The 72,089-nt window shown below is 27.4% G+C and overlaps 2 protein-coding genes across 5 annotated transcripts; both read left to right on the top strand.

The window, feature by feature from the left end:
* Window positions 1-4,326: 4,326 nt before the first annotated feature.
* Window positions 4,327-32,378, top strand: LOC100214275 (TATA box-binding protein-associated factor RNA polymerase I subunit B). Of its 3 annotated transcripts, none has more exons than XR_010641859.1 (8): window positions 4,327-4,454; window positions 5,708-5,807; window positions 7,777-7,880; window positions 10,479-10,683; window positions 16,178-16,358; window positions 23,755-23,987; window positions 27,998-28,738; window positions 31,709-32,378. XR_010641859.1 is itself a non-coding variant. In XM_065810575.1 (8 exons), the coding sequence occupies exons 1-8, from the start codon at window positions 4,368-4,370 to the stop codon at window positions 32,364-32,366; spliced, it is 1,731 nt and encodes a 576-aa protein (XP_065666647.1). In that variant the 5' UTR covers window positions 4,327-4,367; the 3' UTR covers window positions 32,367-32,378. The 3 variants fall into 3 exon arrangements, 2 of the variants coding, with proteins under 2 accessions (XP_065666647.1, XP_065666648.1); XM_065810575.1 differs by having other exon boundaries at window positions 27,998-28,160; XM_065810576.1 differs by having other exon boundaries at window positions 4,352-4,454; window positions 10,466-10,683; window positions 27,998-28,160.
* Window positions 32,379-57,768: 25,390 nt separating this feature from the next.
* On the top strand, window positions 57,769-68,099 carry LOC100202344 (leucine-rich repeat-containing protein 45). 2 transcript variants are annotated; one of them, XM_065810579.1, is made up of 5 exons: window positions 57,814-57,945; window positions 58,086-58,754; window positions 63,725-63,873; window positions 64,972-65,013; window positions 66,808-68,099. In XM_065810579.1, the coding sequence occupies exons 2-5, from the start codon at window positions 58,106-58,108 to the stop codon at window positions 67,966-67,968; spliced, it is 2,001 nt and encodes a 666-aa protein (XP_065666651.1). In that variant the 5' UTR covers window positions 57,814-57,945; window positions 58,086-58,105; the 3' UTR covers window positions 67,969-68,099. The 2 variants fall into 2 exon arrangements, with proteins under 2 accessions (XP_065666650.1, XP_065666651.1); XM_065810578.1 differs by lacking the exon at window positions 64,972-65,013 and having other exon boundaries at window positions 57,769-57,945; window positions 66,808-68,095.
* Window positions 68,100-72,089: the final 3,990 nt, after the last annotated feature.

A 72,089-nucleotide genomic window follows, 5' to 3' on the forward strand; every position in this document is an offset into this window, starting at 1 on the left:
ATTCACTATAAATTTATAACAAAATATATAACATATTACTAGTACATAAATAATAATATCAGTAATATTAGAATATTAATAATATTGTAAAAAAAATACACACACAGAAAAAAAACGAAAAAAAAAACAAACAAAAACAATAACAATAAACAAATAAAACAAAAATATCAACACTAAAAATACTTAAAAAAAAAAAAAAGCACATCAGAACATTAAGTCCTGTGTTTTCAAGAACTTTTTTTTTTCTCTTTGAAATAAGTAAATACTTATTAAATTCAAGTTAGAAATATTTTTAATTTTTAGACAACACATATTTCTTTATGTACAAAAGCTTTATTTAGTAAAATTTAAAGTCATATAGTGGAAAAAAACCTAAAAAGTTACAACTAATGCCGACTCAAATTTTAAAAAATGGGGGCAATAAGCTCCAGTATGTAAAAGATAATTTTACATTATTTTTAAACAATTCTCACAAATATAGTCCATGGCTTCAATATCAGCTTCATCTGGAATTTTTGTGCATTTAACATGGTACCAAACATCACATAAATTACTGTACACCCACTCTTCTCTTTGATCTCTATGAACACCCCATTTTAGACACAATGTCATCATTCTCATCACTGTCCTTATCATCTCCATCTCGAAGATTTCTTTTTCTTGAAGTCTCTTTTTCTTGGGTCTTATTCTTTTTTTTGCTGCTTTTTATCTCAGTTGCTTCAAATATTCATCACCTGTTAGGCTTTCTCTTTAGCGAAACCTGATGATTCTAGCTGATCTAGCATGCCCAGAAGTTTGCACATGAAAGTTTCTAATAGAAAACTTTCCTGAGGATAAGGTAAAAAAAATGGTTTCTGTTGTCTTTTTGCAAGAGCTGAAGATAAAGGTGATGATTCTGTTGATGATGCTGCAGTTGACAATAATGTTGACAACGATATGTGTAGGCATCTGTAATTGTCTAGCTAGTTGCATAGGAGTTTCTGCCTCCTTCCTCATTCTTTTTGTATGTCCAAATTATTCTGCACAATAAAGGGGGCATTAAGTTCCATTATCAGAACTATATTTAAAGATAAATATAAACTATTTCTACAAATAAATAACTTTTTTAATTTAAATTATATCTCTGTAATGTTTCTAAAATTAAAACATGGATTTTATTTATCTGATCAATGTTATTTAGTTGTTTTAATCACCTTTTTTAACAATTGGAGGCATTAAGCTCCTGATAATTAAAAAATTTGTTTTTTTTTAAACTAATTAAACTAATTAATAATCAACAGAACCAATCAGAATAATCAAAATAATCAGAATATTTCTTAGAAATGCAATCTATTCAAAATATTAAATAGAAATTTTTGAGCTGCTTATAAACAATTTCTTAGACATTCATCCAAGTGCCATTTTACTTAAAATTTCTACCTTCATTTGCTTTACAAATATCATTATTTTAACTCATTGATTACATACATAGATAGTTGCTTAGCTGAAGTTTTTAAAAAAATTTAAAGGAAACTGAAAGCTGAGTGGAAAAATCACTCATTTATAAATGCTAATTAAACATCAATGCCATTAGTTAGAAACCCAAAAATAGTAATGAAAAGTTCCTTGATTGGTTAGTTAGTCTCTATCATGTCGAATCTAATGCCCCACTCTCTTAATACAATAACATTAGACAATTTATTATATGAACTGACGAAGTTAGGCTTTTAACCCCTTGTTACCCTAAATGTGCAAAATAAATATAGTCTATTGTCAGTTAAGAATCATAATTTATAATTTATAAGATAAAATAATTTTTTTTTGCATATGAATATAAATATAAAATGCAAAATAAAATACCAAGTATTGATTGCATTTTAATTAATAAAATTAAACTGAGTGCAATTTCTTTTAATAGTTCATTAGTGATTAGATTTACTGGCATAGCATTCTGTGCTGTAGCCCTGTTGAAGTGATACCCAAGCTTTTAAAAGGTACATCTAAAAAGTGCCTAAATCACTCACCACATTACTTACATTAACAACTTTTCCAGGAATCTGGAAATATTTATTTACAATCAATAAATCTAGATTTAAATTTAATGCAGTACTAATTTTACCTGTTGATGTAGAAGAACCTGTTTTTTATTGTCTACCTTTTACTAGTAAAGTACTTTCTGAATGGTTATTTCATACCTTCATATAATTTTCTAATTACTCCATTTTTATGACCTGTGTTGTTTATTGTACTATCAAACATAACTGCTAAAGCGTGTATACAAAATATATGTGAAAGAATAAACACGTCATTTTTTTTCAGTGATTGTATTAAAATCTTTTAAATTATTTTGTATTTTGTTTTAAAGATATAAAACTAGTTAGAAAACTGGTTAACAGTTTTAAGAATAACCCAAGCCTTTCACTAAGAGAGCGTGCAAAAATATATGGATTTTCTCATAGTTTTGTTGCAAAAGTTAGAAACAAACATGGTTTTCATTCTTTCAAAGCACAAAAGTGCCCAACCGTTCTGAAACTCAACAAAAAAGTGTAAGAACCTGCGGCAGAAAGTTGTATGGCAATTTTATTTCTAAAAATTTCTGTATTATTAAAGACGATGAAACTTATATCAAGTACGATCATCAACAAATCTCTGGGGCTGTTTATTATATTGCCAAATATAGAGGAAAAGCAGATAAGAAATTTAAATGGCCTGGCCTGATTTAGCTTTAATTCATTATTGTAAACTAGCTATGGAATGGTATAAATAGAACAATGTGAAATTTGTGCCTAAAACAGAAAATCCTCTAAATTGCCCAGAATTGAGAGTTATTGAAAAGTACTGGGCTATTATTAAAGAAAATGAAAAAAACAAAAAAGCTTTGCAGAAACATTAAAGATATTAAGATATCATTTAAAAAAGCATCAAATAGTTATGATTCTTATTCTGTGTGCAAGCTTATGGGTACCACTAGAGCAAAAGCTCGAAATTTTATTAGATTCCCACAGGAATAATTAATTTTTCTTTTTTAATGTTTAATCTTTGTATATTATTGTATTTAAATTATTACTTGGTTCAAAATAAAAATTGAGGAGTACTTTTTTTTAGTTGTTTTTCTACTTTCACATTTATTTTGTGTACACAGTTTATTAGAGCTTCATGATTAGAGTTGATAAATCTATGTTATTGATGTACAACATGATTGACATATTTATTATCTAAAAGATTCTTTTTTAATATTTCTACAGTTTTGCTCATGTTAAATTCTTGATCTAAAAAAGTTGTGTGTTTTTTGTTTTGGACAAAATTTGTGTTATATATATATATATATTTTTCTATTTTTATAATTGAGCTTTTTTAACTTTGTCTTTCTCTCCAATAAACATTTTTCCTAAAGCTTTTTGATCTGTTCAGAATTCCTATTAATTGCAGGAATTTTTTCCTTCTAAAGGTATAATGAAACCAACCTTTCTTGAACAAGGTTGTAAAAATAGATTTAGTTCTAACGCTTTTCAATTTTTCTTTTATTTATGTGATGGTTTTTTAACATCAGAGTACTTACCAAGGTAATTTATTTAAAAGTCTTCTTATGTGAATTACTACTACACAGCTGACTGCAATTGTATAAATACTCAATTGATAACAGATACCTTTAAAATTATCGGCGACATGTGTAGATCTCTCATAAACACCAGTACAATTGTTATTTTTTAAGTAATAGTTATATGCTTTGGAAATATCAGCAAAAGTTGGCAGCTTTTTCTAAAATTTGATAAGATATTGTGTGAGCATATTATAAGAAGTCAAAATATTTTTGAAAATATAAGATATTCAAAAGAAAGTTGCATGATACTGTAATATGATAACATATAATAAAAAATAATGCAAATATAATAAAAAATACTGCAATATAATAACATATAATAAAAAGTTGCATAATACCTAAGAAAGTCAAAAAAAAATCAAGATTTTTTTATTTTTACTATTATTAAGTATATATATATATATATATATATATATATATATATATATATATATATATATATATATATATATATATATATATATATATATATATATATGTATGTATATATATATTATATATATATATATATATATAATAACATTAATAATAATAATAATAATGATAATAAACATCTTATTTTTTCTTTTAATAGTTTTTATTAATTTATTATTGCTCTGTTCTTTAAGATCATCGAGCACTCTATTTGTAGAATACACTAACATTATTTTATGCATATATTATTAACATAAAAATAACATATAATTCTTGTCTTCATATTTTTTGCATTTGTAAAAGTATATCTTCTGTATGTTTTTATAAAGCACCCATATCTACAGATTTGCTTGTTTTAGGGTAAAGTTATAACATGCCTATTTGTGATCTATGTGATGGAGAATCGTTTTATGATCTTGATGGCAAGTATTATTGTGTCAGTTGCAGTACACAATCTCAGGTTTAAACATTTGTAGTTATTAAAGTGTAATTATTTGTAAAGTTATTTTTAAAGTTAATTAGTTAATATATAAATAGTTCCAACTAATAAATTTTGCATGATTTTTTTTTATTTCAGTAAACTTTTTTTATAAATTTTATTGTTATTTTTTAAACCTAATGTTGTTTTTTTGTAAAAAAATTGTCAATTTTATTTGTACAAATAAATTGTCAAAAAATTGTTTTTTAACAAAAAAAGAAAATTCATTTATCAATTAAAACTCTTCTACAGCTTGTGAAAGTATTTTACAGTTTGTCGTCAACATTCTTATCATAGTCTTACAAAGGTGTTCTCCAGGACTCTCTTCAATTCTCTCTAAACTATCTAGTAAGTGCTTGATTGAATCTTGTTTTCCTGCCTGCTGGAAAATGTTATCTGCGTTTCCAATTTTCAAATACTCTTGAGAACATTCTGATTCCTTTAAATATTATTCAATCAGTCTCTCTATTATTAGCAAGGTCATTTTTTATCAAGTTAATTAACAAATTTCTAACGCCTTGAGTCTAATGACTTACTCTCTGACTGCCAATACAGATTTTGATCTTTCGAGGTTCGGCATGTTGGTCTTCTCTATATGCTTACTTCTAATGGTGTATCTAGAAAAGTTTTTGAGATAATTAAATCATAACTTTCTAACCACAGTATTAAAGTCATCCTCAAAGGGCAACACTTTCTTTCATTTCCAGTAACTTATGCAAAGTTCTATCCTTGATCCGGTATTGTTTCTTGTCTAAATTAATGATCTTCCTGTCAATCTTACACCTAAGGCGGCTGAAAACTTAATTTTTTGCTGAATTTCAACTCCTGTAATGATAAAAGGTCTTCTCTTTTTGATTGCTTAGAACAGGCAGCTGATTTTGAATCTGATTTCTGATTTGTGACAGCGTAGCTTGTGATTTTTAACACAACAAAACTCAGTGTATACTGTTTGTTTAACTTATTTTATAACGTTTTTATAAATCAGTGTAATTCTGTTTTCATATTTAGGCTGATTCTTCTAATGATGCTCTTCTCTTCTAGACCAGGTCAAAAAATGCACTGTAAACTTTAGTCATCACTATTTTATTAAGTTTTTTTTACATATACCTATATACATTTTTATATATACCTATATATTTTTATATATACCTATATATTTTTATATATACCTATATATTTTTATATATACCTTATATATGTTTTCAATATTTTTTATTCATAATGACAATATTTAGGAAGTACAAGTTGAAGCAAGACAAGAAATGGGTTATGGAAAAGATTACTATAGTCAACTTCAACAAAGAACTGGAAAAAAATGTGGAAAAAAAAATATGCGTAAGACTTTAAAAATCACATTACTTATAGTTTTGCCTTCACATTACATATAATTTCACCATCACATTACATTTAATTTCATCATCACATTACATTTAATTTCATCATCACATTACATTTAATTTAACCATCACATTACATTTAGTTTCATCATCACATTACATTTAATTTCATCATCACATTACATTTAATTTCATTATCACATTACATTTAATTTTATCATCACATTACATTTAATTTCATTATCACATAACATATATTTGAGTTCTAAACTGCAACTAGTTGCCTATACTATTCCTATTTATTGCAGACAGTAGTAGCTAATCAGAAAACTTATGTTTAAAGACTTGTGGATGAATAGAATAATGATACAGTTAGTTTCATTTTGGCATATTTTAACAATTTTAGGATTTTTTCCAAAGTTGAGGAGGTCGTAATTTTTTTCTAATTTAACACAAGTTAATAAAAACCACTTTTGTAAAGAAAACTATCCAGAAAATAGTTCTAGAAAAAATGAGTCACTTGTTGAAAGCGAGAAAAAAGCTAAACAGCTCTAAAGTAGTCTGTTTTGACCATTTGTAAATCAAAGGGGGCCACTGTGTCATGTTTCTAAGGTTATAATTTTTGAACCGTTGTACTTGGAAGTCTGAAATTTCAAATTTAACCTATCTACATAATGCACATAACAATATGTAAAAATCAGAAAAATCAGAGATGGTGACCCACAGTCCGTTGGTTGAAATATAATGATTTGACCCATTTATTAAAAGTGTGTGATGATAAATAATTAATGAAAGTTAAACAATTTAAGTATTAATTTGAGGTTTTCTTATATATATTTTTAATCTTAAAAAAACTCAATATAACTAAGATTTGTAGGTTTTTCATGCAAGCTATGTAAATAAATTTTGTTTGCATATAAATGACCATAAAAAGGAAAATTTTTTTACTAAATACATTTCTTTAACTTTATAGAAACTTTCTATTTTAAGTATTTTACTAAGGGCTAATGAGGCTTTATTTCTTTTTTGAATCAAGCTAAAATATTTAATTTCATCTTTACACCAAAGATGTATCCAAAGATGTATCACTTAAAATTTACCTTAAAGATTTATGATTACCCTATTACTGAATGAAATTTTTTGCTAAAAAAAATGAAAATGAAATATTTTTAGAAAATAATGGCTTTCTATATCTAAAATATCCTGGGATATCCTCCAAAAACAATCGAATGTCCTGGAATGTAATGTAGTAGTAGTGTAGTGGTAGTAAGCGACCGGGGCCAGGGCCGGGGCTAGGGCCGGGGCTAGGTTTGATAACACATAGCCATGACCAGGGCCAGGTTTATGATCAGGGCTGCATTAGTATTGATAGATCCTATAAAAATGTTATCTTTCATTAAAATTTATGATATGAATTTTATTTAAAAACAATATTTTATAGGATCTATCAATTTTAATGCAGCCCCGGCTGGGCTTATGACCAGGGTTGCATTTATATTGATAGATCCTATAAAAGTATTGTTTTTAATTATAACTCATATCATAAATTTCAAATAAAAATAACATTTTTATAGGATCTATCAATATTAATGCAGCACTGATCATAAACTCATCCCCGGTCGCGGCTGTGTTATCAAACCTGGCCCCGGCCATAGCCCTGGTCGTTTACAATGTAGTGGTAGAACACTTGCTTTGTAAGTTAGAAATTTCAGGTTAATTCCCCACCACATCCATGATAGTACTACACTCAACTTAACTCTTTGCACCACAACCTTGTTCCTCAAGGTTCATGTTTCGAAGCTAATTGAGATTAGAGAGGGTTGTAGTTACAGTTAAAAAAAAAAAGTGTAGCCTACTGGATGAGAGTAACCCCTTCAGCATTGGGGAGGTGAATACAATATGATAACTTTATTAATAACTTTCTTTATGTTAACTTATAATATCATGTAATAACTTTTTTGTTTTAGCGCATAATGTTGGACACACTTGGGTTATTTATGAAGGATATCAATATTTGATGAAAGCACAAGTTGATGGTCTTGTAAAAATGGGGTTTGATGCTCAATTAAAGGTATGTTGTATATATATTTGTTTTTTCATTGTTAAAATGAAATTTATCTCAAAGCAACATTTAATTATATAAATAAAGTTCTAATGCAGAAGTTCTGTTTAACTGTCTTTTCTATTTGTTTACTGTTTTTTAAATGAATAGGAATTGACCGTTTTTATAGGTTATTTTATAGTTGTTTTATTGGCGTTGTTTATTGTTTATTATATATAAAAATCTTTAAGTTTAAAGTAGTCCATTGTTTAAAGTTTCAACCAATTTAGAGCTGTGCGATTTTGAGTTGATTTTGGTAAAACATCGGTTTCAACCTTATTGGATGCGGTAGCTCAAGGCCCACCGGATGTCATAGGAATATCCAATGAAACAGTCTCATCTGATTCTTTTAACTAGTGTGAAGTAAGTTGCTCCAATGAGCTTAGATTCTGTGTTTCCAACTCAACTGTAGGTGAGTTTTGGGTTAGTGGTGCAAGATGACAAATCGAAATAGTAGATTCATGAATGTTGGAATACTTAATAAGTGCGTATTGTAGGTTTGCTTTTATTAGGAATACCTTACCTACATCAGGTTCATACATTTTGTATGAACCTGATGTAGGTAAAGGGTTTGAGGTTGTAGTCATATTCCTCTTGCATCAATCCACAGATTGTCAAATTATCAAGATAAGTAAAAGTATCTTTCAATTTCTCATCAGCAATAATATTGTCCATTGTTCTTTAAAACTGACCTACTCTGTTACTTTCACCAAACCACATATGCGTGAACTGATGTAAGCCTCTGTCAGCTTCAAAAACAGCATACAGGTATGCTGTATTTGAAGCTGATGAAATGAAGTATACTGTATACAGTATACTTGTTTAATTGAGATCTGGTGATAAAATAATTTCAAACCAATGGTACTAAAGTGTTGATACTGCAAAATTGTTTAAAAATGCGTAGAGTAGTAGAGGGTAGGCATCAAGACATGTATAATGAATGATAACTTGACTATAATCTATGACTAGGCACTTTTTTGATCTTTTGTTACTTGTTATAACGACTTGTGATCTCCATCGTGATGTTGAAGGTTCAATAAATCCATCTTTGTAAAGGTGTTGTACTTGGAGGTAATAAATTATCTGTCTTTAGCACTGTAGAGGCAAGATTTTGAAGCTATTGATTTAAGCAAATGACTGTTAATTGTGATATTGCAACTTTTAAAGAAATTGGTTTACGCTACTAGTAGTAGTTACTAATGTTAGTTTTAAGATAGATGCAGTTGCTAAGTGGGTGTTAGTTTGCTTTGAAAGACATACATTAGAGAAATATCCTTTTCTTCCACACTTGTTACAGGTCTACGGCATGTTAAAGCATCTTTAGCTGGACATCTATATCTAGAATTTCACAGAAAATGCAAACTTTGTTTTGAGAGGAGTTGTTAGGAATAGCAGCAGATGCGGTGAGAATTTCTATATTCTCATTAGAAACAGATAAAAGGTTTTTTTTGTAAAAGTTTTTGATCAACTGAGGATAATCTTCAGAATGTTTTTGAGCAGATTCATAAGCTTTGTCTCTAATGTCATGTCTCTATTTTCGCTAAGTCATTGGCGGATTTTATTAGAAGCTATACCACTAATAAAAAAGTTGTTTCTTCTTGGTATTGTAATGCAGTAACTGGTTTGAAGTTACAATCTTTGGCAAGTATTTTAAGTGCTTGGATATAATCATTAAATGGTTCACCTGATTTATTTCAACGTGCTAAGCAATGTCAAGCAAATATAGTGTTTAATGTAGAGATTAGTCAATATTTTTATCGCAATATCATAGGTGTTACATTCTGTGATGAAAATTAGTTAGAATTCTAAGTTTGTCAATGTTTTCTTGAGGTAACACGTCTAAAAATAATTTGAAAATTCTGAACCAATGTTTAAAGTCGTGCTGGTCGTAGAGTTTTGTCCATTGTTCTTTTTTACACAAAGATTAATAAGTTAATAAAATTGTTATAAAATTGAAGAATTTCAATAATTATATTTTTACTTTTCAACTTTTTATTAAACGAAATATTTTATTAAAAAGAAATATTAATGTAGCAACAGTAAAAATAATGTTCAATTTCATCACATATAGATAGAGACATACAAGGTGCTAGCCAGCCCAATTGCACCTCATATACCGTGAAATTCCCAATGGATTTAAATGACTTCAATGATTTTTTTTTTTTTTTTTTGAAGTAAAAAGACAATTTCAATAAAAATTCCCAAGATTTTGTAGAACAATAAAAACAAATGTTCCCAATATCACAAAAATGTAGTAAAAAATGTATTCATGGCTAACATCGTGACATATAGGTCCTGAATTTCCCTCATTCTATTATATAAGTAATATGATTTGTGATACATATATAATTGGTGATGTACTTGTGGTTTGTGATATGTAATTATATATGTGATATTATTTAAAAGTTTCAAAATAATAGGCTAAGAAAAATATTTTTTAACAAATTTTTTTTATTTGTTTATTAATTTATAATTTTTAATGATAATTTTTACTTATAATTATTTCATTGTTAGTTATTTTAACAAAGAAATAAGTTTTGAATTAAATATTTTAGAATTAAATCTTAGAATGTTGTTGGTGATTTATGGTTCGCTTATTTACGAGAAATGAAAGTTGCTTTTTTTGATGGAGAACCTACCACCATGAAGTTGCAAAAAGTAAACCATGAAGGTGGTAGAAATTTTAAAAAAATTGGAGTCATCCCACCCTATATTATCAAAAGAAAATCTAAAAGTTATCTAAAAAAGGAAGAGAAACGGAGAAACAAGCAAGGTTAAGTCATATAGTATTCATAACAAGAGATTAAAGTTAAATATATAAAAAATTGAATAAGAAAAATAACAAATTAAATATTTATACAATATATGAACACTAAACTTATACCAGTTGTGACCTAAAAAAATTGACAGGTAAACTATTTAATTTTGAATTAATATCAACCTTTTTTAAAACAAAATTTTAAAAAACTTTCTAATCAATATGGGATATTCTGGTAACAAATTAATATGTTAAATTTATCCACAAGGTCATTATGTTATCATTATGTTATTAATGGCTGAAAATATAAAAATATCTTTTTATTGATTGGGATTTTTGGTATGAATTATGACCAACCACTTTTTTTCACTTTTAATATCAAGAGGTACATCTTTTTAAATTAAAGGCAAAACACCATATTTTTTTAATTAATAATTTATGGCAGTGAAACTTTAGCTTTGTTATGTTTTTAGTAAAAAATGTTCTGAGTTAAGTTAACATGGTAGTATGATCTATAAAAGTGAATATATCTTCTGAGAAAAATATGATGATCAGGTAGATTGAATTATGGTTAGTATTTGAAAACAACTAAATGAAGTTAACTTCTTAAAAATCCCTCTTGCTTTAGTGTTCTTGGTTGAATAAAGGCTAAAGATGAAGCCTCAACAAAATACTCACTTTAAACAGCATTGGTACATTTTTTACAGATGGTAACTGCATCCAACTACTGTCTTTGTGATATAAATAAGAATTGCTTTAAAAAATCTTTGACAAAATTCTTCTGACAACTGCTCAAACTAAAAAAAAATTTGCACTACTCAACAATATTGTCTAAGGGAAAAAAAGAATCCTAATTTAGGTTATCAATATCACAATGAACCACAGTGACCGCCAGGTTTGAAGTCTCCCCACATCAGATTTTTTTTTATAAATACTTAGTTGTATATATGAAAATAAATATTTGGTATAATATAGTAAAAACCTCTAGGGGAATGGAAAAATGTATGAAAATCAAAAATAAAAAATTATAATTTTTAGTTAAAAAATATCCGCCATTTTCAAAAAAAGAGGCTATAATTTGCTAATCAAATACCGGCGTATTTTGATTTTAGACATACTCTGGTACACAACGACTTGAGTTTTATTAAATGGCGGTCAACAATTTATGTGCTGTTTGTTTTAAAATTTTTGGTAAAAAGTCAGCAAAGCTTCATAAGATATCTAAAGCTATTGAAGAAAAAATAAAAACCTTACACCTTAAGCAAAAATTGGAATAATTTCAAAAATAATTATGCTTGATCCAAAATTTTTGCAAATAAATAATTTTTAGGGATCCCTACTCATCGTCCACTTAGATATTTGGGCACCCAAAATTTTTTTCTTAAAAACATAGAGGTTTTAAAAAAGTAGCAAAAGTGCTCATATTACCAAGACCACTTGGTAATATGAGCACTTTAAATTAGCTTAAAAAAATTTCATTAATTAAGCAAAAAAAAACCAACCTGACAATTAGAACTAATTCTTGGAATATAATGATTTGTTATTAACAAAACTTATCATTAAAAGATCAAATTTTAAGCCACTTTTTATTCAAACAATACTACTATGTTTTCCACAAAAAAATTAATTTGTTATTTTTTCAATTTTATTAACTCAAACCTTTAAACGATAAAAATTCAAATTTTTTGCTTTTAAATTGCAGGAAAATATTTAGTATTGTTAAAATATAAAAAATTTTTACTATGTTTTGGTTTTATTCAAAAAGCAATTAAAACCACTGTTATTTTAGACTTAAAACTAGGTGATTTTAAAGAAAAACACTGGGTAATTTGAGCATGCTCATATTACACAAAAATGGCATCTTTATCTGACAGTCTGAAGATATCTAGTTTCTGATATTTTTTTATCAGTTGATAAAAATGATAACATGTTCATCAGCTCTTTAAAAATTTCAACAGTGTCACTTATTTTTGTTTGATCTCTTTGCAACTTATCTAGAGCAACTTCCAATGGTTTTAATATTTTCAACAAAAAATTAGTTTGGTTTTAATCAGGGTTGCAAAAAAACCGTTTTTTTTGAAAAAAACCAAAAACCATAGGTTTTTTTAAAAAAAACAAAAAAACCATGGTTTTTTTGGTTTAAATTAGGTTTTTATTAAAAAATGCCGTATTTAGTTACCCTTTTAAATTAAAAAAAAGCATAGCGCATTTTATGTGAGTAAACTATATTCTTTATCAATATTAATGTTATATTTTATCAAAATTATTCAATACATCATTATTTAATGTTCTATATATAAATACAAGCTTTGCTGCTTTTTCTACCCCCAATTGGTTTCTTAACTTAGAATGAACAAGGCCAAAAGTTGAAAAAATTCTTTCGATTCCAGCACTAGAAGCTGGTGCATTTAATAAACCTTCAATATCCACTATGTTACAATCCACAATTTTAAGAGATTTCCACCATTCTATTGGTGATACATTTTTTAAAACAGATTCACTATACAAATAGCTTTTATCGAATGGAGCAGATTTGGCTTTTAATTTGAATATTATTGGTAACAAGTTCTTGAACTCTTTATCTGCGAAATTCATGGCAGCTTCCTTTTCATTTTCAGAAAGATTAGATTTAAAATATCTAGGATCTAGTGTGTTTGCCAGTAAATGAGCATCACTGACAGTCTGATGGTATCTAGATTCAATTTTTTTTTTTTTTTCGTTTGATAAAAATGATAAACTGTTCATCAAATCTTTAAAAATTTCAACACTGTCACTTATTTTTGCTTGATCACTTTGCAACGTATCTAGAGCTACTGCAATTGGTTTTGATATTTTTAATAAATCCTCTGCGTTTCGCTTTATCTGTATATCACTTACTTTTTTACCAATCATAGGATCCAATTTTTTATTTTTTTCAAACATTGTGAAAATGATGCTCCAGTTGTTGACATATTTTTCAAGTGAATCACATACAGAATTCCAGCAAGTTTCAGTAGGAAGTGGCAATTTTGTTCCTCCGCTTAATTTATAAATTGCTCCAGCTTGATGATTATTTCTTATATATTTTATTATTTGTATAACATGCTTGCTCACATTTTCAATGTTAAGATCATTCGCTAAAAGATTCAGCATATGAGCACCACACCCATAAGTTATGATATCTTTTTCAGATGACAGTTCTTGTCTCATTGATTTCATATTAGCTGCATTGTCAGTCACAAAGCTTTTTACTGTGCATCCAAATTTACGTCTTACAGAATTTATTGCTTCTTTTGCTAATTGTGTAAGATATTCACCAGTATGTGAATGACCAGAAGTGTTGATTGTTTCTACTAAAATGTTAATTTTATCTGTAATTACAGAGATACAAACTATTGGTTCATTATGTACATTACTCCAGCCATCTAAAGACATGGCTACAATTTTCCCATTCAATACATTACATTTTTCAATTTCTTCTGTGTAAACCCTATCTAATATTTCTCCTCCAATTTGAGTTCTATTAGGTAGAGTGTATCCTGGATGAAGCATATTGATAAATTTTTTAAATTCTTTGTGTTCAACTGTTCTGAAGCTAGAGTTTGTACTGTATATAAATCTACCAAGTTGCAGATCAAATAAATCTTTCTCTTTGAGGCTTGTTCGTGTGAAAAACTTATCAATTTTCAAATATTTATCAGCTGATGTTGAATTGGGCTGGAACCTTTTCATTTGTTGTTGTGATGTTGATGGCGAGTTACCTTTAAAATGAAATTGCAGTTTATTGAATTATTCTAAATATATATGTTTACAATATAGGGAAAGTATAAAATTTAAAATAACAATGCACTCATTTAATTACCTTCAAGAAGTTGTTGATCTTCAATTGAATCCATAATTTCATGGGGTTGTGATTGCTTGCACTTTTTTATATGTTCATGCATCCTTTGAATTTGACCTTCCATTTCTTTTCTACACGCATTACAAACTGCTCTACACCCCTTTCTTTCTGGAACAGTCACTCGTGTATATTTTAACCAAATCATATCACATTTGCGCCCAGTTTTTTGAGACATTTTTGTGGTATCAATAAATTATGTTATAACTACTTATACTTTTGCTAAACATATAAATCTATATATATATATATATATATATATATATATATATATATATATATATATATATATATATATATATATATATATATATATATATATATATTGTTAAGAAAACTTCCTGATGAAATAAGTTCATCAGGAAGCAATGCTTCTTGATGAACCTATTGAAGGAGAAACTGCCTGAAGAAGAAAACAGATAAATAAGTGTTATTACTAATTTATTACTGCTTTGTTCTATAATAACACTGAGGACTCTATTCTATGAAAAAACAAAAACAAAACTCATGGATTCAAAAAAAATCATCTATATTGAAGATTAGTTTTATTTGTGAACATAACCCTCTTTTAGTTTCCTGTTGTAAGTTCAAATCATTTTTAAAAAAAACATTAATTTGGTTTAAACCAACATTTTTTTAATTGGTTTAAACCATGGTTTAAACCAATGGTTTAAACCATTTGGTTAAAACCATGCAACCCTGGTTTTAATTAATATTTTTTAGATTGGTTTAAACCATTTGGTTTAAACTTATCAACCCTAAGCCGAGTAAAATAGGTTTCTTCTAGAGCGCTAGCAAGTCTTGCTTAAAGTTTTTTCTAACGGATTGGTTGTGTACCCCAGGATAAGATTGAATTAAAAAAAGGTATCTTGCAATGTTAACTAACTCTCTATGCACATATGAAAAGTTTATTTTAAAAACCACCCAATTATTTATAATACCTAGATAGATTATAGTTCCTAGATATACCAAAATGTCTTGAATACCTATCTAAATGGATGAGTGAATCGTTCTTATGATTCTTCAGGAATTCAACAAATTGACCAGGAATTTAATAAAGTTTAATGAAGAATGACTAGGAATTTAACAAATTGTATTGGCTGAAAATTAGAGAAAGAATATATTTCAAGGTCCTTTTAATAATGTACAAATCTATTGTTCTGGAAGCACCAATGTCATTTTGCAATTTAATTCACTACTCAATGTCAGAAAGATCCAGCAATCGTTTTGGTAATCAAGTATTATCCCTCTATAGTCCTAAACTTCGGAGTATACTTACAAATATCATCTGTGACGAAAAAAACACAACTATTTATAAGAAAAAACTAAAATCTTATTTAATGGTGAACAATGAACTACTCCACCAGAAAACTTGTGAATGTTAATTTAAAAAAATATTACTAATATAATAATTTGTTGCACAGCTGAGCAAGTGTTTTGCTAACTTTATCCACTATTCTGGCAAAACACAGTACCTGTGGTAAACATGTATTTATTTATTTATACCAACCTGTTATTTCAGTCGGTAAACTATTTTTCTATTAAAATTTTGATTATTTAAATTTTGATTAATTTCAAATGATCAATTATCAAAATTTTAAATAATTTAAAAATAAATGTTTTTTTATTTAGGATATTTTAGTTTAACATTAGAAGGAAGTGGTTCGAAACATTCAAAACAACAAGAAGAATATGAAACACATTACTTAAATCCTGAGCTTGAAAAATGTTTTACACAGAAACATACCATGATATTTTGCTATTTAGGACTTTTGTTGCTGGGAGAACCCATTCTTATTACAGATTTACTGAGGTATATTTTAAAACTTTTATATTTAATTTTGCAATTGTGTATTTTTACAAAGTCACATTATCAAATTACTTGTAAATGCTTCAAATTAACATACCAAATCAATTGTCTTTAAATCAGCTTTCATTTTATACAAATCTTTAAAACATTGACCTATTTCTTTTTAATTATGGTACAATAATAAAAAGTATTATGGTATAATTATAAAATAGGTTTTAAAACCCATTAAAAGGTGTGGAATTTTTACCCATGAAAATTAGTGAACTACTGTACCCATTACAATAAGTGTACTAGTAACTAGTGTAATGAGTGTATTACTAGAATTGTTACAAGAAATAATTAACTACATAAAATAACTAGATTTAACTTTAATATAAAACCAGTCAGGTAGAAGCAGAGACCATAAAGTTCACTGTTTTTTAATTGTCATGGTTTTTACCTGTGATTTGATACCTAAGTTTTTCAAAATCCAAAAGTTATTGATAGCCATTTACTGTGCATCAAAAATAAGTTTTATAAGTTTTAAAAATAAATTTATCTTTGATAAATTCATTATTTTTTAAATTGTTGGTCATATCTTGAACAAGATAAAAAGATATTCAGCATCTAGGTCTTTTACAACAGAGTAATGTTGTTTAATTTCTTTACTAGGAAAGTTTTATTTCAATTATAAAAATTTTAATGGCATCTCTTTACCTGTCTAAAAAAACATCAGTCTTCACTCTTTGGCCAACGCTTTTACCCTTAATTCTTTTCGTGTTCACCCACACCTCCGCAAAAGTTTTTACCAGCGCATGAAAAAAGTGCCTGCCAAAAAAAGAAAAGCTTTTTTTAATTGCTTTTAAAACTTTTTTTTTTCAATGGCCTTCCACCATTACTTATTAAATTCAAAATTTTCTTTCAAGTTTGTGTTTTAAAAATTTTACTATAGTTGAATTTGTTTACTTGAAATCTTTAGAACTTAATTTTGTGTTTTATTTCATGGTTTAAATTGCCATTTTAAAACAATAATTAATAACATGGTTATGATTAATGATTAGTTAATGGAAATTTATTACATATATTAAGTCACATGATTTGTTTTTACATTTCGTATTAGTTTTTTGAATTGCTTCTATTAAAACATTTCAAAATTTAAAAAAAGATTAAAACACATGAATTTTTCTTAAAATTAAAAACAGAATTTTAAAGGTTTTTTGAATTAAATTAGTTTTTATTATATTTAAATTATAATTTACGATAACGTATTTTGTATTTTTTTATTTATACTGTTTTTATTCAACTTATTAAAATCTGTTATTATTCAACTTATTAAAAAGTGGTTAGTAATGTATTTTTAATAGAGTTTTTTTTATAATTTTATTTATAAAATCCTAATTTTGAACCAATGAGCAATAGTTTAGAAGGTCACCTAACTATCAAAGAAGGATAATTATCCTTCTTTGATAGTTAGATGACCTAATTATTAAAGATATGCCCAAGAACACCAGGAAACCTTTTGCCATCTACTAAAAATAATGTTACACCTCAGATTTAAGAGTCTTTTACCAAAAACAAATGCCTTTTTGCAAGTTATAGAAAAAATTATTTTTTACAGCCACAGATTAGCATTGTCAACTTAATCAATCTTAAATGAATAAATTATACAATTTAATCAAAAAGAGCTTTCGTTAATAAACTGTACACAATAAAACAATATTCAAAAATTAGAAATATATGTTTGACAAGTTTTTTGCATCCCTGCAACGTCAGTTATTGTCAAAGTTTTTTTGTCTGAGTAGATTGGTAATGCGTCCTATGAGAGATTGTATGTCTGATTTATTGCTTGAAACTTTGATGTTCCTAAAATGTAACAAAGACTTATAGGCTATATAGTGATACACGTGAAAAAAAGGTAGAAATTTCTACCTTAGGGTAGAATATGTGATATACCCCTTAGTAAGGTATTATTTTCTACCTTTTAAGATTAGAAAATTGTACCTTTAAGATAGAAAGTTATATGATAAATCATTTTTTTAATATAATTTTCTACCTTAAAAAATAAAAAGTTATACCTTACTATGGGTATATCACAAATCCTACCCTAAAGTATAAATTTCTACCTTTTTCTTAGTGTGTAGTTAATGGTTATGACATATAGTTAATGCTAACAACTAATATCAACATATTTTTAATTAAAAGATGTTAATATTAATTTTTAGCATTAAGTATAATTCTTTATTTTTTATGTATTTTTGTTTTTGGCTTTCATATATTTCCAAATATATTTTCTTATTGACTTGGTCAAATTCTAAGCATAACCTTGTCTAATTTCACAACATGTGGTTTTATTGTCAAAGCACTTTCTACCTACAATTTTTGTTAATAATTGACCTTAACATAAGGCCAAAATTTAAGTCTTAGGTTTTAAAAATTTTGCATAGGCCTTGGCCTTGAAACTCTTGTCCTTGGCATAGACCTTGAAACTCTTGACCTTGGCCTTAAAACGTTTAATCTTGGTTTTGGCCTTGGAACATGTGGCCTTGGAATTGGTCTTGCTATTTTCGGTCTTGTTAACAACTCTGATTTAGACTTTAAATAAAAAATTTTTTGATGTTTTTATTTTAATTATTTATTTAGAATTTAAACATTTTAATTTAGAACTTAATTAAACTAGTGTTTTTATTTAATTGTTTTATTTAGAACTAGAAAGTCCAGACACGTAATACGGGTCATGCTAGTTCTGATACACGTCTCCCACTTATTCTTTATTTCAAGTTTTTAAGAAGATACAGAAAATAGTAGAAAGTAATGATCTTAGCCTTATAAGAGATCTTTATTAAGCCTTTTCTCTTTTCTTGAGTGTTATATGCACATTAGGGATGTTACTTTTTGCTAAATTTTTGGTATCTCCAGTTTCCAATATAAAAAACAAATGAACTTTGGTTTGAAAGTAACTAAAAAGTCATTGGTTTTATTTAATTTTTGAAAAAGGTCACCTACCGTGAAATTTTGAAATTTTCTTCAATAAAAAGCCAACTTTAAAATCTCATTCAAAAAAAATTATCAATTTGAAAAAATGAATTTAAGATTAAAACAAATTTTATTATTTTGAATGATTTTTCAAATCATTCAAGTTTTGTTGTTTTGTTAATCCAACTTTTGAAATTTTATATTGAATTTTTGGAACAATTTTAGTTTTTATAAAAATCATGCAATGATTTTTATAAAAACTAATATTGAGTTTCTTACTAATTAAGTTAAATAATGCAATAAAATAATGTTCAAATAAATAAAAAGTATAAATAATAAACAAAAAGTACAATTAATAACTAAAGTAGTAGCATACATACAACTTACACAATCTATGAATTTTTAAAATGAAAAATTTAAAGACTATAAATTAAGAACATTAGAAAATATAACAATATTTGTGCAACATTTTTCGCCTATCATTCCTTGAATAAGATGTTTAACAATTTTGAAAACATTTAAACAAACATTTAAATGCTCTTGTTCTTGAACATGCAACATATAGTTGACCATCAGAGAAACACGCTTTTTTTCTTAATATACACCAAATGTTTGACCTTGATCTTTATTGATTTTCATTGTATATACCAATTGGACAGGAGACTGACCACTTGTCAGAATAAATTGTAAATTCAAATGAGAGAGCAAACTGAATTTGAGTAACAAATACCTGTTTACCACCAGAAACAAATATAATTAAGTTAAAAAATAATTAGTAAAGTTAAATAATAGTTTTAAGTTGTATTACCTGATTTTTGTGCTATCAAAAAAAAGGTTGTTTAAGTTAAAACAGTTAAATTTGACTTTAATTAAACAGTAACTAAGCGTCATAAGTTAGACTTTACGCATTTAGTCAATTACATGCTAGGCGATTCTATTTTAACCAATTACAATCATTATAACAAATGTTATATTTAATTTGTAACTAAGTTTGTAACTAAGCTTTTGTAACTAAGCTTTATATTACTAACTATAAGAAGCGTGTTCGGAAAAGTCTAGTAACTACTTAAGAATGATGTAAGATGATGTTAAACTTTAACTGGAGTATTCATATTTAGTTTTAAATGAAACGTTTGTCTTTTCGTTTTTATTTTAATTATTTTGTTTGATATATAAATCTTTTTAATATTTTGCTGTTTTTGTGTTAATTATTTATCTAGAATTTTAATAAAACATTTGTTTTGCTAGGTTTTTTTTAATTATTTCATTTAGAATAATTTCAATTAGGAGCCATAGCTATTAAAAAACTGGCTGGCAAATTTAATTCAATGTGTCAATTGTTTAGTAAAGTTTTTAAAGAACATCTGCAAATAAATTTAGTCTTTTCTATTAAACTTGGAACTGTGTTTAAGTTATAAACTGGAAAATATTACATCAAGCCAGATCAACTGAGGACATATCCTCAGCTGATCTGCCTTGATGTAATATTTTCCTGTTTATAACTTAAACTCATAACGATGTTCAATGTACCTGATCTAGCAGTGCAGTCTTTAGTGGCAATCCAAGTTCAAGGGCTTTTTGGTTTACTGGTTTCTCTTTTACTACTGACAAGTTCTTTTATTTTGATGGTTTAACTTTATATATGTGTAAAACCGGTGTCAGTAAACTGATTTTACATTAAACATAATAGTAATTGTAGGGATGTTACTGAACTTTGGCTCTGGCTCTAAAAGGTAGGAACTTCCAGTTGATACACCTATATATCAAACTTGAGAGTTGTGATTTAAGACAATTTTGTGATTCAAGACAATTTTTAATATTTTTATTAAAAGTTTATTAAAATTTGTTCATAATCTGGAAATTGAAAAGTTTATTGTGAATTTACTGAATTACTTTTTATTATTTGAGATTTGTGCAATCAGTTTTATTTTGTACTCAAACATAGTATGATCCGTTTTTAAATAAGTTATAAGAATGCAAAATTGGTCATCTTTCAGACTAACATTCTTGACAAATCAGATTTTTTTTTGTATTTGTGATATTGTTTTTTCTGTCTTGCTTAACTCTAATGTTTTTTCTTTTACTGTAAATGTATACATAAATGAGAAATATGGTTTCTTGAATTAATCGAAACAATATGATTATCAATGAATAATCTGGGTGGATTTACTCATGTTTGTAATGAAAGTTATTTATTTTTCAGGGCGCCAGTGGAGTTTCCTCTATTTTTGTTTATAGACCCTCCGACTTTATTAATGACTCTTACAAATTCAGACTTTAAAAAAAAAAAATTTCATCTCTTTAGAGGCAGAAATAAAGCTTATCTATGTTGCTAATACTTCAAAACCTATGGATGTGTGGTTTACTATATCTTGCAGAGGGTATTCTACTTATGTTTAATTAAATGTGGTTTACCCGATCTTGCAGAGGGCATTTTAATTATGTTTCAGTTATGACTAGATGCTGAGGAGAGTTAGATTTTGTTTCAAGTATCTTATTGAGATTTGGATATGTTTCTAATCATCTGGTATTGATTTTCACTAAAGTCAAATAAATCTGCAATGCAAAAGCACCTGTTGGGGTCAATAACATTGGGGTACCAGCATATACAACTACCCTGAGTTTTGTGGCGTTTTTATGCATACTTTTTGATTACAAAAGCAAGTTTAGTTAAATCAGATCGGACTTTACATATTTTATAGTTACCAGTGCAAGAGCTTCAGGTGCATATTCTTAAAGATCAGAAATTCTCTGTCTTTTGGATTTCTCCTCTATATCTTTTTAACTCTTCAAATCTCTCTGTACCAAGCTGCACCTGTGCTAACAATCTCTCCACTTTGTCTCCTCATCAAGCCGTTTTATGATGTTTTCTAGGAACCTTAAGAAAAGTCTATGAGGTTTCTTTAACTTAGATTTTACTTCATTCTAAAATCTTTTAAAATTTTATCATTTATATTCTAGGTCATTCACATTAAGTTTGGATTTGTTTAAGCCCTTTATCCTGCTAACGTCTGTCAACAGCTCATACTTTACATTTTCACTTGCTATTCCTATTTCTTCAATAAATGGAATCAGATATTTTCTCTTTATTCTGTGATGATTTTTTAACAAGTTTTTCATTTTTTAATAAAACAAGGTAAAATAAAATATGTATAATTTGACTGTACACATGTTATGTATTTTTTCAGTTATTAACTACATTTTTAAAATTCATCTTTTTTATCTCATAAAATTACCAATATTTATCAACAGCTTAAACTTAAGAACATTTCAAAAAATGGATTAATTATTATAAAGCAATCATTAATTGTATTATAATGTTTCATATAAAGGAGATAATATAAAATATGACACATTTAAACATGCTTCTACAACATCAATTGTTTTTCCTCGTTTTACAACAGGAAATATTTGCCCAAAATTAAAAAGTATAATTAATATTTAATAAACAAAATATAATTCAGCAAATATTATTTATGTTTTATATATTATATAAATTAAAACTGTTATTTAACGTTTTTAACTTAATTATATTTTGTATATTAAATATTAATTATATTTTAACTTTAGGCAAGTACTTCCTGTTGTGAAAAAGGACAATCATCTGAAGTTTTAAATGCATGTTTAAAATTTTATTTGTATTGGTAATGGATGCAATATAAATATATGGAAAGTGACTCTGCTTTTACACCCATCAAGTTACAACCAGGAGTAATTAGTTATAAAGATCAAATTACTCTACAAATTATGAAATTTGGGTGTAATTAATTATAAAGATTTAATCTTTATAATTAATTACACCTAGGAGTAATTAATTATAAAGATCAAATTACTCTACAAATTACGAAAGTAAATATTTAAACCCATAACAGCAATTAAACACCATAACATAACAATATAACTTTTAAACCTGTTACATGGATTGAATTAAAAATTGTGAATTGAATATACTTCATATTTTTCAAATGTTTATAGGAACTGGAAAAAGTTTTTTTTGTGTGTGTGTGCATACAACAAAATGTTTGTTTGCTGGTTAACTTATATATTAAAACTTATATTTTTTGCAATATTTGCATTTTTTTTTTTTTTTATTTGTACAGAAGAAAAGAAATAAAAAGAAGGTTTTTAATTCAATGTCAGAATTATATATATGCCAAAGTTTATAAATAATATTGGGCCTAGCCCGTGAGGGCTAAATTTAAACACCATAACATAACAATATAACTTTTGTTTGTATATGTAACTTGCTGTTATGGGTTTAAATATTTACTTTCGTAATTTGTAGAGTAATTTGATCTTTATAATTAATTACTCCTGGGTGTAATTAATTATAAAGATTAAATCTTTATAATTAATTACACCCAAATACAAATTTCATAATTTGTAGAGTAATTTGATCTTTATAACTATAATTTAAACATAAATTTTAATTCATTTTTTTTCAAAGGTGGTCAAATGAAGGAGCTCTTCCTTATCATAAAGCTTCAGTTGTCCTTCCGGAGACAATGAAATTTGTTTTTAGAGATGATACAAAACTTTGCAGAAGAAAGACTCCTACAGCAAATGAGATGAGCATACTTGCAAAAAAAATTATTGAAAAACTAAAACTAAATATAAACTTTTCAAATGAAGAGTTAAAGCTATTATTAACATCTGTTATAGTTGACTTGGAATTCGACTGTAAGTTTTTTATGTTATAAAACTGTTAGCTTATTTTGTTCTTTGTTTAAAATAAAAATTTTAGATTTTTATATATTTTAATATAGAATTTTTATTTTACTTATTAATTTTATTAAAGATTGTTAATGATAATTAGAAAATAAAATTGATCAAAAAAATATATTGATACTTTATTTTTTATGATAATATGATACTTCTAATGTTAAAAAAAAAATTAAAAATTAAATAGGGTAAAGATTTTAGATATTCAATGGATTATTACTTTTGAGATATTCAGATGTCAAATGGAATGTATTATGGAAATCAGAAGTTGTAACAATCACTTAACTTCATGTTGATGCTTTAGACATGAAAGGTTCATGCACTTATTATTCCAGTTTTCAGACATTTTCACCACATTTTTAGCGAAACTTTTTATGTTTCCTATATTTCTTAAGTTTCTTTTATTTATAATATTTATCAAAAAGTTGTAATGCTAGTTTTTTTTTTGTAATTTAAAGAATATTGAAAAAAATAGCTTGATATGTTTTTTCCAATAAAATGCATTTAATGAAAAGTATTACAACAACTTTATATATGAATAAAATTATTATATCCAATCATTGAGATTTTTTAACAAATAGTTCATTTAAATAAAACAAAGCTGATCATATTAGTTATTCTGAACTTTATGACATTGTAAAGTAAGTTATTGAGTTTAAACGAATATTTATGTTCATTAAAGTTAATGATAAAAAAATAATAATAATTTAATTCAAAAAATAATATTTTGAATTAAATTATACAAACATTAAAAAATATTTTTTATTTGTTTCAAATTTTTCATCTTTTTTATTTATGAAAACAATTTACTGACTTAGTTTAGAGTGAATACCACTTTCCTTTATTCAGTTTACACACATGCACACACACACACATGTACACGCAAACACATGCACACACGCACATAAATGACAACAGATTTAGGTGAAAACTTAAATAGCTGTAGATAGGTTGGGCAGACAATTTGTAGATTTTTAAGAAATAATGAAACATAAATAATGAATGGTAATAACAAATAGAAATAGTGTAATAATAAATAAAGTAATGACAAAATTCAGAAAAGCAATAATAAACTCAGAAAGTCAGCAACAAACAATAGAAGAAGAAAATAGAAGAATTAAGTCAGCAACAAACAATAAAGATGACAGTCACAAAGCACTTAATAACTATAGCAAAGTTTTAGTTTTATTTGAGTATTTCATAATTTAACAAATTTAAACCACTTATATTCACATTGTAATCATTTACTAATTAATATTTAGTTAAGTATTTAAATTAGAAATATGTTAATGCTTTAGTTTAAATATTTAAACATTCAATCTGGTATATCAATAATATAATTAATAATAATAAAGGAAAAGATTTATTTTGTATTTTAAATAGTTAAATTTAAATAAATTATTTTTTATTTCTTTAAAAATTTTCTATTAAATTTCTATAAAAATCCAATTCATTAATCTAAGTAAGGGGACACAAAAATAGAAAGTAAATAACAAAATATAAGTGACCAATTTAACTTTTTTTTTAAATGACAAAACAATAAATGAAAACTGAGATTTTAATTACTACAGGTTCCAGGTAATTACTTCCAGGTAAGTCAAACACCGGTTAACTTGAACTTTTGTCATCTGTGTTTTAACCTCAAACAGTTTCAGTTGGTTCCTTGAAATTGTTTAATTGAGTACTATTTAAATTATCTGTTTAAGTTGATCTTTTGATAACTCAAACTTTTTTTATGTTAAACCATTTTTTCATCCCCTTTCAGAAAATTTTTTGGGTTAACTTGAACTTTTCATATGAAAATAAAGAAATCAAAATAAACTTGATTACACTTTTTTTAAGAAGTCATTCCATATAAAACATAAATAACAGTAGGCTAATATTTTCTATAGTTTTTCATTGTATTTAGATCTGAATAGAATAGATCATTATCAGACATAAAATAATGCTATAATAAAATTATTATATGATAAAATTATTAATCTTTATAAAATACTGTTCAATAAGTAAGCAAGCTTTAAGGTGCAATTTTATAACCAAATAATGCGATTTTATTACCAGATATTAAAAAAGCAAGCTTAGCTTTAAGATGCAATTTTATTACCAAATAATAAGAAAGTCATTTTGTTGCTAAACTTTTTTAATGTTATGTTTTGAGCGCACAGCATGAATATAAAACGTAACTTCTTTCACTAAAAATTTTATGCGGATTTTTTTAGTATAATGGTGTGTATTTAATTTTTATACTTTAGCATTAAATCACCTTAACTTGAACTAATATCTCATATGAGCCAAAGTTCAACTTAATGGAAATTCACTTTAGTTGAACATTTGTTTTTCAAGCTATTGGGAATTAATTGTATTATTTTATAAAGTTTTCCTTCAACAATAACCAAATTAATTTTTATGTTTTTTTTTTTTCTTCTACTTTTTTCAATTTTAAAGATATTTGTACCATATTAATTTTTTTTTTTCAAAATCTATTTGATATTTATTTTACTTTTTATTTTTATTTTTATTTATTTTTTACTTTTTATTTTTATATGATTTATCATTTTACTTATTGTACTTATTTTGCAGAATTTTTTATTTCATCCTTTGAATTTATTTTAATAGTTTTGTTTGCATTTTGTGCAATATTCTTAAATTACTTAGTAAATAAAAGTTACTTAAGTAAATAAAAAACAGCAAATGTATATTTAAAAATGTCCAAAGAATCAAATATTTCATTTTTCTTTTGCATTAGTTGCTCCCGATAGTTCATGTGAGATGACCAACATGAAAAAAAAGCACAACCAACACCCTGGCACATTAGACTAAAATCTTTTGAAATAGTTTTGGATGTAATGTCACCAAGTTTTACAAATGTTGTGTGATGTACTTAACAAATAGTTTGCTAATTTACACATGCTGCTTTAGATGTACAAACTTTAAATGCTAGCTTATGTAGCTTATGTTATTTACAATGTAATGTCTTTTCAAGAAGAATTTAGTATAATTTTATAAAATAATGAAGTTAAAAAAATCTATAAAAATATTTCTAAGAAATCTTTTAATGTAATAATTTAAAGAAAACTAATTGTACTATGGTAGTTAACTTCAAATTTGATTTGAATTTAAAATTCCATTCATTAGCTTTAAGTTTTAAGCTAAACAACTCAAACTATGTAAAGAAAATTCTGGAGATTTTTCTTAACTAATTAGCCTTAATTTTTTGTTTACAGTTTGCACAATAATAGGCCTTGGTTTTAGATAGCTGTGCTCTAAATCAATTGTGTATAGGCATAGTTTATCCCAGGAAAATTATTTAAGATATAAAAGAAGTGGTCAAGTGCAAAGGTATTTTATTTTTTAAATTTCATAAAAGGGGTTTGAATTTCAAAAATGTTCAATCACAAAGTGAAGAGTTTGCTAAGAAATGTTTCAAAAATGTTTAATTTTAGCCAATCATCAAATCAACAATTTTAGCCAATAAATTTACCTCAATGAGTGTTAATAATCAAGTGGTTGAGGCCATTCTAGAACATCATAGCAAGTTAAATATATTTTTACCTGATTTACCCTCATCACAAAATCCAGCTAAGTCTCAAGAAACTCATCATAATGATGATTTTTGGTGAATTCTTTAATAAGAAGTATAGTGGGTGACTGGACAGCTGGTAATGTTGACCAACTTTAATCCAGAATTAGATATTGCCTAAGAAAAATCGATATCAATGTTGTACAAAAATTACCATTTAATGACATGTAAAGATATGGCTAAAGATGCTATTGCATATTTTTTTTTCACAGTTATTGGCTAATATATTTAGTTTTTATACTTCTATTTTTTTTTGAATAAATATTTTTTGATACAAATTTATAATAAAAAAACCTGTGCTAAATTTATTTGACATTTTTATTTGTTTGTGAAATATAAATATGTTGTTTTGTAGTTAGTTTTTTTTATTTATTATAATTTATATTAGATGCTGTTTTAAAGATTGTTAACTTTTTGACTGAAAGTGTTAATTTTGGATTTTCATATGGTGTTTCTTCATGGAATACAAAATTTGTTTTAGAAGGATATCTTGCTGCATTTATTTTTTATGCCACAAAATTGTTATATTATCTTGATGGAGAATCAGAAGAGTAAGTGTCTTTATTGCTGTATATTTTAAATGAAAAATTCGCTTTTCAAACCTAAGCCTTACAAAAATATTGGATTGCTAAAAAGTAGCGACTGCCTTTACAAAAAACTGCTTGAAAATTAGCGACCGCTTTTTCAAAAAACCGCTAAATGATTGGGGTGCTTTTGAATTTCCTCCTCCCTATTGAAACTTTCATGTTTTTAAACTTTGTAGTCAGAACAAATAATAAACTGATGATGTTTAGTTAGACAAGTAGGTTTAATGAGGCTTCCCAGCATGAGGCTTCCCAGCTAAACTGAAATAATTTTTGTTGTGTTGATTTTGCAATGCGAGGACCGGCGTTGTCATTTATAGAATAAGTAAACTTTATTGTGCTGCAGACATTTTTTAGTTTCACTTGAAGTTTGTTAAGTTGAGCACAGTTGGTTGCTGCAATAATTTTGGTATTCAGCAGAACAACACTGCATATTACGGAACATTGTGTATTGGGAACACAATGCCAGGTACTCACTTCTTGTCTCTGGTGAAGAAATGATCAAGCCAGTTAAATGCGCAGTGCAAGACAAAATGTTTATACAGGTATCCACTTTTTGACTTAGCTGACAAGTATTCTGTTTGTATAGTATCCAAATACCAAGCTTGTAATTTTTCTCATTTCATGCAAGTGTTATTCTATAGTGCCATTAATGGCATCTAAGTTTTTTTGTTAAGCAGAATGTAGTTAATCTTATTGTTTTTGATATGCTGCTTTAAATGCTCCAAATCCAAATTAAAACCCAATTATTATACCCAATTATTATAATTTTTGTATGAATTTGAATAATTAAAAAATTATATCTTGACATTATTAGCACAAGCCTAATTTTTTTTTTAAGTTATGAAAATTTTTTAGTTCAATTTTTTTTTTTTTTTTTTTTGTGTGAGATTTGTATTAAAATTACAAATCACACTGGCTATTTGTTGCATTAACTGTCATCTACTATTTATCATCTTCTATTATTTTTATTGTAATTGTATTTTTTGGTGAATTTTTATTTTATTTTGACTAATTTACAAATCACAATGCCTCAACTGTAATTCTACCACTATATTTAATTTTCATTGTGTTATAAAAAAAATTGAAATTGCGTTATTATTTTAAAGTTAATTTGAGTTTTTTGGACCTAAGAATTTTTACATTTTATACAGGGTAAATATGCATTGAATTAAAAAAAATGTCCAAGTTAAAATCCAGCTATTGCACTAAAATAAAAAAATAGTTTGCAACTTTTTTTTTTTTATTACAACCAGAATTGATCTTTGTTACACTCAAAATTTTATTCAATAAAATTCAATTTTACCCTATATTTATTATTGTTTAATATAAAATCAATATATGATTCATTTTTTTCTAAGAATCTAAGAAATAAAACAACTCTGACAAAAACATTTTTCTGAAATTTGGAAGAAATCAAAAAGAATATTATATATAAATCGACAAAATAATTAGGCATTAGGCTTCTGTGTTATTCTGTGTTTAAACTGAAAAGATCAAGATTCTACAATTTGTTCAGTGTAGAGTTTCAGTGATTTTTTCGTCTATTGATAAAATGTTTGGTTTAATGTTTAAGGTTTTATTATGTTGCTGTTGCAGTTTAACAATGCGAAGAGGTTTTGAATTGAATTTTCTAAAAATACAAAGTGTCAGCTACATGTGTTTTTTTTAGTACTAGAGATGCAAACTCCCCTCAGTTTGAGGGGGTTACAAATTTTATATGGTCATAATTTTTGAACGCTGAGAGATAATACTATAAAACTTAAAATTTATTGATGAATATAAGTCTAGTTGAGAATAGTACAAAAAAATTTTTATCAATTTGTTGCCCCTCACATTTGGGGTGAGTTGGGGGATGAAGTTAAAGGGCTTTTTTGTTCCTAGCCTCCAATCATCACAATTTTTTGCGAAGCCTCATTATTTGACATAAGTATAAACATACAAATGTTTGGATTGCTCCATGTCTGAAAGTTATCTCAAACACCAAAAAATCCTGGAACCATCACTGAATGTTTAAATACAAAAAAATTGTTAATCTACTCTAAGTTTCTAATAAAAAATAATAGAAATTTTGAAACTAAAATTACATTTCTTTCAAATTCCATTATTCTTAGTTTTTACTTGTTTGATTGTCTATTATTTTTACATTTAAAAGAATTTGTCAGTATAAACTACTGCTAAAATTATAATTATACCATATACTTTCTTAATTTGATGGAAATATTTATGAAAACTTTAATCTTTTTATTATATTGGATTTGTACATAGTATTTATAACAATCTTGTTTTATTTTTAACTTGTAAAGCCAAAATAGGGACTCTATGAAAAGATTGTGGTGACTTTAGTCATCCGTATCTTATTTGAGCTCCTGCAGGTTTTTTATAAATCCACTTTTTTTATGTGAACATTTCTTTCTAAATATATTTTATTTTTATATGAACAGTAAATATATATAATAAAAAATTAACAAGATTATCTTTGCTTCCACTTTAGTCAGTTGCACCGTCTACAGTGTATAAAAAAATTGTAAAAAATTAATCGGGAAAAAAAATGAATCAAGTTAGTTAAATTTTGTGACAATCTTGGGTTCAACATTTTTTTGTTCAAACATTTGTAATATCTATGGTTTAATAAAAAGTTTTTGGGTACTTGATTTTCCTGCAGCTATTGTAAAAATATTGTTAATACATTACTAAGTAATCAAGTTATAAACTAAATCTTGAAAAATATTGTTAAACTTTCAGTAGTTTTTAAAATATTTGTGAGATTTTAATGGTAACATTCATAAAAATAGGTGGTAGGATATGATTAGGTGATTATGAGTAGGTGTTGGTTTTATTAATAATTTTAAATATTACTACTTAGCTGGAAAGATTACAAGGAAACCTGATAATGACCAATAATTATCTAATAGGTGATAACCCTGTGTGTGATGCCCTGTGCATCCTTGATTTAGAATCTAGTATTGCAGAAGGATATATTCTCTGTATAGCAGAGAATGGCTGCATTGAGAATATTTTGCACTTTAAAAGTGCACATTTGTTAACAAAATTAACTAGCGACTGACAAGTTTGTATTCTCAGGTGGTTAATACACAGGAAGGAACATTTTTTATTTTTCTGAAAGATTTACCACCCACTCCGAGTTTATTAAGACATGCTACCCATCCAATTTATTTTTTGGTTTACTTGTTATCAACAAAGAAACTGTATCTCAAAACTAAAAAAATTAGAAAACATAAATAGTCTGACCCGTTTATTAAGCCCCTGCGTTTATTAGATCTGAGCGAAAATTCCTTCCTCTCCCCTCCCCCCCCCCCCCATCCTTTTACTAACCCTACTAACTTTTACTAACTTTTTTTTAACTTCATTTTATTAGAAAAATGTTTTATACTATAAAAATCTAAAAACGTGTTTCTACTAACGAAGGTTTTATATGATACACAACCTCTTTCCTACTTTCTATGGCTACCTCTCATCCAAAAAAATTAGATTTGTAATTTTGTTTTTTTTAGAAATGACGTCATCAATGTTCAAGTCTTATTCCGCTTCAATTTAACACGTGTAGAAACTTGGAAACATTGGGTGTTTAAAAATACAAATAAAGTTAAAAAGAAGCTTCATAATGGCATACCTCAAAATTTAAATGATTTAAAATATATAAATGACGTTTCGACATATGTTGATTATTGTTGTAAAGATGTTTTTAGTAGCTTCCAACCTCGTGATTGTGTTCTAGCCACGCACGAGCAGATGAGTCGGGTTATTAGACGAGTAACTTCTAACAGTGAAACAAAAGAAAGTTTATTCAAAATTTTTAATGCTTCTGCTCGTCACTTTAATGAAGAAGTAGATTTAGATAACATCATTAGATTACCTAGTAGTTTTCCACAGAGTCACAGTCAAATTGGTGAGCCACTATATACTATGAATGATACGTCCGATTCAGAACTAAAATTAAAGGTGAAAAAATGTTCATGTAGAAATACCGACGCTTCTAAAAACTTACCATCAATTAGTTATGCTAGCTTAATGGAGCCTAACGAGTCTTGCAAATACTTAATAGAAGTGTTGTCTAAACGATTTTTGATAGATCAAAGTGAGCTGCAGATATATTTAAAAGCTGTTGGACTAGCCATACGCAATTCTACGCTGAATGTGTTTGCTTATTAAATAATAAGCTGATTTTATTGTTTTTTCTTTGGTGTTTTTGTGGTTAATAAGATATAAATAAATACCCTAACCATGCAAAATTTATAAATCGAAAAGAGTGTTTTGTATGAGGATTTGTACGAGGTACGAGGACGAGGATAAGACGTTTCAACTTATTTTTGTCAGTACTTTCCTTATCAGTATTTCAATAACTGACATAATTACGTGTTCTTTATACTTAGACTATCTTCAGTCATATAAAATCTCAATATTTTTTAGAAATTTTGGTACTGATAAAATCAATGTGGTGTTCCCATGTAATGTGTTCAGAGAGAAAAGTTCCTAGAAAAGTTTGCAAATATCATTATTAAAAAGAATTAATTAGTATCATCAGTAAACATAATAGGGTCCCTAATAAACTACGCAGATTTGAAGTTTTATTCAAGTCATTAGTTTAAAAAAAATTCAAGTAGTTGATATATAAAAAAATAAGTAATCCTAATATGTATCCTTTTCACCACAGGATTTATCAAACAATATCTTTTGATTAACATTATTATAAATATATTGTATTTAGTTTGATATGTAAGTTTTAAACAGGGATGCGGAGAATCAAAATAGACTACAGATTTGAAAATCACAAAAAAATTATTTTTGCCTTGTTTTTGGTGTCCAGGAACTATTATATGACTAAAACTACGGAACACTTTATTAAAAAGCATAATTTTTAAATATTGTAAAGTTGTTAAACTCCTTTAAGTTTCTAATAAAAAATAAAATGTTTAATCTTCAAAAAAATATCTTTTTGTTGTTCACAGCAGTTTTGAACTATATTACCATTTAGGTCATTTGCAATCTAAAAAATTAGGTTATTACTAGACACTAGATAATCTGTATCGTATAAGTCGATACCGAGAAGAATCATCTCGTATCGCTTATATGCTAATGTCGATACTATCAGTATCGGCTCGATACCGATAAGGATTGTCTCGTATCGCTTATGTACCAATGTCGATACTATCAGTATCGCTTCGATACCGATAATAAAAAGAATCGTATAATATCGCATGGTCTCGAATCGAGACTTAATGAGACAAAAAAAAATTAAAATGTGACTTATTGAATTTTTTTATTAACTAAATACGAGTACAATTGCTTTTTAGAGATTTAGTTGTTATTTTTATTAAAAGCAACAAAGAGTCGGGACACTTCGAACTCACTTGGGGCCTGGGGCAAAATTAAATTTTGGGGGCATTTACTGTAAGTTTTACATCTAAAAAATGTGCTTTGCGCGTTCTCCCTAAAAATCAGTCGATTTATGAATTATTGCTCCACCAATTAAATTAAATTTTTTTTAATCCTTTTTTTTTTCCATCTCGGCTTTGTAAGAGAAAAACGTGTTTATCAAAAAATTTACAATATGGAAGTTACAGTGATAAATATTGAAAAACTAATAACCACCAAACTGGAAGTACAAAAAAAAGGTATTCTTAGTAAATCTATCAAATTTTTAAAAAAACAGGAAAAGATATTTTGCGATATCATAAGTGCAAATCTAAAAATAATAACTGATCGGCTTGAAAAACTTGAAAACGAGTTCAATAAAAGCAACTGGAAGGATATGATAATTCAAAAAGACATCAACGATATAAAGGAAAGTATCAACTTTCGGGAAGAAAATTTCTTTAAAAAAATATCGGAAACAAACAGTCTGATGGCCAGGGAAATTAACAATTTAAAAAAATATATATTGACCTTGAAAATTGTTTACGTCGTAAACAATTGATGGGATTGATGGCTTAAGGATAAGGATTGATGGCTTAACCCATGGAATCTTGGAATGTGGACTGGAAATTGGACTGTGCAAATCTTGGAATGTGGACTTGGAAATTGGACTGTGCAAAGAAAATTAAAGATCTTTTTAGAAACAAATTGGGAATTTCTAAAGACGTAATAATTGAAAGAGCACATCGCATTGGGAAAATAAATGAAGATAAATCTCCAAGAATTATAATTATTAAACTACTAGACTTTCAAAATAAAAATAAAATCTTAGCGCTATCAAAAAAACTCAAAAGAACCGGAATATTCATTAATGAAGACTACGCGAACGAAACGATGGAAATAAGAAAAAAGCTATGGGAAGATGTTAAAAGATTTCGAAAGGAAGGTAAATTTGCTATTATCAAATATGATAAAATACTCGTCAGAGATTTTCGTAATTAATTTTAAATTTAACAAAGTACTTAATTGAGATTTGTGAAACAGTTCTGTACATTTTTTATTATGCAAGCACGTTTTAATTTACCGCCCTTTACACAATGACTAACGAAAACAAAAATAAAACAAAAGACTTTGAAACGCTGCGTTTCAACGTCTTCGAAACTGCTAATAATATTTTACTAAATGATTTTTACGAGCAAATTTTTCACAGAAATAATTTTGATTCGAAATATTTTAAAACAGAAACTTTTAAAATTGAACATGAAACTTTAAAATATAATTTTACTGCAATACACATAAATATAAGAAGTATAAATAAAAATTTTGATAAACTAAAACACTTTCTAAAGTAATAGATTACAATTACTCATTTAGTATGATTTGCATAACCGAAACGTGGTGTTCTGATGAATCATTTCAAACTAACACAAATTTTCAAATTCCAAATTATAAACTAATATCTTTTGAAAGAAAAACAAACAAAAGGGGAGGAGGGATCGTAACGTATATCCGATATAATCAAGTGTTTAAAGTAAGACAAGATCTATCCATCTCTAACACTGATAGCGAAGTCTTTACTATTGAGATAACAGGTAATAAATCAAAAAATATTATGATTCCCACTTGCTATACACCTCCAGAAGGTGATATAATTAAGTTTTCAAATTTTTTAAATGAAATCTTTCTCAAAATAAATGACAAGGAAAAAATATTTTCGTTTTATGGGATTTAAATATTAACAGTCTAAACTACAAAGAAAATGCGATTACTAAACTCTTTTTTGATAATCTGTTTCAATTGTGTATCCTCCCAATCATCAACAAACCAACCCGGATAACCCCGACCTCCGTCTCTGCTGTAGACAATATATTAACAAATATATTTCTAGAAACCTCTTTAAAAGCAGGAATTATCAAAACCGATATATCAGATCATTTTCTTATTTATTTTTCATTATATCAAGATTTAAAAACCTATGACAATCCTAAAACCAAAATTTATAAAAGAAAAGTCCATCAGTTCTCTATTAAAAATTTTAAAGACTCGCTATCGGTAGTAATTGGGATGGAGTGTATCAAAAATGTAACCTTGGACACACAAACTCCGCATACAATTTATTTATAAATATTTTTCTAGTTCACTACAATAAACATTTTTTTTTGAAGAGAAAGAAATAAAGCTAAAATATTTAAACTGCCCAAATAACTAACGGGATTAGAAAATCGTCAAAAAAAAGCAAAAACTTTATATCGAGTATTTTAAAAACAGAAACGAAACTAACTTAACAACATACAAAGAATACAAAAATCTATTTGAAAAAATTAGAAAGAATTAAAAAAATACATATTATTCAAAACAACTACAAAATAGTAAAAGTGATATTAAAAAAACCTGTAACATTTTGAAAGAAATAGTAGGTAAAAACCATACAAAATCAAATAATTTACCCGATAAAATTATCGTTAACTAAACTGAATATATCGACAAAATTTCTATCGCTAAAAACTTCAATAGTTTTTTTGCAAACACAGGCCCTAACACGGCTTCAAAAATTCAATGCCCTGATATCTCCTTCGAAACCTATATCACAAACCAACATTTCTGTTTAAATATTTTCTTAGAACTAAACCATGAAAAACTAGAAGTCGCAAAAAACTCGCTTAAAACATATAAGACCCCTGGGATAGACGACATTTGTAGCTATATAGTTGTAAATGTATTTCCGGTGATAAAAAAACCAATCTATGAAATACTTATATCTTCAATTATTACAGGATCTGTACCGAATAAATTAAAAATAGCTAAGGTATTAAAAACAGGAGATTCATTTACACTAAATAACTACAGACCTATTTCAGTTCTTCCTGTATTTTCAAAACTTTTGGAGAGAGTAATATACAATAAACTGTATAAATATCTAACAAATAACAAAATCCGAAATGGAAAATAGTTTGGCTTCCAAAAGCAACATTCAACTAAACACCCAATTCTTGATCTTATAAATAATATAAATGACTCCTTTGAAAACAAAAAATACGTCCTTGGAGTCTTTGTTGATTTATCTGAGGCGTTTGACACAGTAGATCACGCTATCTTAAATAGAAAAATGGAAAAATACAGGATAAAAGGTGTTGCACTAAACTGGTTCAAAAATTTTCTACTAGACAGAAAACAATGCGTTATTGCCTATGAAAAAAAATTTTCAAATTAACTCAAAATAAAATGCGGTGTCCCCCAAGGTTCCATTCTTGCACCTCTTTTGTTTTTAATATACATAAACGATCTTCCTAAAGCCTCAAGTAAATTGGATGCCATAATGTTCGCAGACGACACTAATTTATTTTATGCATCCTCATCAATTACAGAACTTTATGAAACTGCAAATACTGAACTTGAAAAATAAACAGTCGGTTAAAATCTAACAAATTATCGCTCAACACAGAAAAAACCAAATAAATTCTTTTTTATTCTCACCTTATAAAAATATTCCTGATAATTTAAAGTTCTTTAATATATATATATATATATATATATATATATATATATATATATATATATATATATATATATATATATATATATATATATATATATATATATATATATATATATATATATATATATATATGTAAATTATGTTAGTGTATTTTACAAATAGAGTGCTCAATGTTCTTAAAGAACAGAGCAATAATAAATTAGTAAAAAACACTTATCTAACTTTTATCTTCTACTTTAAGTTTCACCATTGCTGGATCATCAGGAAGAATTCTTCCTGATGATCCAGCAATGTATTAAACTAGTTATATTAAATAAGATAGTAAGTAAAAAATATACAATTAAGATTGTTTTAATTAGTATTTTGACTTTCTTATAATATTATGTCTGAGGAAAAGAAACGAAAAACTCAATGGAGTGACAAATATGCAACTGAATTTGAATTTATTAAAAAAGTGGTCGGAAGCGACAGTAAAGCGAATTGCAATTCATGTTCAGCAGAATTTTCAGTTGAATTTGGAGTGATATTGTTCAACATATGCTTGTAAAGCATAAGTTGTCAATTGCTTCTGGATTATCAAATAGGAAAGTAAATAAATTCTTCAAAAAAATAGGTGCATCAAATAATGATCTTGAAATTGCTGCTAAGGAAGCAACATTTGCGTATCATATTGGTAAGCATTATTGGTCATTTCGTTCTAATGATTGTACAAATTAGTACGAAATTTTTTTGAAAAATTTACACTTGGACTAAAAATAAAATAGCTGCTGTCATAACACAAGTAATTGCACTGTTTATTGATGTGACAACAAAAAGTGAACTAGAAAAGGCTAATTTTATAGCTCTCGTAACTTCCAATCATAAGAACATCAAAATGTTGCCTGCAATTGCAAGATTCTTTAATCCAGTCATTAGCGTTCTTAACAAAAAAATTTCACTACAAACAATTCCAAATTAAAAGTCAACAACAATTTCTAATTTAATTTTAGAAATAATTGAAAAACAAAATTTAAAGAATAAAGTATTTGCATTCACAGCTGACAATACAAATTCGAATTTTGGTGGAGTCAATCGTAATGGTGTCAATAATGTCTGGCGTAAGCTTCAAAACTATTTAAAAAGAGAAATTGTTGGAAATAGATGTATGGCACATAATGCTTTAAATGCCGGGTGTGATACGCTTCATATTGGTATTGAAGCAATTGTTGTTAAAACTTATAAACATTTTAATACTTACACTGTGAGAACAGAAAAATTCAAACAGTTTTGTGATGAAGTTGATTTATATTATAAACCTTTGTTAAACCATTTAAGCACACGCTTTTTAACACTTCAACCTGCAATTTTTCCTTTAATTGAGTTTTAGAATCCTTTGAAGGATTACTTTGCATCGTTAACAAAGTGTCCACCAGTTATCAAATCTTTTTTTGACAACAGTGAAAATATATTTTGGATGTTATTTATTGCAAATTAGTTTAAAATTTTCAATAATTCTATAAAACTTATTGAATCATCATCTACAACAAGTTTTTTTAGCAGCAAATCAAATAAAAATATTGAAAGAAAAAATAATAAACAGAAAAGGATTTAGATTTCTACCTACTCATTCCAAATCTGAATTTTAAAAGATAAGTGAATCTAAGAAAAATCAAGTAATGATCAAAGTGAATGATTTTTATGAAACTATAATCTGAATATAATAAATTATATTCAGTTTTGAGAAAATTCAATAGACGGTTCGCAAGTTTTTATATCGATGATAATGAATAAATATCCTAATTGGAATGATGTCGAATTATCAACTCAATATGTTAAGAAAAGATATGGAGAGAAGTTCAATAATATTATTAATGTTGATTTACTATTTGATGAATATGGCCTAATATGTAATTATGTTGTACAAAATTTATCAAACTGGTCAAACTTAAAACTTTCACCAGAAAGAATTTTGGTTAAGATTTTTATAAATTTTAGAGAAAATTCAACACCTTTAACAAATTTAGAAAAATTAGTAGAGTTTGCATTTTGTTTGGCTGGCTCATCAGCAGAAGTTGAGAGATTGTTTTCGATAATTAATCAGATCTGCGATGATAACAAAAAATGATATTGAGACAATTGATTCATCGACAACTATTAAATACAATTCTAACTTAAACTGCTTACATTTTTATAATCTAATTAAGAATATTTCTTACCTTAATAATGTTATTTCAAAAGAAAAATATTCAAAATAAAAGTAAATTTATTTTTAAAAATTGATTTTTTAAACAAATATCTCACAGTTATTACTGAATTTCTCAGCCATTAAATTAAATTTTAAATTTAAATTAAACGAAAAAAAAATTGTTTGCTGTACAATAAGGTTATGCAATCTCAATTTTTTTTACTTAAATGCTTTTTTGTCATTCAATAAGAAATAAATTATATCTGAAAATGTTGAGCAATTTTTTTAAAAATAACTACTAAATTTAAAACATTTCAAAAAATAAATTAAAATTTTGCTTCAATATATTTACAAAACAATTTCTCGTAAAATAAATATTTTAGCAAAAGTCCCGTATTTTTTGCAAATTTTGCCGTTTTCTTGAAAAAAATCGATGGCCACCCTATTTTTGTATTTTTTTATATATTTTTATATAATTTAATTAAGTTGAAACATCTGGTATAGTATGTAAACTTATCCTCTTTCTTATAATAAATTACAATATTTCTAGGGGTTATATATACCCTCGTTATTCAAGTAATATAGATATATAATAATCAATAACATTAATATTATATTGATATATAATAATATTATTACTTGAATAACGAGGGTATATATAACCCCTAGAAATATTGTAATTTATTATAAGAAAGAGGATAAGTTTACATACTATACCAGATGTTTCAGCTTAATTAAATTCTATAAAAGCTTATCTAAGATGTTAACTTTTAAAAAATATTTTTATATATATTTTGTATATTTTATATATTTTATATATTTTTTGTATAACGTAACTTTGTGAGTTTTTTTTAATTTTACTTACTCTGTAAAGATTCTATTTTATATTACGAATTTGTAAAGATAAAACAAAAAAACAAAAAAAAATTAAAAAAATCATAATACTTAATAATAAATAATAGTTATAACGTAAAAACGTAAAAAAAAAAAAAAAAAAAAAAAAAACTGCATTTTTAATTAAAAAAATATTAAATTCTTCTGAAAGACTTGAACCTAGAGTTCCAGACTCGTTGGCCATAACTTTATCCGCTCGGCCACACAAACCTTAGTAAAAGATAGTTACATATAATAACAATTCTACCGGTAATTAATCTTAGGAGCTTTTACAGCAATTACCTTTTGAGATAAGCAATACTTAGTAAGTACTTACTAAGTAGTTAGTAAGTACTTAGTAAGTACTTACTAAGTAGTGCTTACCTATATTTTTCTTGAAATAATCCCAGATTAAAGATATTGTAAAAAACATAACGAGTGAAGATTACTGGGCGACGACACGGATTTCGAAGTGGAGGGGCACAATCGTCAATGTTTAAAAAAAGTCCTCTACATCTAGATTTTCCTTAAAAAGAATAAAAAAAGGTCCGTTAGAAAAAAAGTGGGAGGGATTGGGCACGTGCTGAATTTCTTTTCTTTAATAACTAAAGTATATTTATATTTAATTGCTCAAAACTAAAGTTTAGTTGTTGAATGTTGAACACAGAACGAAAGTCCAGGCCAGAATTACGATACCAAGAGAGATTTATTTAAAGTAACGATACCAGATGAGAAATTAAAATACGTATGCGGTATCACACAATTAGTTAAATTAAAATAACTGTAATGACTGTTACGAAATCAATTCTTTTTGAACAATCATTTCTAATACTCGTTTAGAATAATCATTTACGATTGCATCACAAGCAATTTCCTTTGGAGATATATATGAAAAACTCTCTTTAATGATTGTAAAACTATTTCCTTGGAGATTAATTCCGCACATAAAATTTTCGCTTGAATGGAATAAAAGTTCAATACAGTTGGAATAACGACATGTGAAATACACAGCAGGGGCGGATCCAGGTCATTGTTCTAAGGGGGTAGTCCGACCAAAAAAAAAATAAAAAGTAAGGTTTGCGTTTTTTCAAAATAAAACAACTGTTTCATTTGATCATTTAGAATGATTTTAGAAAGGTCATAAGATAGTAATAATAAATATATTGAATGGTTAAATAAATACTTTTTTTTTGTGGAGAAAAATAATAAAATGTTGAATTACAATTTTTGTATTTTTTCTTATTTTTTTAATTTTAATAATAATATTTTGAAGTTTGACATTTCTTAGGTAGGCGGGGGTAGTTACCCCGAATACCCTCACCCCTCCTTACTTTTTTGTCCGCCTCAAACAAACTGTTTGACATAATTTAATTATTTGTAAAAATTCATTGTCGAAATAAATGTTAAAAAAAATGTTAATTTTATTTTAATCACGATAGAAAAAATTGTAATATCGATAACAGATGAGAAATTAAAATACAGAAGTGATACCAACAATTATTTAAATTAAAACAAAAGATACCAGATGAGAAATTAAATGATAAACATGGTGTCATACAACCATCTTAGAGAATTTCTTTTATAATAAATGAGTCAATTATATACATCTCATTAAACATACGAATTTACTATTTCAAATTACTTATCGTTTATAAAAATAACATGCAAGTTCTCATGATGATCCGAGTTGCAATACCAAATGATACTATCGGTACCAAACAAAAGCAACATAACCGATAAATTTTGATACAAGTATCGCGTGATTTCGATATCGATACAGTAAGGTATCGCACCAAGACCAAACGATACCAACATTAACAATACTTTCGATACCAGTATCGCTTGATTTCGATACCGATACTGTATCGGTATCATCAAATCAAGGTATCGCACCGATACCAGACGATAAATCGAGACTCGAGATCAATTATCTAGTGTCTAGTTATCACATAGTGTTGTTTAGTTTCAAAACTTTATCATTATATTCGTAATTAATGCTTACGATGATTGCTAATTATTAAACATTAAAACTAATCATTATCTGCCGTATTGTTAAAAAAGCGAAGTTTAATTAGAATTTATAATAATTTTTTTTTTATGTTTTTTTCGGCGTTACTATAATCAGAATTAATATTTTGACATATCATTTTGACGTAATTTGATATTATTTATCAACAAAAAAATTGGCGTTTTAGAACGGTTCGGTGTCTTTAAAGCGAAACTTTTAAGAGCGAAAATTTTAAAAGCGAAAAAGTTAAAAGCGAATGGGATGGGTTAAGCGAGAAAAAAATTTAATAACATTGGTAACATTTTGTAACATTTAATAACATTGGTAACATTTAATAACATTGGTAACATTTTGATAAATGAGTCAATATTTAAAAAGGAAAACGCAATTGACTACTTATATTAAAATTGCTAATTTTTAAAGGTCATACTCTAGACAAGAATAAGTGGACAGAAGACTAGGTATTTTTTATAGAATTAGAGAAATCAATTAAAAGCATCGAACTTTCCATGCTTTCCAGGCTTTGACTAATTTAAAATTTAGCATCATTTAGGAGAGGAATAATTATTAATAAAGACTGGATTTTTTTCTTTGAATCGTGTCATCTTAAAGGTGTTACAATTGAAGTGAGTCACTTTCAGAAATAAGTTTATGAAGTTTATACTTTATAGAAGATAGAGTAAGGCGAAATTAAATTGTTTAGAATTTTGCTCCAAAACAAAGTGTAAAAGTTGAGATACCAATGATAAGAGGTGAAGTTTTAGTTGTCCGCACAAAAAATTTAGTTAGTTAGAAGTGGTTCTCTTTTATGTGCCATCATATCGGCCAGTTATATTTACTGGTGAATTATCTGCAAGATAAAGTGAATTTTTTAATATTTGTGTTGAAAATAATGTTGTTATCAAACATAAATTTTAGTAAAATGAATAATAGCTTAAAGCCTGTGGTAAAAATGACTTTTATAAGTTGTATTTATAAAGCCTGATTTTTGACTTATAATCTATAAGTCAAAAATCACAATATAAGTCTCTATAATATATAGACTTATATTGTAACCATTATGTATGGCGTTTTCTTGATCAATGTTGTTGCACTTGAAATATGTTGCTGTACCTTTTAGGTATTTTGTTTGGCTATTATTTTTTTATGATTTTGTTTTGATTTGATTTGTTCCTTAAACAGAAAGCTGCACAGTGTCTTTTTTTTTCTCACATGTTCAATTTCAGCAATATTTTTGTGTCAAAATTATTTATAATTCATTTTACAGGAGGTAGTGTAAGATTATTTTATTTTTGACTACTTTCTTATTTTGCATTGTGGTTGTTTTTATTTTTTAGAACACTTCAAGGATGTGATTTAATTAATAACTGGGTGGATTCTTCTTAGTTGATGCCTAAAAGATTTTTTGAAGGCAGTTCTGCATTATGCGTTTTATTGTAGTATAAAAACATGCCAATAATCCAAAAATTTTTCTGCATAATGTTTTTCGGATCGTTTGCTTGTAAAATTAAAAATTCAGTCATTAATTGTGAAAAAGATTCTACTTAAAGGAAAAAGGCTTATTAAGTGTGCTTGGCTAATTAGTTTAACAAGTTTCAATTGTGATGATTGACTGGTGAGAAACTTATTTACTTTTTATGCTTTAACTAAATGATTTGTTATTGTTAATAGTTATGTTATGAATTGTTTGTGACCTAAGTAAAAAAAGTTTTTATTTCTCTATTTGCATTACTTAGCATCAATATTTAATTATTTTTTATACAGATTGGTTGGTAATAGCCTTTATTATCTTATTTGTTTGATGTTCAGTATACTGTTATGTTTTTGAACTAGATAAAATAGTTTTTAAAACATAAATTACTGCAGGCTATAGATGAATCTAATTTTAGTTTACTTCTTTGGAAATTTTATATCATTTACCTAGTTTATTGTATTGCTAATTTTTTTATTACTAAAAAAATAATTTTTTTACAAAAAAAAAGTGTAAAATGCATACTAAAAGGCTAACATTGGAAATGTTTTTTTTTTTAACATCTTTATTTCCAACAAGGCTGAAGTAACTACTATTACAGAAAAGATGAAATTTATAGAGCAAGATAAAGAATAACAGAAAAATTAATAGATTGTGAATTATATGAATCAGGAAAACAAGATGAGGCAAGTAAAACAATTAGACTTTATTGAATGATGAGTAACACAAGAATGAATTTTAGTAGATGGCACAAGAGACGCTAGCTCTTTAGAGCAGTGTCCATTGTAGTATTTATAAAAAATAGAAAGAGAAGCAACATTACGATAATGTTATAATGGTTGGAGGTTGGCTGCAAGAGCAGCTCCTTGTTTGCTGCAAGAGCAGGTCAAGGTGCAAAAACAATTTATTTTTGCACCTCGTCTAAAAGAGAAAAGGCATCACTAGAAGATCTGCCCAAGATATGGCGAAAGTGTTCCATACAAGGATGGATTTAGGATTTATAGAGATAATATATTTATAGATATTTATAGAGATGTTTGCATTGATGTATGCTTATAAATTTAAAATTATATCTTAAGTTGACAATATATTCAAAGGCTGAATTTTAGCACAATTGTTATAAGCAAAAGATCTTCGTACACTACTAATTTGGCATTTATACTTCAAGGGTTGTTTATTGTAAACACTTTTTTGTTTTTACGTTCTATATATTTTTTTGTATAAAGCTAATTTAAAAAAAGGTTCATAAGTTTAGAAGTTTTAATACAATATAATAAGTTTTGACACTTCTGTTCTGAACAAGAATAATTTATTAAACATCATTTGAATTAAAATATCAACTAGTTTTTTAACGTCTTATTCTTTACATAAAAATTGGCTTAAATGTAGAAATAAACACAGACCAATAATGACAGTGCTTTAGCTCATTCACCTAAATAAAAAGACTCAAAAAACCATATTGCATATTCAAAGCGCATTATTACTGAGTGCAAGGAATCTCAAAACTAAACGCAAAATAAAGCAGATTTACTTAAGAAAATTAACATCTATCAACATTTACCCAAAAACTATCCTTAAAAAGACATAGAATTTCAAAAACATACATCTACAATATTTTTGTAAAAAATCAGCAAAGAACAATACAGTGGAGATAATAGAGTTAGCCTCACCTTTATTTTTTGTTTTAATTTAACAAAAATGGCAGTGAAACAATTATTAAGTCTACTTTATTTCTCATTATCTTATACTACAACTAAAAAGTTTATAAATTGGTATGTTTAATTAATTACAAATGGAAAAAAAATTAAAAGTATTCAAGTTGTGGAGAAAATAGAATTAGCCTCATTTACGTTATATACAAGAAAATACAGAAAATATTTTGTTTTTTTGCTCATTTAATATTTAGTATTGCTTCCTGATTTTTTAATGACTTCAAATATGCGACTTGACAAATACTAGATTTTGATTTTGGATACTTTTTATAGGTATTTCATTCCAAGCTTGTCTAATATGAGTTTACAAATCATTGGATCAGTACATGGCGAGGCTAATTCTATTTTCTCCACTGTATGTAACCCAACCAATCTGCAAATATATCAAATAGCAAGAGAAAATATTAACTTTAGGACTATAATAGTCAGTGCATACATTAGTTTAAAAATAATTTTATAAAGAGAACATTATTTCTTATAACAGATCATAAGCATAAGCATAAGTGATCAACTTGATAAACATAAACTGATAAAAGTTTGCCTTAACTTACATAAATAGGAATATTTGTAGATATTATTATCTACTAGATAATAATTTATATTAAAAACTAACCTTCACATGTCTCTTTTTTAAATATGTTGTGTTGATATATTTGCCCTGGCTTTTAGTTTATGACTAAAAATTTAAACATCAATTCTTGAGGTTTAACTATCTAATCATTTCTAAAAGCATCAAGGGTAAACAGCCTCACTATACCTAATTAAAATAAAAGCACATTATTAATTTGCATCTTTTTAAATTTATGAATAATTTTTATTTAAACAAAGAAACAATCTTTTGCTTTAAATGTAATGTATAAATATCAAAAAAGAAATTAAAACAAAATTATATCAATAAGAAATTATGCAAGTCTATTTTTTATCATATAACTTGTAGTGCAAAAATAATTTTTATGGAAGATGTTATACCTTTTTGTCGCACCGTAACTATTACTCTCAGCTAAATTACCAAATAAATAAAAAATTCTAAACTATATACAATAAGTTTTTTTTATTTATTTAATCTAATAAACTCTAACTGTAACTATAACTCTCTTCAAGAATACCAAAAATAATAAATAATAATACAAACAATTTAAAAAAAAAAAAATTCAAACGCCAAATAATCTATAATATCCATCTAGTCGGAATCAGGTGACTTAATTGTGCAATAAAAGTAACCATATTGAAATGAGGGAAAGCAAATTATTATGTTATACGTAGAGATAAGAAAGCGCTCGTAAAGTTATTATGTCTTTCAATTATTTTGAAAGTTTATCAAAAGAAGCAGCAGAAAGATATCTGCAAAAAATAAGTCTTTTAGGGGATTAGCTTTTCTGTTAATTTACTTTTTTAAACCATTTTTGTTAAAAAAATAAGTAAGATAAAACATAGTATTTTTATTTTAGGGTTAAACAAGTGTCCATATAAGTATTCAGCCGATTATTGGACTGAAAATCCGAGTCAATGGCCTTCTTTAAGTTATCATAATCTTTATCATTACCTGATTAAGACTCCATGTAAGGAATATTTTTAAATAATTGTTTAAAAGCCAATTTAATTCCAATATCTATTAGTGTGATTGGCTGATGTTGTAAATATTTATGTTTGTTTTGTGAATATTTGTTTTTGCTTTGTGAATATTTATGTTTGCTTACACTTATTTTTAAGTTTCAATATTGTTTAGGCATCTTATCTCCAGAAGCTATGGAAAACTACAAGTAATTAGAGGCTTCGAAGTACTATCAAGAAGGTTGAGTACAAACTGTTGTTCACATGAAAATAAGTCAAGATATCATGATCTTAAAATGTGATGTTCGAACTTCATATAGAACCACATCTCCTAATCATAAGCCTTGGATAGTTCTTGATTTACTTGGTAATGTAGTGACTGCTCACTGTAATTGTATGGCTGGGTAAGTGTCTGTTGAGCATTTGAGTATGATAATTTAACACTTAAAAACTCTTGTTTTGTGAACCTTTTTTTTTTAAATTACTTTAATGCGATGATATTGTTCAAACATGTTTTATTTACATCTATAATTAGTTTTTTTAACAGCCTTGGTGAAGCATGCTCACATGTAGCTGCAATGTTATACAAAATTGAAGCTGCTGTTTGCATTGGAATGACATTGTCCACACCAACTGATTTACCATGTCAATGGAATCAAACATTTATTTAAAATATTGTTGGTTCCCCAGTTTCATCTATCAATTTATATTCTGATTCTGCTAAGGAAAAACTTAAGAGAAAAAAAATGAGGAAAATGCCTGTTTCCCCAACCAATTCTGAAAAAAATGAGTTTTTGTCAGATTTGCAAAGTGTACAGCCCAAAACAGCTGCTCTTCATTTGTTCAAAGATTACGATGATGAGTTTATTCACCTAGAATCTACTGTTGTGGCAAAATTGCCACTATCTCTTAGAAATTTTTTCATTGAAAACTATAAATCTCTAGATAAAGAGCAGTTAAGTTCCTATTATGATGAGAAAAAAAGTTTTAAAATCAATTCTGATGACATCGTCTATGTTGAAGAAGCAACTCGAAATCAATCATTGTGTGATTCTTGGTATCAGGTACAAGTATGCCGAATAACTGGTTCTACTTTGTATCAAGTTTATCATGCTAGAGTTGAAACACCACCTAAATCATTAATTTTAAATATTTGTTCTGAAAAGAATATGATAATAAAAAGTCCTCCGATAGTTTAAGGGCGAGAAAATGAGAAAAATGCATTGACTTTATATGCACAAATTTATTCAGACTACAATAAATCTCATAAATCTGTGCCACTTTCTTAGATTGTTCTCCATCAAAATTTAAAACTTGAAAAATTAGGACTTTGTATAGACTATGAAAAACCATGGTATGCAGCATCTCCTGATGCTTCTGTTTATTGCACTTGTTGTGGGCATGTGTTTATTTTGAGGGAATTAGTAACAAGAGAAATTGAACAGGAGTGAAGTTTCCCACCTTAATATCAAATGAAACTATCAATGAAGATGATAATGTGTTTTGTATTTGTAAATCTAAAAGGTCAGAAAATGACGATACAATGGTAGGCTGTGATTTATGTGATAACTGGTTTCATCTTAAATGTATATCTTTAAAATCAGTGCCAAGATCAAATGTATGAAATTGCAATAGCTGTAAGTACAAGAAAAAGTCTGCAAATGAAAAAGTAATAAATATTTTTTATAGTTTTAGCAAGCAAAAAAACTTTTTTACTATTTCATTTTTTAAATATTTTTTTAGAAACTAACATAGTAATGGAGCAGTGCGAATGCTGAGAGATGAAATGAAAAACGCATCATTTTGCTGAAACAACGATTATCAAATTTTAGAATAACGGCTATTTTCATAGCCACATATTTTTAAAAACATAAAGGCATATGGTTCAATATCGAAAAAACTATTACAGTTTAGCTTTAATTATCTCGATTAATTATCTTTGAGATTGCGGAGAATATGCAGTATAAGAGTTTAATTATCTGATCGATAGAAAGAAGTTGATACTGATACAATTTTTCCGGTGTTACTAATACGAAGATATTTTTACTTTAGGTTAAGCGTTTTCCTTTTATAAAATTGTCATTTCATGTTTTTTCTTTGTTTTAAACAGTATTTTACGCTAAAACAAGACTTTACCGTATTTTATGTTTATATTTCTCCGCAACTTTTTTATTTTTTCAAACTGATTTTTATCTATTTTAGACAAACTACAAGGTGGATGCTCGAAATGCGGACTTTTTTGACACAAAATAAAAATTACAATAAAAGTATTAGTTTCAAAGCTATATTTCTGAAATTCTAAACAGTAATGTACACATATAAGACCTTTCATTTCACTCAATCCAGCTGCCTTTGGCTTCAATGACTTGCTCGATACGCTTCCTGAACCTGGAGCAGGCGTGCTTCACCTCATCGGCCAACATGTTGGCAGCTGCAGTAGTAATTGCTCGCTTTAGAGATTCAACAGTGTTGTGACTTGATTTATTGGTCTCACGTTCCAATGTGCCCCAGACATAATAGTCCAATGGATTGAGATCTGGTGAGTTTGGAGGCCAAAAGTGCTTCGACCAGAACATAGGGAGATTCTCTTCAAGCCAACCCTGTACCAAATTGGAGGTATGAGCAGGAGCTGAGTCTTGCTAAAACACATATGACCTACCATTGGAACACTTGTCCATCCAAGGTTTCACCACCTTAATCAGAAGGTCCAAGTAGACTTCTTTGTTGACATTTTGGCCCTTCAGGAAGAAGTGTGGTGGCATGACATGGCCTTTGCTGGAAACAGACATAAAGACATGGACAGAGGCTGGAAATTTTGTCTGACCAATCACTGGGACATCTTCTGGGTCTTGAGCCAACCATCTGTCATTTCTTCTGTTCACTTTGGCATCCACAGTAAAAATTTTCTCATCGCTGAAAAAACGAAGTTTACCGGCAGCTTCATGTTTTATTGATGCTAAAAAAACGGAACACTTAGCCACTCTCTTCTCCTTCATTGAAGCAGACAGCATCTGCCTGACATTCAGGACATAGGACTTGTACCTAAGGTTATCACAGATCACTCTTCTCATTGTGTGATGAGACACATTCATATCTTTGCTCGGTTTCCTGATGGAGGTGCTGGGGTTTTTCTTGATCGACTTCTGTACTCTGCTGATGAAGGCCTTATTCCTGATTGGTTTGTGAGCAGTCTTTTCTTTGCGTTCTACAGACTCTGCACCATCATTAAACCTCTTTGCAATATCATTAACTGTGCTTTTTGGGGAGCCAAACCATTTTATAATCTCTGGGACAGAGTGCCCGGCGCGGAGGGACTCAACCACTGCAACTCTACGGTCATATTCCTTTGACATGATGTGCTAAATTTGCAATTTTTATTTTTTTTCCCGAAAGTACAATGATTGTTTTGATTAATGTTTGAATTTTGCAACATAGAATTTAAAAACAAAAAAATGTCGGCAAATTTAAAATTGTCCAGATTTCGAGCATCCACCCTGTAAATGTTAAGTGTGAGATGTAAAATGAGAGTAAAATCTTCTCTAAAACATAAAGCTTCGTAAAACTGTGTAATCTTGAAGTTCACCTTTACTGAAATTGTACGAACCGAATAATTTATTGAAAAATCGTGTTAACAGGTTATTGCATTTTTGACGAAACCGTTCGGAAATATTTTCAAAAAATTTTTATACTTTTTTAGCGGATTCAACTACCTAAAAATATTTAATGCTATGCTAAGACTATATTGAAAGCAGATAGCTTATTGGTATGACCAATATTTTACCATACCTAGAAATGTAAAACTGCAAATTAGACAATCTAATTTGCAGTTTTACATTTAATAATAAATTTACTTTTATACTTTATTTTGGCTCCGGTCGATATTTTTTTGCCTTTATACTTATATTTTGTAAAAAACGCTGTAAAGCTTATTTTAAACGATAATTAAATAAAAACAATTAAACAAATTTGACTCAGGGCATGTTTAAATTCATAACATAAATGTCGCAATTTTATTTACCCAAAAAAAGTTTCAATAGGTTAGTCTGAAAAGCTCGTTTTCAGACTAACCTATTTGTTATCTTCTAAGGCTGGAGCTAAACTATGCGTAGTCCATTTTTAATTACGAACTACAAACCTATTTTCCGTAAAAAAATATTTAAAAAATTAAAATTGGAAAAATCGTTAAGAAATGCAAGTAAAATCCTCCTTCCGCATAGATCGTCCGGACTAATCTATATGCGGGATAAGAATACGTACCATGTAATACCAGAAGACCAATTGTTTTGTTCTTATTTTTTTTTGCTCCCTCTTTTTTATGGGTCTTTAAACCAGTCCGGGCCCAAACACACATAGATCATCCACACCATATTTTAAAAATCCGGAAAATTGTTTGGGTAAAATATCCGGAAAAAATCTGAAATATATTTTTTCTTTTGCTTTTAGCCGAGTTATTTCTAATTTTTTTTCAAACAATTTCTTAGTTTTGTGGGAGCGTTAAGTGAAAAAGCTTAAAAAAAGTAATATATTGCAAAAATATATGCCTAAACTTGAATGTACGGAAAACGTTTTGGATATGCGGAACAACTAAAAGTTGAGAAAATATCCGGAATTCCGGAAATATCCGGAAAAAGATAATCCCTAACAACACACCGCATGCCCTACCCCCTCCCTTCACAACGGCCTTGCTTATTTAATGTAAACAATTCTCTACGTCAAATAATGCTTTTATTGAGATATGTGTCTATGAAAATAGCCGTTTTAAGAAAAATTAGGATGAAATATCTTTATTGAACACAATTCCTTCCCCAAGGTTCCCCAAGGATCTCGATCTTGCATTTTTATTAAAAATTTTAATTTTACATACATAATGTCAATCCATTTCCAAAAGTTATCCAATGCAGTAGTTTTTTTAAAGTCAAACATAAATGATAACATGTCAAAGCAAATGTTGTGCCTTAACTTTACTAAGCAGAAAACAATTTGATCTGCCGAACCCAATTTTTTTAACAAATTTTCTTGAGCTCCTTTGCATAGGAAACACAACAGCTTTTTTAATACTGAAAGACTAACTCCAGTAAGCATATTGCACTTATCAGGATGGGCTCGAATTTTATTTATTCCTAAACTGCAGTTACCATCATTTATTGACATCCACTTTGACATAAATCTCTTTCTAATCGAAGGTTATTTATTTCAATATATAACTGTTGTCTTTCCGAAGTTGTCACATGCCTTCCAATGTAAATTTCAGATTTCTCAATTAAACTTATTTCCGAATTCAAAAGACTATTAGTTGAACTTTGCTGAATATCTATGTTTACTCTTTTCTTTAAAATAGAAAAAAATACATAAAATATTTTGTATACTTATATTGTGTTTAATTAACTTTTAAATAATCAATACCTTCTATATAATGTCTGAAAAATTATATTTCAAAAAACTATACAACAATCTAAAATGCAAAAAGAAAAAAAAAATTAAATAAAAATTAATTAATACCATGACTATAATTGAATCGATGTATACAAAAACGTTTCAAGTCATAAAAACTATTTTTAAGTCAGACAACTTTAACTATGTATATATCACAAAAAAAAAAAATATATATATATATATATCACAAATTTTGATATATATTTTAACAAATCTAATATTTAAAGATGTCAAAAAGCACCCAGATTTTTTTATTTGAATTTATTAAAGTAATAATTTTGGATTTAATAAGTTTTTTCTCGTTCTCCAAAAAAATAATTTTTTTATGACTTAGAACGTTTTTTGTATACATCGATTCAATCGGAAGATTGTTCTAAAACATTTTTGGAACATACAAGAGCAATGAAATCAGATTGTTGCAAACACCCTTCAGTACTAACTTGGATATCATTTTCTGCTAAATAAAAAATAAATTTCTTTATTTTATGAAAATTTACTGGAGTTGTTTTAAAACCTTTACAACCTCTATTATAAATGACAATGAATGTCATTATTGTTTATATATAACAATTTAAATCATAAATAACTAAATTAAATAATTCATTTTTTCACTTACTTTCATTAATTATCCTCTTTTTTTCGATAACAAAATCAACTTCGTCACTTATTGATTGAGCAAATAGTTTTAATTTTTTGCATGCAGAAACACTTATTTCTGAAAAAAAATTGAAAAGTTCAACAATGTCAAAGTAATTAAAAAAAGTGACTCGGAGCAGACAATATTATTTACTTTGTCTATTTATCCTCCTATTGACTCGGTTAATTATGCTATTATTGACATTTCTTTGAGGAGAACTTATTGTTGCAGTATTAAAAACTGAAGGAACTGAGTCCGGATGTTTTTCAAAGAGTTCTCTTTTACCTAAAATTTTTAAACAAGTTGTATTTATTGAAATTAACTTAGCGTATAAAATAAAAAGTTTAGGAAATGCTGTTTACCAGTAATAAAGTGTGCTGAACAAACATAAACATTCGAAGATTTAGGAGACCACAGTTTGCTCGACAAAGTGCTATCTGTAGGACGATTTATCGCATTTAACCATTTTCTTCTAACCGTTTAGAAATGCGTTAAAATTTCAGTTCAATGCGATAAAATTTCAGGAACCTTAGGAATGCGATAAAATTTCAGTTCTTTATTTTTTTTACAATTAGGGGCTATCCATAAAGTACGTACGCAGGTATGAGGGGAGGGGGGTTACCAAAAAGCGTACGAATGCGACAAGGGGTGGGTGGGGTGTTAAAGACAGTGAGTACGTACGCGGTTTGACTATCTTTCCTATAAAAATCAGTATTAAATTTTCTTTTTCTAAATTCGGTCACAACTCTTTTTTATGTCTCTTTATAAATAATAAAAGAAAAAAGAAATCGAGAGATAATTGTTCCAAAGAATGTTTTTTATTTTTTGCAATGTAATTTGATCGGAAGCGAGATGAGAACCAAAAAGAGGTTAAATAAAACCTTTTTTATTTTTAATTACGCAACTTGGTTCGTTTCGCTTAAATGAATTTAACATTTTTATTTTTAAATATAATAAAAAATAAGCTAATATTATGATAAAATTGCTTTTAAAATTGGAGTTTTTAGTTCATTAAATGAATTTAAAGCCCCCCTTTTAAATGAATTTTAGGAATTTAAAAAAGGGTTTTAAGGCAAAAATACTTTTCTCTTAAAAAAACGATGACTATAATTGTAAAAAATAGTTACTTTAATGCAGATAGAAACCAATACTTTTTATTATGCAAGCAGGATCAATTAATTTGAGTTAACAGCAAAACGATAACAATAAAAACTTTTTCATTCTATTCAAAAACTGAAAACACCAAACTAGAAAGAAAAAAAATATATATATTATTACCAAGATGCCGCACGGAATTGTAGAGAATGAGAAAAAATATCTTCAATTCATTGAGTTGTATAAAAAAGCGTATTCAGCGCTTGAAAAACAAGAGCAATATCAGCACGCACAGGAGTTGTGGAATGTAGTAAAAAATGATCAATCCTTGTATGAAAAAAAAGTAAACGAATTAAAAGTGAAAGCAACAAAATCGAAAGGATCAATTATGTCATTCTGGGGAAATGTCTTTTCACCACCTAGCAAAAAAAAAGAAGATATTCATCCAATGCCGTCTTCATCAAATGAAACGCCAAGTTCTCTAAATGCTACTACGATAGAGCCTGCAAGCATTAAACTTGGTAAGCTAATTTCTGTAATATTTTAAAACATTTTCTATACATTGAGTTCAACCAAATTATAAATCAGACTATATCGTACGACTATAGAGCAGTCACATAAACTTATTTATCATTAGCCACTAGACCTATTTTCTATATCAAAAATAAATCGATTAGTATCAACTGCCAAGAATTTATAATTATTTTGTTTAATTTATTCTGTATTTTTTAATTTAGATTTAACATCCAATAACAAGAAAAGAGAAAATACGGAACAAGTTAGGAGTCGAACGAAAATCTCAGATCTTGAATCGCAACGTTCATCCTTGATAATCGTACGCGATTCTGGTTTGTCTACCGTATCAAAGAAACAAATAAACACTGCGAAAGAAAGCATAAGAAAAGAAAATACAACATTGGACAGGTAAGATAATTTAATTGTATATAATTTCTTTATTAAACATTTCGTTTTATAATGTCTAACTATCAGGTTTCTAGTAAATATCAAGAGATATATTAAACAGCGCTTAATTGTGCGTATTGAAAAGCGTCTTGGCCAAAAAAACATTTTTCAGACAGAAATTTTCATAATCTTTTTGTCAATAATAATTTCTAGTTTGAAATGAGAATTTGCGTACTTTTTCTTTTGCAACATCAGGCAAAGTTCGCAAAACCTTAAGTATAAAAGTTTTTATAATGAAATCAAAGAATTTCAGAAATTTTGTTTTCAGATTGATTAGTGAATCGGCTCGTCAAAGAAAACGAAGACAAAAACTTAAAGAGAGTATCGAAACTGTGTGTCAGAACAACCCTGAAGCGTCAAGTGCCTTAAAACATTCGAATTCATTGAAATATTTAAAAACATTGAAATATTCGAAACCATCCTGGACGACCGTGTCTTGAAGTTGATCAACCAGAGCTTTTATCAGCAATTATAAAAATTTTGCAGAACTCATCAGCAGCTGACGAACGTCGAAGAACAAACTGCCTTCGTAGCGTCTCCACTTTGGATGACTTTCAGACAGAGTTGAAAAAAATAGGCTTTACCTTGAGTAGGAGTGGTTTGTACCTTTGTCTTTTACCACGACGTGGAAACACATCTGAAGGAAAAAAACATGTCAACACGGTTCCAGTGAAGCTATTACGTCCAGAATACTCAATGCAAAAAAAAAACAACGATAGAATGTTTGCAAAGTCATTAATTGACGACATGTTTGAAGTTTGCAAATTATTTGGACCAAAAGCTGTGCTTTTCATTTCCAACGATGATAAAGCCAGGGTTCCATTGGGTCTTGCTGCAACAAGCCTTCAGGCGCCATTGCTGATGCATATGGAATACAAGGTCAAACTCATGGATCACGACTTTGTCGTTGGCCCACAGCACAAATTGATCCCATCAGTGTATGGCATATGCGAAATTAACAAAACTGGAAATGTATCTTACAGTGGGGACACTTTCATACGCATAAGAAGTGGGAAACACGATACATCAAATGCTTTTACACATGCTCTTGATGTTAGAGAGCTTTTTAGAGCCAAGTTGGTTGAACGTAGACCAATTATGTTAATGGAGACTGATGGAGCTCAGGATGAGGCACCGCGCTTTCCTAAAACCTTAGCAACTGCTGTTGATCTCTTCCGCTTGCTTGATTTAGATGCCCTTCATGGTGTAAATGCAGCTGGGCTTTCAGCCTTTAACCCCGTCGAAAGAAGAATGGCACATCTTTCTCATGATTTGGCTGGAATAATTCTTCCTCATGATTATTTTGGCAACCACCTTGATTCTTCAGGAAAAACAATTGACCAAAAATTGGGGCTAGAGAACTTTCAAAAAGCGGCTACCGTTTTAGCCCAAGTTTGGGAGAAAACAGTCGTTGATGGGTATCCTGTTAATTGCTAGGCTGTACCAGTTGGAAAAGCCTATGAACCACCTACTCCTTATCCTGTATGGGTAGAAAAACATTGTCAGCAATCGCGATATAGCCTTCAAATCGTAAAATGCCAAGACAAGTCATGCTGCACACCATTTCAAACAAACTGGATAGAGCCGTCTACATATTTTAAAAGCGTATCAAACCAATTAACATTTGCACCACTGACACATCGCCTTTTGCTACATGATATACCTACAGAAGGATTAAAATACATATAATACCATTTGATCTGTATTGCCCATCGATGAAAGAAAAGCTATCAAACGGAGTTTGCTTTAACTGCAATAAATACTGGCCAAGTGAGGCTGCAATGAAACGGCATAAAAAAGCACATAAAAAACAAAAAAAAAACGATTGAATTAGATAGTGAGGAGAGTGTAAGTGAAAGTAAATATATTAATAAAAGTGAAGATGTCAGTGAGAAGGTTGTCGATAAAAGTGTGGAAGCTGAGTTCATGCCTGTATTTGATAATATGTTTGACTTATTTAAGTCACCATTTGTGGAAATATAAAATATAACATACTCGCAAGAATCCTTTTTTATAATATTATTTTTTTTTTTTATTATTATTATTTTCCCGGTTTTTAATTAAGTACAGAGAAATGTCGCAATAACTAGATATTTTTTGGTTTTTAATGTTTTATAGCAGCCGTGGCGCAGTGGTTAGAGCATTGGACTCGTAACCCAAGGGTTGGGGGTTCGATCGAAGCAAATAAACGTTATCGGTGAAGTTGGAAACTGAGAGCTAACTTAAATGATATTCTTCTTGTCTTATCACAAAGCGGTACTTTGTGATAAGACCATTAGGACTTCTTAGAGCATCTTAACAACTAAAAAAAAAAATTTATGCATTCAGGAAGAGGGGCTTTATTTTGGAATAAATAATGCGTACGTACGCAAGGGGGGGGGGGGGGTCGTCGAAAGCGTACAAGTGCGTACAAGGGGGAGGGGGTTCAAAATCAGTACTTTTACTGCGTACGTACTTTATGGATGGCCCCTTATTTGTGCAACCTACAACACAATATCTCCTTGGCATCTTTTTGTCATAAAAAACACTTGTAACGCTATTTGATATTTGTTTTTCCTCCATTCAAGATGGTTAATTTATTTCGCAATTTGGCGTAACATCACGCCGGCTAGATGGATAACATTGAAATAATAACAAAATCACAAAAAATTATCTCAATAATAACATTGTTGTTGTTGTTGTTGTTGCTGAATTATCACGATACTCGATTTCTTAAACTTTTCGCTCTTAAACTTTTCGCTTTTAAACTTTTCGCTCTGACGACCTTTTGAACTACAATTACTTTTGACAACGCTATTTTACGTCCTTTTACGTCCGGCCTATGACCATTTTAAAAATAATATGGCGCGTTTCTCAAACAAATCAGCGTAAAACTTTATTATATAAATATTACGTTAAATAAAAACAACGTTAAATCAAATATTTTGTTCTGTTCTTTAAGAAGTGTTATATGTCGTGTATCTGTAAAATTAGGTACTTTTTATATTTAAGTTTATTTCCTATTAATTTAATAAAAATTAACAAACAAACAAAAAAACATTTAATAAAATTGAATGTTTTTATCTTCAAATAATTTTTTTTCGGAATGTAATTAATTGGCTTAATTCTTTAAGTTCGCTATGACTTAACAAGTATGGATGCGTTTATACTAAAATATCTTCAAATATGTAATGAAAACAAAATGGAACCAAATGAAGGGGTATTAAATGCACTACGATTAAGTAAAAATTCCACAGATATAGCAGATGGTAACCACGTGCTGCATTTATCAGGTAGCAATTTATCACCGAGCGATTGCAGCATACTTGCGAAGTGTATTGCAAGTGACCAGTATTTTACAGCGTATTACTTTGGAGATTGTCTCTTATCAGAAGAAGCTTCAAAAATTCTAATTGACTCTTTTTTATTTAATAAAGTAATCAAAATTTTGGACATTAAAGGTAACAATATTCGCAGTGTTAGTGCAAGTCTTATAGGAAAATTACTTAAAAGGTCATTAACATTAGAAGAGTTATCTCTAGAATGGAATGGGCTTGGAATGCTTCATACAGGTATTAATGAGATAGCAGAGGGGCTATCAATTAATACATCATTAAGAATACTAAACTTAAGTAATAATCAGATTTCTCATGAAGGCTGTCATGAGTTAGCTTCTGCACTTAAAAGAAATAAAACATTATCAGCTCTTGATTTAAGATGGAATAATGTTGGTGTTTTAGGTGGACGATCACTTTTATCTGCACTTGCTCATAACAAGTATATTATAGATCTTCAACTTGCAGGTTATTATATTTTTATTATCCTGCAGTTAAGCAGCATAAAATAATTTATTTCTTAGTATTTTATGTTCTTTTCTGTTGAAATTTTTTTAATTCGTTATAAAACGTTTATAAATGCTTAAAAAATGCTTATAAAATGTTTATAAAGCGCTCCTTTTAATAGTCATTTAAGTTCTATTTTTAATTACTTTGAGAAATAATGTAGTGAAAATTTTGATAATTTACTAGTTAATTTCTTTTAGAGTTTATTTTAGCTAAAAAATTAAATGAATTCTTGCTGCTTAACTGCAGAATAACCATTTTTTTAAATCTAAAATTACCTTTTGTTTTTACTTTTTTTCACCTCCTTAAGATGAGGGCTGCTACATTTGAATCAGAAATGTTTTAGGAAATAAATGGTATAAGTTAAAATAAGTTTTTTAAAATAAGGAAATTTTTTTTAACATATAACAATATCATTTAGTTTTAAAATATTTTATAAATATTTTATAAAGATGAAAATTTTAAAATAATTTTTTAACCTGGTTTCAAATTAAACTTAATAAAAATGTGGTACTTTAAAATATGCAACTGTCGTAATTTAACTTTTAATGATGTAAATATGGATATTGAGTAAAGTTACATGAATATACGTAACACTTTTCTGTTACAGATATGTATATCTTAGATGTATATATGTGTGTGTGTATATATATATATATATATATATATATATATATATATATATATATATATATATATATATATATATATATATATATATATATATATATATTTCAATTGCAAAGTTAGCATCTGCTATGCTTGCTTTTTTTTATTGTGCTCCTGATTTCATTATCATTCACCTGATTCCATTTTCTACCTTCATGAATCTCTTGTTCATCTCTGTATTGGAGCTCTCTACTATTTTTATGTTTTCATGACTCATACAATCTATAATTACTGACTCATACAATCTATAATTAATTTATTTTTTGTTTTCTAGTTACTCCTAACTTAATAGTGCAGCCTCGTCAGGAGTGAATTATATTAGAAAAAAATACTAGACACCAAAGTCACAACTTTCTCTTATGATGTGATTTGTGTACTATGTTTTACTATTCATATCTCATGAATATGATATATAAATAGTAAAAATAGGACAAAAATGAAAATAAGTGTAAGAGTGGAGATGAGCTTTCCTAAAACAAACATGGCGAGCCATGCAAGTTGCTCCTCTAAACAGCTTCTTATGAAAGCTTTTGGTTTTTGCACCAGCTATTTGTTTATTCATTAAAAAAAATGCTTATTAAATACAATATTTGGTTTTATACTTGTTTTAAACTCTCTAACAGATTCGGTCTGATCTGTGAGTATAAAAAAAGCCAATTCTCTTTCGTAATTAAGTCCTCTAATCTACTATCACTGGTAACAATAACAGCCGATGGAGCTTCTACAGAAATCTCTGATATCTTAGGAACTGGAAATTTTAAAAGCTTCTCAATGAATAAACGCTTAGCATCTGCTTTAATATGAGGATCACCTAGCGATAGTACGACAACTTTAGGAGACAAATACCATGTTGTTACTCATGCTTTTATGAAGTGAGTTTCCAACTTCATAATCCCATTCTCTTTTAATTGTTTCAGCAATTTTAAATGCATTAAACTCATTTAGAACGGCATGCTCTGCTTTGCCTGATTTAAGAAAGGCATGCCCATAATAAATAGCAACAATAAATGCTACTCTTGTGAACATATGTTTTTTTTCAGGAGTCAGATATTTAACGACTGTGGATGTCATATCAAGCATTAAAAAGTATATTGCATAGGCCATAAACCTTGCATTATGACAGGTGCCAGACTGATAGATGTGAAAATTTATTTAATTTCATAGATTTAACGTTCATGTAATATGTCAAATATTCAACAAGATGCTTATAATTATTCCTAAAACATTGTTTTTTTTTTTTAATATCCTTTAAAAAAAGTGTATGCATGGTTATATTTAGTATTATTGTTACATACCTGGGGAAAATTTCATGTTCTAGTGCTTTAGTTACAAACTTTTTACCCTTCAAATAGAGTTTGCAGAGGTCACTGCCAACAATAAGGTCTTGCTCAGGAAATCGTTTGAACTTTTCTACAGCACCACTGGCTGGATAAAACTCTGTTATCCATTTCTGCTGAAAATCTTTTAGCAACTTATTTGCTGGGGCTTTAGATGTTTCCTTTGAAATTGCATTAAAAGCCCAAGTAATGTTTATCTCGGCAATATGGTGTCTACACAATAACCAAAGAAATGTTTTACCAAAAAATTTCCATCCAGTGTTACTATGGTGTCAGAACAGAATCTTATAATATAGTCACAAATTTTAAAATATTCTAGGAGATTCATAATACTTATAGCCATATTGATTCCCTTACCACTCTCAGTTGGCACAACACCAAGTAAAAGATCATCTTTGGTTTCAAACTCTGGGTTAGTTACAGATATCGATAGTCTATCTGTAGTAGTGGCCTGTCTAGTGTTCTCCTCAATATGCTTTAACATTTTACCATTAAAATGTAAAACTAACATCTTATTAGCCATTAAATCAATATATTCATTACGTAACTGGCCTCCTTCCTCTTCTATAAATCTGTAACGTCGCCTTCTGACAGATTCTCTGCTTAACTTTAATTGTTTAACATCTCCTCCTAAATAGTTTACTACACTTGCAATAAGAAGGGTTTGATCTCGAATGCTGCAACCGGACAAAAACTTCCGACTCAACAATTACACTTCCAGCATCTAAATTAATATAAAGATTTTTAACTCAGTTATACATTTACTTCAAAAACTGAATGATTTTACTTAAAATCCCCGTACTTTATTAGAAAAAATTGTTTATATTCTCCCTTTTGATTTAATCAGAATTTGAAATGAATATTTTTAAGTGTTAAGCAAAGTATACTTTGATATTACCTAATTGTGATTCAGCTCTTGTTTTTTTAGGTTCTGTAGGTTCCTCATCTGCTAAATTGAAATCTATATCATTGTTAGAAAAAAAATTATGGTATCCATTGCCTTTTTTTACCAATTTCCTCTTTGTTATCACGAGTTATTGAATTGTTGTTCTTCTGTACTCGATCTTTGTATTCTTCCTTTCTCTTGCATCTACCGATCCTTCTCTGAAACCTTGCTTCAAGCTCGTTGCCAATTTTAGAAGATATGATCACATTTCTCTTAGTTCTGTGCAAAAAGTTGTTAAAACACTTAGCATAAGATAAATTTAAATAAAAAAACCAAATTTCTCCAAAAAATTATTCTTTATGTTTAGGAAAAATAAGTACATATGTTTTTTTTCAATTGATCTCAGTTGGTGAAATCTTTAAAATTTAGAAAAAAAATACCTTTGATCATCTAAGAAGGTCAAATCTTCTTTAATAGCAGAAATATCACTAGGCATTGATTCATCGTGTCTCAACTTCTTCTCAAAGTCTTTTGCACTGATGTCAAACAATTCCTCTATCATATTGTAAAATTCATTCGTGTGGCTGTCAGAAATTTGCTTTTTGATTTGAAAACTTTTACTGTTGCACAGAATTTTGTATTTGCTATATAGAGATTTAAACTTTTCCGCTATGCTTCTCTCAGAAATCAAATAATTTCTAAAACCTGCAAACTTCCAAATATTTACAAGTTGTTGGAGTAAACAGTATTTTTTGGTATTTGAGTTACAAAACTCGTCTTTCCCTTTGCATATAACATCTTCTCTTGCTCGAGAACATGAAAATTAATGCCATTCTGGACAAAGTCGCAGCTACCCGTTTGTCAGAAGCAACACATCATCCAGAAAATCAAAGACCTGTATAGTGAGCAACAATGTTTGAACTCCAGGGCCAAATCCAGTGGTTTAATAGATTTGTTGTCTGTGTATATCTCCAATCATGGTTCACTAGCAGAATTGCTATTGATGCGCCAAGCAATGACATTTTGCTTATACATCAACTGAATGAATATGATGATGTGGCTTTGCAGACAATTGGACTGAAGATGATGTATCTAGGCCGAGAATGACGCTTCACCATGTTCTGAAAAATGAAAACAGTTCGTGGCAAGTGTCTACTCACATCATTGCCAAGCAGCTTATCAAAACTATCAATGTCTTGCAGCTTCTTTTAAACTGCTAGTATTGACAACAGTTTCCTTGAGTGGATATAGAAACCTGGCCGAATGTTGCATCATTCAAGTAAAATCTGTTGTAAAGAAGTTAGTGTGTGTCAATGATTGCGCAGAGCAAGGAGTAACGCTTATCCAGACATTTAATGAATTAATTACTAAGAATGAGGAACAAAAGCAGTATCTGCTGCAAGTGGTTGAAAAACACAAAAATAACTTGACAGAAACACTGCAGGCATGTTAATCTTGTAGATATGTAGACATTTATATTATTCGAAAAGCAAGTAACACTGTAAATATGTGGAAAAAGTTCTGTAACTGAGTATTAGTTATTACACATTTTTTATGTAAAACATATGTGTAGTATCTACTCATTGAGATCTTTTTAATGATACTAAACACACCAAGATAAGTTGAATAGCAACTTCATAAACCTTTTATGAAAATTAACGCATTGCGCTCTATTTACACTAACAGTTAATAATTTCAAGGACCTTGCTGAACCTTTAAATATTATCCAAATTTTATAAAATTTGGATAATATTTAGAGGTCTTTTGGATAAAATACATACAAGTATCTTGATTTATAAGACTTGAAATGAGAATTAAATATTCTAAAAAAAGTGTAGGAGGCACATCTGGTTTCTCATAATAATTTTCTGATTCTAATGTTTTTATGTGCAACTGTTTTGGTTCTAAATTAAATATACTCATGATGTAAATAGTTGTGTAGTTGTCTCACTTACAAAGCACTTGCTTTGTAAGTGAGACAACTTGAAACACAGAATAATTAACCTTTTAACCAGTTATCTTTTTTTAATATATTTTAGGTAATAACATTCCAACAGACTCCTTAAAAGCTATTGCTACTGCAGTTCAGAGAAATATTGATTATCATTCAATTTTTTATCAACATCAGTCACTAACAAAGTCTTTACACAATGAGATAAAACAGCTTGAACATGAAAAAGCAAAACAGGTAAGAAGTTTGTAGTTTTTAATTTATAATTACACATTTTAAACTAGATTAATACAATATAAAAGCAGCATAAATTTTGTACTACGTAAAAATATATTAAGAATAAGAGTTTATATTAGATTAGGTATATACATTTAGTATATACCCAATATATTGCTTCTGTTATATTTTTCAAAACTGTCATTTAGAAAAATAATGTTTTTATATATTATTTTTATATTATTTTGAAAAGTAGATTGTTATTTTTTATTAGAAATACTTATTAAATAATTTCATTGAGAATAATTAAAATGATAATTTTATATAATTTTATTATTTTGTATTATACTTATAATTTTTTTTATTATTTATTATTTTTAAAATTATCAAATATTATAAAATACTTTTATAATATTTGATAATTTTGTTAAAAAATGTTTATTGATCAATAATAAGAAAGTTTAAAGTTTTTTTCTAATATATAAAATTTATTAAGGTCAGTACTTTACCAAGTGTTATATTGCACAGTATTGAGAAAATTGTCAAATTTCATACCTGTAGAATGGCATATTTTTTTGGAATAATTATCTTTTTTGAAAAAATTGATCTTGGTTTTAAGACCACCCCTACCTCTAACATCCGTTCCATAAATGGATTTATAAAAAGAACTTTTTTTAGTTATTTATAAATCTTGCAATTTTTTTTTTAGAGGTAATTGATTGAGGTTAAATAATATTATAAAGTTCATTTTATAAAAATAATATTACAAAAAAACAGAACATAATTTTTTATAAAAAGTATTTTGGTTTCAAAAGATAGTATTTAATCTAAATTATAAATATCTTTTAATAAAGTCAACTCATTGTTCTGTATATAATTACTTACAGAATATGTATATGCAATGTATGGTCAATGAAAAAGTTAAAAAAAAATTGTATTTTTTCTCCTTTGTGTACTAATTAATGTTAGAATTTACTGGTATATAGCTTACTATTGCATCTGGGTATGGCGCTGAGGGTGCACCCCTCCTATTTATTATAAAAAACCTGTCCCCATTCCAATAACTTTTATTGGTTTACAAATAGTTCTTAAAATTTCTTCCAAATATAAATTATTTAGGTTGTTTACCTTAAATCTGAATTTAATCACAGGACCCATAAGGTAATTTCTATTTTATTAAATGTGATAAATTAATTTTTAGAAAAATTTTTAAGATTATTATTGGGGCCTAACAATAAGCAAAATGGCCAAAAATTAATAAAGTCTCGATTGGCCTGAAATTTTGCACACTTTTCAAAAGAGTGTTTCCAAATTATTAAAAAATTTTTTTTAATTGTTTCTACAAAATTTTAAGCTTTAATTTTTTTTTTTTTTATGTGTCAAGGCTGATAAATTTTTTTATTTATACTAATGAGTTCACATTCTAGGGTTTTTTATTTTTAACTATTATTTATACAGTTCAAAATCTTTCTAACAACAACAAAAAAATGAATAAAAAATACAATGTATAAAAAAATAGCAAGCAAAAAAGTATATAAAAGTTATTTTAATTAAAGTAATTTTTTTTGTTTATTTTCAACTGTATTTGTATTTTATAACAGCATAAGCATAATATCATCTCATTTTTTATTACAGCATAAGCATAGCATTGTCTCATTTTTTATCCGTTTTAGAATCTGCATTTGTTTCATACATCTCAGTGTTTTCAAAAGCATCAATATCATCATCAGGAACAATTAAATTTGAAATGATTTGTGAACCATGCATCAAAAGTATGTTTAATGTGAGACTCAGGAAGTTTTTATTTCATTGTATATAAACAATAGATTGTAGTGAAGTAACAAACATTAAACTTGGTTGTGTCATTTGGAAAATGATAGGAAATGTTTAACAAAGATACTAGATTACTAGGTCTTAGACCTAAGATAATAGATTTTAAAATAAATTTCTGGTATTACTAATGACATTGCTTGTTGTTGACATGTCTATATAGATATTAGGTTTCTGAATTGACTTTGACTTTCTTTCTTGCTTTTATATTTGCTTCATTTTCTTGACTACACTCTCGCCATTAATTTTTATGCAAAAATTTTACCTTAAATCTTTATCAATCCAAATCTTAAAATCTTTACCAATATACCAATCTTTACCAATCTTAAAATGTTTACCTTAAATCTGACTTTAATCACAGGACCCATAAGGTAATCGATAAGGACCCATAAGGTATTCAATGACTGATGATTGCAGTATAGGCATGAGACTTAAAGTACCATAGAAAAACTTATTTTTTCTTCATTAACATTTATATATATATATATATATATATATATATATATATATATATATATATATATATATATATATATATATATATATATATATGTATATATATATATATATATATATATATATATATATATATATATATATATATATATATATATATACATAACATTTATACATATACATTAACATTTATATATATATATATATATATATATATATATATATATATATATATATTTATATATATATATATATATGTATATATATATATATATGTATATATATATATATATGTATATATATATATGTATATATATATATGTATATATATATATGTGTGTATATATATATATGTATATATATATGTATATATATATATATATTTATATATATATATATACATATACATACATACACACACATATATATGCATTTAAAAGTTACATAATATGCATTTAAATAATTATAAAACATAAATTTGAAAAATATTTTTTTAAGTATGTAAATTAATTCCAAAAAACTTTTAATTGTGTTGTTACATTATGTTATTATTATATGATTTTTTGTTTTGTATTTTGACAACTTTAATTCAAATTTTTACTTATTAAAGTAGTTATGATAATTATTTCATTACAACTTATTTATCTTTTTGTTTAATTTCATAAAAAGGTATTAGCTTTATCTGAACAACTGAAACAAGAAAAAGACTTGCATGAAAGTTTTGCAGAAACAACAAAAGGACATTTTGAGCAAATGAAGCATGCACTTGAATGTTTAAAAGATGAGAATGACAAGCTGAAAGAAGATAAGTCTTTGTTTGAAAAGCAATTTGAAAAATCAGAAAAACTTGTAAATGAACTAAAAGCTCAAATCATTCAGCATGAAAAAGACTTTGCTAATTTAAATTCACGATATAATCTTGAAACAGGTCTTCTTAAAGATCAAATCGAACAGCAGAATAAAAACTCAAAATCCATCCAGAGTGATCAAGATTTGCAAATTATTTCACTTAAATCTCAAATAAAAGAATTAGAAATCAAAATTACCGAAATGTATCAAGAAAAAAAAGTTATCGAAAAAAGTTCATTAAATATGAAATCAAAGTGTGATGAGGAGTTAGTTGAAGTTTGTGAGAAATACAATAAAAAAATCGAGGATCAAATTTTTCGACATTCTGAGACAGAAAGAGCTTTTGATGAGAAGCTTAAAAGAGTTTCAGAAGAAAAAAGACGACTTGAAGAAGAAATCGCTCTTTTAAAGTCTCATATGCTTTCAGATAAATTGAAACATGAAGAAGATTTGTTACAACAAAAAACAAAATGGAACCAAGAAGAAGTGTTGAAACAAAAACAATACGAAGATCGTATAAATTGTTTAATAACTTCAAAAGATGAGTTTCAAAACAAAGTAAGCACATTAAGTGCCACCTCTACACATTTAGAAAATCAGCTAAAATGTTGTCAAAAGGAGCTTGAATCACTAAAATCACAGAATGAGCAGCAACAAGAAATATTAAACTTGAAGGATGTACAATACAGAGGTGAAGTGAATCGTTTAAATTTGTTAATTGATAGTGAAAAAAGACTAAATGCTGAGAACAAAGAAAAAATAAACCATTTAGAAAATAAGCTGCAAGGACTTCAGTCTGATATGCAATATTTACAATCATCTAAAGATAAAGAGATTCAACAGCTGAAAGAATTTATTAAGAAAAAAGATGAAGATTTAAGACGTGCACGTGATGATGAACAGCGTAGAATCAGTTTACTTGAATCAGCCATGCAATCTTATATTCATAGCTCAAAATCTGCATACCAGTCGTATTCTTAATGAAATTGATTTTTAGTTTAAAACAATATTTTACTATTTTGTTTATAAATGATTCTGTAAATATTTATTACTTTAAATAATAGAAAAATTAATTTGCTAAAAAAGTAATTTTAAAAGTATTTTATAAGGGTCTGCGTCTTGAAATAAAAAGTCTTGTTAAACTCATTTTAGCAAGACAAGACAAGACAATACCAAGACAAGAAGAGACAAGACCATTTCAGTCTTGTCTTGAAAAGTCTTGAATGAATCAAGACCAACCTTAAAAAATAACTAGTAACTCAAGAAATAACAAGACTTTTCTTGGTATTTTTTAAATCAAGACTAGACTAATCAACCTGAAAGATTTCGAAGATGAGTTCACAAATTTAAGCTTGTACTAAAGGGTCATCAATAAAGTACGTCATGCTAATTGGAGGGGGGGGGGGGATAATTAACTTACATGTTATTATGTTATTTATTAAAAAATTATAATAAATAACATAATAACATGTAAGTTAATTATCTTTTATATTATTTATTTTTGTGGTTCTTATGTTTTTAAACATTAGAGTTTTAGTTCCGTGCACATTTAAGCAAGAATATATAATAACCTAAATAACTAAATAAATATATAATAAATAAGTTAAATAGACTTGCTCATGCTTTTTTTAATAACATTGCATCTATTTCCGTTCCGTAGCTAGCCAAATTTAAACACAAAAATTGAATTGTCGCAGTATTTTATTTCAAAATAACAGTAAGTGATATCATAAATATGAAGATAATGTCATCCCTGGGTCAATACTGATTCATCAACCATTAATCAGTGATATGGAATGTTAATCAGTTCATGTTAAAACTAAACATTTACATACTGAAAACAGTTCTATTTTTTTGTGAAAAAATATGATAAATAAATATTTTGAAAAAAAAACTAATTCCTTTCCAAATTAAAAAAAAAAAAATGCACTTGAAGTCTTGTAATTTAGAAAACAATTTCAAGATTTAATTTTTGGTCTTGAAAAGTCTTGTCAAGTCTTGATTTTCTTGAAATTTTTTTTATGTAACAAGACCACTTTGAAACAATTCCATTATAGTCTTGAAACATTTCAAGACTATAATGGAATTGTCTTGGTATTGGTATTGAAATAAATTTTTTATGAGACACAGACCCTTAGTATTTTATACATTATTTTTATGTTTGTTAATATTATTTATTATATACTTATCATAAAAACATAGAGGTTATTTGTCTGTCTGTAGATATTTTCTTTTTGCGGGGTAAACTCGAAAACTATAATGTGTAGCAAAAAAGTAAAAAAAAAAACTTTTTCTAATTCAATCGGTGGGTAATCTTGGCAAAAAAAAATTTAAAAAAAAAATGTATGAAGGAAAAAGTTATAATTGTTTTAGATAAATAAAAAATGTTTTAAATGATTAAAACAAAGCGCCATTTTACTTTTGTTTGACATTTTTTGATGTCATTAAACAGTTTTTTGTACCATTTCATTTTGACGTCAAAAAACGTCAAATAAAATTGCGTGTATAACTACTGATTTTACATTATATTTTACATTGTATTTAATATCATATTTTACACTATCTTTTACATTATGTTTTACATTTTATTTTGCATTATATTTTACTTTAAACTAAATTATTTTTTATACATAGTGGTCGGGTATTCAGCAAGCATTGTAGAAGTTTGGCAGCAGGTTACATAGCGGGCTATGTAAGGGGCAGGTAGCCTGCATCTTAGTAGTTGTGTAGCAGGTAATATAACTTGTAATTTAGTGTGTGATTAACCCGCAGGCTTTGTAATAACTATGAGATTTGATTTGGCCCAAATTAAAATTTGAGGACCTTTTTTTTTTTTAATGTTTTTTACAGCAAATATAACGCTGATTTTCCGCTAAATTTCTCTGGGACTGAGGGGTACCCCTGCCCAAATTTTTTTCCAAGAATAAGCCCTGATATATTATATATATATATATATATATATATATATATATATATATATATATATATATATATATATATATATATATATATATATATGTATATATATATATATATGTATATATATATATATATATATATATATATATATATATATATATATATATATATATATATATATATATATATATATATATATATATATATATATATATACATAAATATATATACATACTAGAAAAAATATTTTGACTGTTATAACCCAGCATGCAATCTGTATGGCTATATGGGAGTATGTATGAAATGAATAGTTCTAGGACTCCTAAATTTTTGTACCTATTATCATACAGAGTTTTGAAGTTCCTTCATGAATCCAGATTTTTAAGGGTCCAAAATTTTGCTAAAGAAGCTAGAGTAAAATATTTCTTTAGATATTCCTTAGAACTTTTTTTATTTTAGGATTAGTTTCTTAGGGCTTTCAATCCCGCCGGTTATTTATCGCTACAAATATAATATTTTGTGGATAGATAAATTAACAAATTATATATAAATTTTTATTTCTAAAATAGTTCCTTAACAGGTTGTATTGCCAATGTAATTATATATATAATATAAATGAGTTTCTTTAATTATAGACAATTGATATATTAGGGTGGTTTGAACAACATTTTTTGAATATGTCTGATGGCACCCCCTAAATGTGTTCTATGTAATAAATTAATACTACATTTAAAAAATTTTTGAATAAAAAATTTTTTTAGGGGTCGCTCAAGACCCTTAGTAAAAATAAGTTCTTTAAAAGCATATCATGTTGGGTCTCAAAAGAAGTGAAATTTTATAAAACATCCAAAAACAATAATCATTTTATTTAAAGATTACTAGTTTAATTGTTATTGCTAAAATTGTTACTCCTAAAAAATTTTTTATTCAAAAATTTTTTAAATTTAGTATTAATTTATTACATAGATAAACACTACACCAAGAAAAAGATCTAAAATATTAACTTAACTTCAATATTCTGATAAATCTCAATGGGAAATAGCCACATTATGTTCTGTAAACCAATCTACAGTTAGCCGGGTTAAGAAGCATTACATTGTAACAGGCAGCTTATCACTATTAAGACAAGGAAAATGTGGTCAAAAACGAAAGACCACAGAAAGAGATGACTGATATCTGATGCTGGAGAGTATCGAAAATCCAAAAAAAAATAAGTGACCAACTAATGAATGGTTTAGCTATGCATGACATCCATGTCTGCTCAAGTACTGTGCGGAGGAGGTTGATAGCTGTTAAAAGGTTTGCCAGAAAACCTTTTAAAAAACCATTACTTACAGATGTCATAAAAAAGAAGCATTTCTTATGGGCAAAGCAATACAAAAACAGGATTAAAGAACAATGGAGAAGGGTAAGAAAAAATGTGTTTACTAAATTTACAGCAATTTTATTTATTATATTTATATAATCTACTATTTTTAAAAATTGAAGCTATTTAGTTGAAGAGACTTGATAACTGTTAACTTGTTTATTTATTGATTGCAGTTTTTATTTTTGGATGAATTGCATTTTGAAGTGAAAGGCCAGCAGTCACAGTTTGTTTGTCGTTCTGATGGTGAGCCTATACGACCCAGACACATTGAACAATATGCCAAGCATCCAGAAAAGAAGATGTTTTGAGGTTGTTTCTCTGCTTTTGGACCAGGAAGACTCTACCCAGTTACTGGCATGATGAGCTCTGACACTTATATTGAGGTCTTATATTGAGGTTCTGCAAACACATTTAATTCCAGAGATGTTAAAAATGTTTTCAAATGGAAACGGAATATTACAGCAGGATTTAGCCACATGCCACACATCCAAAAAAGTCAAGAAATTCATGGTAAAAAATAATATTAAAACACTTAAATGGCCTGGCAACTCCCCAAATCTTAATCCAATTGAGAATCTCTAGGCAATTGTAAAAAAAAAGACTGCGAAAACATGACTGCACAACTAAAACTAAGCTTACCACTATCCTTCAGATTTAGATTGAAGATGCAGAAATCCAAAACAATTGTAAAAGTTTATTGGATTCCATGCCAAATTGTGTGCAGAAAGTCATAGCAGCATGAGGAGGACACATAAAATAATAGTGCATGAGTTTTTATTTTATTAGAATAAGAAAATTTAAAATTTTTTGGATT

This window comes from Hydra vulgaris, chromosome 11 (assembly GCF_038396675.1).
Source record: "Hydra vulgaris chromosome 11, alternate assembly HydraT2T_AEP".
Lineage (NCBI taxonomy): Eukaryota > Metazoa > Cnidaria > Hydrozoa > Anthoathecata > Hydridae > Hydra > Hydra vulgaris.

Bases quoted from the DNA above. Each gene is read 5' to 3' on its own strand.
- LOC100202344 (XM_065810579.1), top strand. From the start codon at position 58,106: ATGGATGCGTTTATACTAAAATATCTTCAAATATGTAATGAAAACAAA. The intron at 58,755-63,724 runs GTTATTATATTT...AATATATTTTAG, and splicing joins TATAGATCTTCAACTTGCAG to GTAATAACATTCCAACAGAC. The intron at 63,874-64,971 runs GTAAGAAGTTTG...TAAATTATTTAG, and splicing joins AACATGAAAAAGCAAAACAG to GTTGTTTACCTTAAATCTGA.
- LOC100214275 (XM_065810575.1), top strand. From the start codon at position 4,368: ATGCCTATTTGTGATCTATGTGATGGAGAATCGTTTTATGATCTTGAT. The intron at 4,455-5,707 runs GTTTAAACATTT...GACAATATTTAG, and splicing joins GTTGCAGTACACAATCTCAG to GAAGTACAAGTTGAAGCAAG. The intron at 5,808-7,776 runs GTAAGACTTTAA...TTTTTGTTTTAG, and splicing joins ATGTGGAAAAAAAAATATGC to CGCATAATGTTGGACACACT.